Here is a 72,089-nt window from a genome sequence, read left to right as displayed (position 1 = left end):
GCCCACGAGCTGCCCGCCCCGGCGGGAGCGATCAGCAGTGGGACGCAGGGAAAGAGCCCATCTCCTGGACCCTGCGCTCTCTGCTGCACCCTGAGCTCCCGTGGGACTCTAGAGCCCCGGGTGCTGCCTGCCACTGCTCCTGTGGGCACGCTCCTCTTGCCCTCCTCGCTTCTCCCCCGCTCGCCCAACTAGCGCACCTCAAAGCAAACCTTCCGCGAGTCTCCGCTCAGTCCTGGGAGCCGCGCAGCGCAGCGGTTGCTGTACAGCCTGGGCTCCGCTGTGAGGGGGTTAGTGTTTCCACTCCGCTCCCTTCCTTCTTTTCCTGCTTGCCCAATTTGCGCACCTTCAAGTAATCCTTCCACAAGTCTCTTAGGAGTCTCTTAGCTGTTCTGCGTGATGAGCAAAGAGTTGTTTGATGGGTTATATGTCCCGTTTGTAATAAGATCCGGAGGAGAACTCAGAAAATGTGCCTCGCTGCCGCCATTCCTATGACGTCACTCTCCCATTATTCTTTTTTTTTTTTTTTTTTTTAATTAATTTTATTGGGGTGACAATTGTTAGTAAATTTACATAGATTTCAGGTGTACAATTCTGTATTACATCGTCTATAAATCCCATTGTGTGTTCACCACCCAGAGTCAGTTCTCCTTCCATCACCATATATTTGATCCCCTTTACCCTCATCACCCACCCCCCACCCCCTTACCCTCTGGTAACCACTAAATTATTGTCTGTGTCTATGAGTTTTTGTTTCTCATTTGTTTGTCTTGTTCTTTTTGGTTTATATACCACATATCAGTGAAATCATAGGGTTCTCTGCTTTTTCTGTCTGACTTGTTTCACTTAGCATTATTCTCTCGAGATCCATCCATGTTGTCACAAATGTTCCTATATCATCTTTCCTTAACGCCGAATAGTATTCCATTGTGTATATGTACCACAACTTCTTTATCCATTCATCTATCGAAGGACATTTTGGTTGTTTCCATGTCTTGGCCACCGTAAACAAAGCTGCAATGAACATTGGAGTACACGTGTCTCTATAGAGAGATGCTTTTATATTTTTGGGGTAGATACCCAGGAGAGCGATTGCTGGGTCATATGGTAATTCTATTCGTAATTTCTTGAGGAACCTCCACACTGCCTTCCACAGCGGCTGCACCAGTCTGCATTCCCACCAACAGTGTATGAGAGTTCCTTTTTCTCCACAGCCTCTCCAACACTTGTTACTATTTGTTTTGTTGATGAAAGCCATTCTGACTGGGGTGAGGTGATATCTCATTGTGGTTTTCATTTGCATTTCTCTGATGATTAGCGATGTTGAGCATTTTTTCATATGTCTATTTGCCATTTGTATATCCTCTTTGGAGAAATGTCTCTTCAGGTCCTCTGTCCATTTTTCAATTGGGTTGTTTGTTTTTTTGTTGTTGAGTTTCATGAGTTCCTTGTATATTTTGGATATTAGCCCCTTATCACAGGAACTGTTTGCGAAAATCTTCTCCCATTCAGTTGGTTGCCTCATTATTTTGTCAATAGTTTCTTTTGCTGTGCAGAAGCTTTTCAGTTTCATATAATCCCATTTGTTAAATTTAGTTTTTACTTCCATTGCCTTTGGAGTCAAATTCATAAAATGCTCTTTGAACCCAAGGTCCATAAGTTTAGTACCTATGTTTTCTTCAATGCAGTTTATTGTGTCAGGTCTTATGCTTAAGTCTTTGATCCATTTTGAATTAATTTTGGTACATGGTGACAGATAGCAGTCCAGTTTCATTCTTTTGCACGTAGCTATCCAATTCTGCCAGCACCATTTATTGAAGAGGCTGTCTTTCGTCCATTGTATGTTTTTAGCTAATTTGTCAAAAATCATCTGTCCATATTTATGTGGTTTTATTTCTGGGTTCTCAATTCTATTCCATTGGTCTATGTGTCTGTTTTTCCGCCAATACCAAGCTGTTTTGATTATTGTAGCCCTGTAGTACAAGGAAAAATCAGGGAGTGTGATACCTCCAGTATTGTTCTTTTTTTTTAATATTGCTTTGGCTATTCGGGGTCTTTTGTGGTTCCAAACAAATCTGATGATTTTTTGTTCTATTTCTTTAAAAAATGCCATTGGGATTTTAATGGGGATTGCATTAAATCTGTATATGGCTTTGGGTAATATGGCCATTTTAACTATGTTGATTCTTCCAATCCATGAGCACGGAATGTCTTTCCATTTCTTTGTGTCTTCTTCAATTTCTTTCAAAAATGTCTTATAGTTTTCAGCATATAAATCCTTCACATCCTTGGTTAAGTTTATTCCTAGGTATTTTATTCTTTTTGCTGCAATTGCAAAAGGAATTGTTTTTTCTATCTCTTTTTCTGAGATTTCATTTTTGGTATATAGGAAAGCAATGAACTTTTGTACGTTGATTTTGTAGCCAGCAACTTTACTATATTCATTGATTGTTTCTAGTAGCTTTTTGGTGGAGTCTTTAGGGTTTTCTATGTATAGCATCATGTCATCTGCAAAGAGTGACAATTTAACTTTTTCATTCCCAATTTGGATGCCTTTTATTTCTTTCTCTTGCCTGATAGCTCTGGTGAGGACTTCCAACACTATGTTGAAAAGCAGAGGTGATAGGGGACAACCTTGTCGTGTTCCTGAACGTAGAGCAAAGGGCTTCAGCTTTTCACCATTAATTATGAGGTTAGCTGAGGGCTTGTCGTATATGGCCTTTATTATGTTGAGGTATTTTCCTTCTATACCAATTTTAGTAAGTGTTTTAATCATAAATGGATGTTGTATCTTATCAAATGCTTTTTCTGCATCAATTGATAGAATCATATGATTTTTGTCCTTTATTTTGTTTATGTGATGTATCACATTGATGGATTTGCGAATGTTGAACCATCCTTGTGCCCCGGGGATGAACCCCACTTGGTCGTGATGAATAATCTTTTTAATGCATTGTTGTATTCGATTTGCTAGAATTTTGTTTAGGATTTTAGCATCTGTATTCATCAGAGATATAGGTCTGTAGTTTTCTTTTTTTGTGTTGTCCTTACCAGGTTTTGGGATCAGGGTAATGTTGGCCTCATAAAATGAGTTAGGGAGTACTGACTCTTCTTCAATTTTTTGGAAGAGTTTGAGCAGGATTGGTATTAGATCCTCTTTGAAGGTTTGGTAGAATTCACTGGTGAAGCCATCTGGTCCAGGACTTTTGATTTTGGGAAGGTTTTTGATGACTGATTCAATTTCCTTACTGGTGATCGGCCTGTTAAGATTTTCCAGTTCTTCATGATTCAGCCTTGGAAGGCTATATGTTTCTAAGAACTTGTCCATTTCTTCTAAGTTATTAAATTTGGTGGCATATAGTCCTTCATAGTATTCTTGGATAATCCTTTGTATTTCTGTGGTGTCCGTGATAACTTCCTCTTTTTCATTTCTGATTTTGTTAATTAGTGTCTTCTCTCTTTTTATCTTAGTGAGTCTAGCCAAGGGTTTGTCGATTTTGTTAATCTTTTCAAAGAACCAGCTTTTTGTCACATTAATTTTTTCTATTGTCTTTTTGTTCTCTATTTCATTTAGTTCTGCTCTGATTTTTGTTATTTCCTTTCTTCTGCTGACCTTGGGTTTCGCTTGTTCTTCTTTTTCTAGTTTTTTAAGGTGTAACATGAGGTTATTTATTTGGGATTTTTCTTGTTTCTTGAGATAGGCCTGTAATGATATAAATTTCCCTCTTAAAACTGCTTTCGCGGCATCCCAAAAATTTTGGTAGGATGTATTTTCATTGTCATTTGTTTCTATGTATCTTTTGAGCTCTCCTCTAATTTCTTCTTTGACCCAGTCGTTCTTTAAAAGTATGTTGTTTAATCTCCATGTATTTGTGTTTTTTCCTGCTTTCTTTTTGCAGTTGATATCCAATTTCAAAGCTTTGTGATCAGAGAATATGCTTGGTATGATTTCAATCTTCTTAAATTTGCTGAGGCTGATTTTGTGTCCCAATATATGGTCTATCCTTGAGAATGTTCCATGTACACTAGAAAAGAATGTATAGTCTGATGTTTTAGGATGAAGTGCTCTATATATGTCAATTATGTCCAATTCATCTAATGTGTCATTTAGGGCTGCGATTTCGTTATTTATCTTCTGTTTGGATGATCTATCCATAGCTGTCAATGATGTATTTAAGTCCCCTAGTATAATTGTGTTTTGGTCAATTTCTCTCTTTAGTTCTGTTAGTAGTTGCTTGGTATATTTCGGTGCTCCCTGATTGGGGGCATAAATATTGATGACTGTTATGTCTTCTTGTTGTATAGTCCCCTTTACCATTATGAAATGTCCATCTTTGTCTCTTGTTATCTTTTTCACCTGAAGTCTGTTTCATCGGAAATCATTATGGCTACACCTGATTTTTTCTGGGTACCATTTGCTTGAAGTGTCAATTTCCACCCTTTCACTTTGAGTCTATGCTTGTCCTTGTAGCTGAGATGTGTCTCTTGTAGGCAGCATATGGTTGGGTTTAGTTTTTTGATCCAATCTGCTACTCTGTGTCTCTTTATTGGTGAGTTCAGTCCATTTACATTCAGGGTGATTATTGATATGTGAGGATTTCCTGTCATTCTGTCTTTAGTTTTCTGGTAAGGCTGTGTCTCCATTGTTTCTTTGCCTTTTTGTTGTTGTCTGTTTTTTCTATGTGGTAGTATTCTATGATGCTTCCCTCTGTTTCTTCTTTTATTACAGTATATATTTCAGATTTGGATGTTTTTTGAGTGGTTACCCTTGAGTTTATGTAAAAGAAAGTTTGATATTTAGAGTATTCCAGTTTCTTCAGTACGCTTACTTTCTCTATTCCCATATTCCAGTTCAGGCCTTTACACTCCCCCTTTTTATGTTTCGGTTGCCACAAGTTGTCCCTGTTGATGGTGGTCTAATAGCCTCCTTTAGTATTTCTTGTAGTGCAGGTCGTGTATTAGAAAATTCCCTCAGCTTCTGGATGTCTGAAAAGGTCTTTATTCCTCCTTCATATCTAAAGGAGATCTTTGCTGGATATATTATTCTTGGCTCATGATTTCTCTCTTTCAAGAGTTTGAATATTTGGTTCCATTCCCTCCTAGCTTGTAGAGTTTCTGCTGAAAAATCTGATGATAATCTAATGGGCTTTCCTTTGTAAGTTACCGTCTTCTTTTCCCTGGCTGCCTTGAAGATTCTTTCTTTGTCATTGATTTTAGACAGCTTCAATACAATGTGCCTTGGTGAAGGCCTGTTGGGATTGAGGTAATTAGGTGTTCTATTTGCTTCTTGGATTCGAGGATCCAGTTCTGTCCTCAAGTTTGGAAAGTTCTCATCAACAATTTGTTTGAGTATATTCTCTGTTCCCTTCTCTCTTTCTTCTCCTTCTGGTATGCCCATTATTCTTATATTGCTCTTTCTGATAGAGTCAGATAGTTCTTGTAGAGTTCTTTCATTTCTTTTAAGTCTCAAGTCTCTTTCTTCTTCCATCCGTGTAATTTCCAGGTTTCTATCTTCAATGTCACTGATTCTTTTCTCCATCTGGTCAACTCCAGTACCTATGCTGGCTATTTCATTCTTAGTTTCTTCTATTGAGTTCTTAATCTCCAGAAATTCCATTTGGTTCTTTTTTAAAATTTTAATCTCTTTCGTAAAATGCTCATGTTGTTCTTTGATTGCATTTCTGAGTTCATTAAATTGCCTTTCTGTGTTTTCTTGCATCTTGTTGAATTTTTTTCAGAACTGCAATCTTGAATTCTCTATCATTTAAGTCACAGATTTCCATATCTTTAAGTTCCTTATCTGGAGACTTTTCACTTTCTTTCTGAGCTATCTTGTGCCTTAGTTATTCATGGCAATTACTGATTTATTATTTCTCTTCCTAGACATCTACAGCAGTGGCTTCTGCAACAGGTTGATAGGAAGAGGGCTTTTTCTTTGTTTTCCAGTTCTTGTTGGTAGAATCTTTTATTTTATCTCCAACTGCAGCCTCATTATTCCTCTCTCACACAGTAGTGCTATGTTTTCTCTGCACTATTCCAGCTTCTCACACAATGAGGTGATTCCCTGGGAGATGGGCTTCTCCTCTTTTAACAGTTCGTCTCGGTTACAGGGCGCCACGTCCCTGTGGGGATGCAGAGATCTTTTGAAGTTCCAAAGCTCTTTCTGCACCAGATTCAGAGCCCCTGCATTTCAACAGTTCTGTTTACTCCTGCAGGGATCCACCAAAATAGGTGTAGCCAGGGGCGGGGTGAGTTGTGATTGATGGCCCAGAGCAATGGTGGCGACCACCACCACAGCCGGTCCTGCTTCCACAGCTCCCTCCCCTTTGCCGGAACTAGTTGGGTTGCGAATCTGTGTCTGTGGTCCACAGTTCTCAGAACAGCAAATATTCTTTTCTTTTGATCTGACACTGCTACTGTTTTGCTTCTAGCATCGTGCAAGTGGGGATGGGGAAGCTCTGGGAGGGTAGGGAGGGGGCTGCTAGTCTCAGTGCCTAAGGCTTCCTTTCTCTGCTCAGCAGTGAGGGCTTAAACCACTGTTTTCAGCCTTCTTCCTTCAGTCTTTTCTCCGAGGACTCTGCCGTGAGCATTGGGTTCAGCCGTTTTATATGCTGCCCCCTCAGCCCTGTGGACTACAAGCAGAGCCCTAGCTGTCTGAGTACTTCCCTCTCCCACAGCTGTGGTAGTTCCGGGATGCAGCGAGCTCAGAGCACTGAGCTAGGTCTTCGTCCTGCGCCCGTGAGGCTCCGTCTCCGCACTTTTCCCTTCCTTCCTCACCCCTCTCCCCCTCCCCTCGCGCGATTCTCCCACCTTTAGGTGAATTCAGTAGTGGGCCTCTTCGTCTTGCCTGTCTGCTGTGCAGGGAGTCCTTTGTGGAGTTAGTGTTGTTTGATTAGTTGTAAATTCCAGGGGAGCTTTATAGAGGCTCACCTCACGCCGCCATATGGATCAACAATTACTTTCAATGTAAACGGATTAAGTGCTCCAATCAAAACACAGGGTGGTGAATGCTTAAGAAACAAGACCCTTATATATGGTGCCTATGAGAGACTCACTCTAGATTGAAAGTCACACAGACTGACAGTAAAGGGATGGAAAAAGATATTTTATGAAAATGGGAAAGAAAAAAAAAGAAGTGAGGTAATAATATTTATACCAGACAAAATAGACTTTAAAACAAAGGCTATAACAAGAGGCAAAGAGGGACCCATTAGAGTCACTTCTGGGTGTTTATATAAAAAGCCCCAAAACACTACTTTGAGGGGACATGTGCATCCATGTTTTCATTGCAACATTATTTACAATAAGCAAGATACGAATGCAACTTGGGTGTCCATCAGTGGATGACTGGATAAAGAAGATGTGGTACATATATACAATGGAATATTACTTATCCATAGAAAAGAATATAATCTTGCCATCTTCAGCAACATGAATAGAACTAGAGCTTATTGTGTTAGAGGTTATTTTGATGTTTGTCATATTGGTGGCAGGTTGGGGGACAGAGTGAAAAGGGGGAAGAGATTAAGAAGTTCAAATTGGTAGTTACAACATTGTCATAGGCATATAAAGTATAGCATAAGGAATATCACCAATAATGTTGTAATAATGATGTGTTGTGTTATATGAGTGCCAGACTTACTGGGGTGTTCATTTCATAAGTTATGTAAATGTCTAATTAGTTGGTTGACACCTGAAACTAATATAATAGTTTGTCAACCATAATTGAAAAATTAAAAATATTAAAAAAAGAAAGGAGATATGATTTAGACATATGGAAAAACAAACAATTTCCCAATTTCAAATGGCTCATGTATTATTATAGTTCAAAGAACACCAGAGTCAGAAGATAAGTTTTAGGTTTTAGTCCTATTTCTTTTTATACCTAGTAGAAATATTTTGGACTCTCTTTTTTTGCTTCATTTAATAAGATAATTACATTAGAACTGCAGACTTCTTTCATCTCAATCATTATACATTGATGATTCATGAGCTAGTAAAATATGGGCAGACTTGAGACATATTTAGATGTTAAATCTATAAATTTAGTGGATTGGATATGGTATATATAGTTATAACAGTTAACTTAAAGATGGACCTACATCTCAATTTGGCATAATTGGATTGATGTTGACTCCATTTAGTGTCATAGGAATCACAGTCTTCAGAGAAAGGGTTTAGATTTGAATCTGTATTTGATATTTATGTTCACCTGAAGATAATAGTTTGAAAGATAAATGCATAGATCTGACTATCAGGATAAGAATCTATATATAACTAACATAGTGATTAGAAAATGGGTTCAATTAGGGAGAGATTATATGTGCTAAGAGAAGAGGACACTGGAATGCGGTTCTATAGATTTAAAGGTTTGAGAGAGAAAATTGAGATTGTAAAAAAGACAGTATATCTAGCATTTTCTGAAATAATTTTACTATAAAGTTTCTTTGTACTAACACGGAAAGATGCTTGCAGTTAGAACAAGTTATATGGTGCAGGAAATCTAATGTACAGGTGAAGGGAGAAAGAATCTAACAAGTATTGTTTCTATTATTTTGGACAAGTCTCATGGTTTTTATTTCTTTTATAAAGTAGGAAATCCCAGAATAATACTAAAGAAAGAAAGGAATACTTTACACTAAGGAAATACGTGTTGTAACTTTTCTTGGATGATCCCTAGAAGTTCATCAATTCCTCAACTAATTGTCTATTGGGAACACAAGTTTTTCCCAGAAGACTTAGTACCATCAACAAAAAATAACATTTTCATAAGCTTGCCAAATTCACCATTTCTGGTACTCTTTCTCCTTAAGTTTTTATTACCACTGAAGTAGTTTTTTTCAGTATAGTCTCATGAGAAATATAACTGTTCTACAGACGGTTCCAAAGCCAGTTGTCTTGTGAGTCAGCAGCTTGTTGGATCTAGAATCACAAAGCTATAAAAACATTACATAACTTGCTTTCAGAAGATGTAAAAAATTCCCTTGATGATAATAATTCAGGCTAATTTTGTCTAAATTGAGTATACTTGATCTTGAAGGGGTTTATAAAAGTTAGTGAGAGAATGTAAATTATAATTATATATATATATATATATATATATATATATATATATATATATATATATATGCATATGGTCAACAGGATGTGGAGTAGAGCATAAGGAATAGAGTCAATGGAATTGTAACAGCTATATACAATGTCAGAGGGGTAGTAGATTGGGGAATGGGGGTTATCACTTTGTGAGGGGGGGAAATGTCTAACTATTGCATTGCTTTCTACACCTGAAACTAATAAAAAATAGTTAGTGAGCTAGCTATCTTTTAGTTCCTGTTACTTTTGTATTTGTTCTATCATTAAATGATGACGTTGGGCAAGACAGGGAAACAATCTAGACCTCAGCTTTTGCGTATCAAATATGGGAATGGGACAATTTTTTGTTATTCCTTGTAAGTACAAGGTAATGTTATGCTATTAATTACTATAACTGATTAACATTTTTGAGATAAATTTTATTTCTAGAACAACATAGTTGGTTGATCATACACAGATAGATGGAAATACATGTACTCAATTCTACATCTACACAGATCCTGAATTCCAGAGGAACACTCAAAGAAGGCTGTGTTAAGTAGTGTACCATTGCAAGCCTTTGAATTCTGGAGCTCTCTGACAGCTCAAACAAAGGAATAGTACACACACACAGTTTAACAAAAATGACTGATGGTTGAACCATTGGGCTAGACTTTATTGACAAGGAATGAAGTGTTTCCTAGATTACACTCTCTATTAAGTTGATTGACATTGTGGTCTCATTTTTGTGTGAACATTTTGAGATGTAATTGTTGTTTACTGAAATTTTAAGGTTAGCAAGAATTGGAAACTGCATAGGAAGGGACTCTTAAGGATCAGTCTAGGCACTTCATGGGTCAGGTGTGCAACCCCCAATCTGGATATAAATATCTGAAGGTAACTGGTTAATCTATAACGTTAGTCTAGTATTTTTACCAATAGATAGAGTAGTCACTGAGGAGCAAGACGTCTGGAAAATGGACTAGACCAGAAAAGCATCTCTCTTAAATTGGATTTATGCAAATTGAGATAGATTATGTTTTAGATTATGTTTTTTCTTTTTTTCAGCCTACCCCAAAGTTTTTTACAGGCAAGTGGTGGAATGAGCACAGCCTGGGTGGCACAAAAACAAAGGTAAGTTTGTTTTTTTCCCTAATATCTGTTGTCCAGGAAAAAAACAAAGAAATAAAATATGTGATCATGGGAAACAGGAGTCCTTAAATGCATTTGTTTCTTCAACAAACATTTATTGATCACCTATTATGCATCAGGCACCTTATAAATTGCATAAAATACCAGGAAAAATGACTCCTTAGTTTAGCAATTAGTCTATGGTTTAGCAGAGATATACAGATATAAAACATTAAGTCAGTAGTTTCTTATAGTTCCTAGATAGAAGTAGGTTTATGATATGAAATGAATACAAAATCAATCTTGCAAGTGTGGAAAGTGAGGGGTTAATAGTGGTTAATGTTCATCAGAGTGAAAGAGATGTTTGTACGGTAGAAACCAGAACTGAGAATAATACAGCACATCTTTAGCTCTTTATTAATAATATATATTTTTGAGTGTATTTTCCCTCATTTTCTTAAATATTAAGGACTTTAAGCCAGCTTGTCTAATACTGTAGTTTCATAATATATTTTAATGTCATTTTTGATAATTCAATTATTGAATCAACTTGTATAAGTTGAATTTATGTTATATATTTTGGTGCCTCAAACACGTTTTTTTTTTCATTTCTTTCTACTTATCACTAATGTTGCCCCTCATATCAAAAATTTCTTTCTATGACTGTCTATCTAAACCTATCCACTATTAAAGGTTTTAGTTAATTACATCCATCAACACTTTCCTATCATCCACAGTTGAGAACAATGCTTTTCATATTATTTTGCTAAATTTGTTTGAAAATTATTTACTTTTGTTCTGCCTCACAACATTTTTTAAAAATTAAGCTTTAGACTTCTGGCGGCAGAGTAGGTGAATGCTGTGCTAGCTTTCTCCCATGACCAAATCAAAATGACAACTAAATTATAGAACAACATCCCTTGAGAACCACCCGAAGACTAGCCAAACAGAACTCCTATAACTAAGGATATAAAGAAGAAGCTATGTGGAGACTGGTAGGAGTGGCAAAGACAGGGAGTCCTAGGAGTTCCTCTTAAATGACTCACATGTACACTTACATGTGAATGGATTTACTTGCTCTAAGTTCCAGCACTGGGCCAGTAGCTTGAAAAGCACCAGGGACACATGGACAGGAACCGAATTATATGGTTCAGGAGAAGGCTGGAGGGGCAACTCTAGCTGGACTGAAGTGCTGGTAGGTGCCATTGTTTCTTTGTTGAGCCCTCCCTCCACCTAGCCTGCAGGCATGGGGCGGGGGGAGCCAAATCTGAGTCTCCATAAAACTGGCTAACATCACTTGCCTCACCCTGGTGATTGACTGAGAATCTGCCCCTCCCAACTTGTGCATAGGCTGGGACCTCTTTCAGCATCTGTTTCTCACAGCAGCCAGTCTTGGCCAGTGCTGCAGACTTTCATAGAATTTGTCCACAACAAGGTCCACAAACCCCAAACCAGCCGTGGCTGGCCTCAGTGTGCCCTGTACCTCTAGCTAAGTGGCCTTCAGCACTAGTGGCAGCTGGCCTTGGTTCACAGCGTAGCTTCTCCCAGGTGCCTCTAAGCCCAGCACAAACAGCTACTAACACAGATCACTTTGTAGCTTCTCTCAGGTGGCCCCAGACAATGGATAGGCAGCAGCTGACCTGGTCCTTCACCAGAGCCCCTCCCAAGAGGCCCCAGAACCAACACACCCAGTGGCTAGCTTGAGACCACACCATAGCATCACCTAATTAGCTCCACAAATTAGCTCCCAAGTCAACTCAGCAGGCATCAGAGCTCCACTCCGGTGAATTCCATTCCATGGTGTCAGCCCTTACACAACATCTTGTCCAGTCATGACCAGTATTCAGAGCCAGTCAGCCTGATGTCAATCTCACCCACTGATATGTCAACAGCAATCAAGGCTCAACTGCAACAAAAGGACACATACAACCCATACTCGGGACACCCCCAGAACACCCAGCTCAGGTGATGAAAAATATGAAGTTATTGACAGTTAAGTCAAAGCTGGGCCTGCATCTCTACTTGGCCTTATTGGATTGATATTGTCTCCATTTACTTTCATGGGAATCAACTGTTGAAAACAAGGGTTTAGATTTAAACAATGACTCTTTCTGTTGGAGATGGTAGTTTGCAAGTTGGATATATAGATCTGGTCTTCAGCAGAGAAATCCATAGATAACTAATGTAGTGATTATCAGATGGGTTCAATTACTGAGAGAGTAAATGTGATAAGAGAACACAGGACCAGGATTTGATAAATACAACATTTAAAGATTGAGAGAAAAAGTTGAGATTGCAAAAAAGACAGTAAATCTAGACATTTCTTCAGAGGAGCTTTAAAGAGGATGACAGCGATGTTTCCATTTGCAACTGTGGTGAAGGAGAAAGGATCCAACACAACTAGGCTGTTTTTATTTATTTTTATGTTGGGAAAGTCTGATAGTTTCTATTTCCTTTATGAAGTACAAGCTCCCCAAAACAATATTCAAGGAAAAAAGGAATTCTTCACACAAAGGAAATATGTGTATACATTCTCCCTGGATGATCTCCAGAAGCTAGTCAGCCCCTCTGTTAATTGCCTCAAGGGACTTTTTCCCAGAAGACTTAGTAACCTTAAACAAACCATGGCCTTTTAATGACATTGTTGAAGTCTTCATTTCAGTATACCCTTCTGTTACAGTTCTCACTACTACTAAAATTGATTCCTCAGGATTGGCTCATGTGAGAAATGTGTATCTTTAACAGACATTGTTTAGAAGCCAGTCATCTTGTAGGTCAAGGAGTTGGTTAGACACAGGAACAGAAATCTGAGAAAGTGCCACATACTGTGCTTCATGAAGCTGTGAAAAGCTCCAACATGTTTAAATAGTTCTGAGAATAAGTAAGAAGTCAGTCTGTGCAGACTTAATTGAGTACACTTGAATTTTGGAGTGGCTTTTAACAATCAATGAGCTATCAACTGTATAATTTCTATCCCAGTTGGGTTTGTGCTATTATCAAAATAATGCGATGTTTGATGAGGCAGGTCAACTATCTGAACTTCAGGCTGTGCCTATGAAATAAAGGGATCCCTTTATTTCATAGGCAATTTATTGTTATTTTTTATAAGTGCAAATTAGTACCATGCAATTGTTTAGAATAACTAACATTTTTAATTAAATTTTGTTTTATAAGAATCCCATAGGTGATGATAGATAGATGGATATGCACTCTCAATTCCACATTAACACAATTTCACAACTCAAGTAAAGCACTTCAGTTCAAGGTGATTTTAAATTTCTGTAAAAATTACGAGAAATACTGCAAAGGAAACTTCATTAAGTAGTACACCATTGAAAACCTTTGAACTCTGGAGCTCTCTGCCATTTCAAACAGAAGAACAGTGTAAGTACAATTTAACCAAAATGACTGAAATTTTGAATTATTGGGTTGGATTTCATTAAGAAGCCACCAGGCCGGCCCAAGAATGAATAAAATGTTTTCCAGAGAACAATTCTTTTTTGACCCTATTGACATTATGGTCTCATTTTTAAAAATTTCCTTGTAGAATGTAATTGTACTTTACTGAAATTTGAGGGTCAGCAAGAATCAGAGTATGTATGGGTAGAGGACACCTGCTCACTGTCACATCAGTTATTTTACTACTCCATTGGGTAACTTCCAATCTGGTGTTCAAACAACTAAACAGACACTGGAGAATCTATAATCACTGTTCTTGTATTTTCACCAGTAGACAGAGTAGTCATGAGGACCAGAGCATATAGAATACGGAGAGGGTGGCAAAAATGTATACACATTCTAAGAAAGGAAAAAAACTGTATTGAAATTGTAATACTTGATATATACCAATAACAAAAGATGAACACAACTCATGTGCATATATGTTTTTGGCATCCCTGATATATTGGATCAGGAAAGCGTCTGTCCTACATTTAATTTCTCCAAATTGAGAGAGAATACAGTAATGATTTTTTTGCCTGTTTCAAAAGTTTCTACAGGCAGGTGATTGTGGAAGTAAACAAGGACTTGGTGGCACAAAAGCATAGGTTACTGGGGAGATGGCTCCTGGTTAAAAACCTACTCTTGTGTGTGTTTTTTCCAGGCCTGACTACAAGCAATTACACTAGCTTGACACAAGGCAGGCTTCAGGGTGGAAAGCTGCCATCATCACAAGAGAATTGCTGCATAGCCATATTCGCTTGAGTAGATTTTTTTTCTGTTTGTCTTGAATGGTAAGGACATTTAGCTAGTTTTTCTAAATAATTACATTTAAAAAACAATTTTAATTTTTTGGCAATGCAATCATTGAATGAACTTGTATGAGTTGAATTTGTAGTATATATTTTGGTGACTCAAAAGCACCTTTTTGTTTTCTCCTAGTTATTACTAATGTTTTCCCAAATACCAAAAATGCTCTTCTATCTACTCCCATTCCAAAATTACCCAACTTCAAAGGCTTTATTTTTATTAGTTTCATACATAAAGGCTTTTCTGGTCTTTGTTTTTCAAAACAGTATTTTTCTTACTTGTTATTTTGCAAAGCCTATTTGAAAATTATTTACTTTGTTCAGGATTAGAACATATTTTTAAAATTAAAGTTTGTGATTTATTTATTCACTTTTATTTTTTATTCAAGTATAGTTGACATACAATATTATATTAATTTCAGGTGTACAGCATCTGATTTGACATTTACTTGTCTTATGAAGTGATTACCAGACTAAGTCTAATAATTTGTCACTATGGAAACTTATCTATTATTGATTATATTCCCCTTCACTTTTTTCACCCATCCCTCAACCCATCTCTCTTCTGGAAATTATTAGTTTCTTCTTTGTTCCTATGAGCTGTTTTTGTTTAGTGTTGTTTGTTCATTTGTTTTGATTTTTTTAAAAACATTCCACATATAGTGAAACTGTGGAGTATTTGTTTTTCTCTGACTTATTTCATCTAGCATAGATAGGTCCATCCATGTTCTTGCAGTGGCAGGATTTCATTGTTTTATTGTTGAGTAATTTAAAAATTGAGATTATTCATTATCTAATGATTCAATTTTGTTTTATCTGTCCAGAGAGACTATTGCATCTAAGACTATCTTATCTTTCTCTTTTGAAGCAATGTATAGAGATGAGAGCTATGAATGTGTGAATGTAGGGGGAAAATGGGGAGAAAATTCCCATCCTCATTTGCTCCTATGTTAAGACCTGGATTTTGTATTTTATATGCAGATTTTTGTCCACAGTTAGAACTGTAAAGATGTTTGCTTTTTTGTTTTGAGAAACACTTACTTTTAGTCATAGGCAATTGCACATTTCTTGATATGTGTGGAAAGATCCACTTTGACTGGTTTTAATAATCAGTCCCCAGACAACCCCAAGTTGAAAGCATTCATGACTTAAAGTCATTGGACTGGAATGGTGGTGTTCAGAGTGAGTAACACATTAGGGGTGAAAACAAATAGGTTGAGCCAGTCGGCCTCCATGATCCTTTCAGCTTGTACATTGTGATTCTAGGACCAACTGTTCCAAATGTACCTGTTCTCATTCCTTTCTTAGCAGGCGCCATTCCCCTGAGTGATGGAAAGGGCCAATGAGAGTTCCCTGATGGGTTTTGTCCTTCTAGGCTTCTCAGACCACCCTCACCTGGAGGCTGTGCTCTTTGTGTTTGTCCTTTTCTTCTACCTCCTGACACTTGTGGGAAACTTTACCATCATCATTGTTTCACACCTGGATCCCTCCCTGCACACCCCTATGTACTTCTTCCTCACCAATCTCTCCCTACTGGACCTCTGCTTCACTACTAGCCTTGCTCCTCAGACCCTGGTTAACCTGCATGGTCCAGAGAAGACCATCACTTATGGGGGTTGTGCAGCACAACTTTACATTTCTCTAGCGCTGGGCTCCACTGAATGCATTCTCCTGGCTGTGATGGCGTTGGATCGCTATGTTGCTGTCTGTAAACCCCTCCACTACATGGTCATCATGAACCCACGGCTATGCCAGCAGCTGGCATCTATCTCCTGGCTCAGTGGTTTGGCCAATTCCTTGATCCATGCTACCTTTACCTTGCAACTGTCTCTCTGTGGCAACCACAAGCTGGATCATTTTATTTGTGAAGTACCAGCTCTTCTCAAGTTGGCTTGTGTAGACACTACTGTCAATGAGTTGGTGCTTTTTGTTGTGAGTGTTCTGTTCCTGCTACTCCCCCCAGCATTCATCCTCATCTCCTATGGTTTCATAACTCAAGCTGTGCTGAGGATCAAGTCAGAGGAAGCGAGGCACAAAGCCTGCAGCACCTGCTCCTCGCACCTCACGGTGGTGGTCATCTTCTATGGCACCATAATCTACATGTACCTGCAGCCAAGTAACAGTTATACCCAGGACCAAGGCAAGTTCATCTCCCTCTTCTACACCATGGTGACCCCCACCTTAAATCCTATCATCTACACTTTAAGGAACAAAGATGTGAAAGAGGCCTTGAAGAAACTTCTCTCAGGAAAACTGTGCTCCCTACAAATGTGATGTACAAGGAAGTGATTGCAAGTCATGTAGCTACTCAGCTTCTATTTATCCAAAGCCACACTTCTCAATTTCATTAGTTAAATTACCAGTTAAATTACTGTGCACGTATTTTATCTCCATAAGACAGTTTCCCCCTCTCTTTTATGTAACTGAGCAAAAACATATATGTGTTTACTTAGGTTGAGAGCTTGAGCCATGGGGAAGAGAGTTGTGCATTAGTACAAAATGTAATTCTCACTGCAAAGTCCATATTTTATTTATAACACTTATTACCAGGACTTCAAAAGAAATGAAGTCATTCAATTATCACCAACTATCTAGGTTGTGGGGCCTTTTTTTATTTTTCAATTTTAGTGAATTCTTCAGTTTTATCCCAAATGCCTTAAATTTACTTTATAATGCCCGCTTTAAAGCTTTATGATAGAAAATTATATATATATATATATATACATATACAAGGTAGAAAAATACCTTCCTATACTTCTGACTTATTGACCAGTAGGATATGATATTAAATGTTTTTTTTTCTTCTTTTAATTAAAGTTTATTGGAGTGACAATTGTTACTAAAGTTATATAGGTTTCAAGTGTACAATTCTGTAATATGTCATCTATATATGATGTTGCGTGTTCACCATTCAGAGTCAGGTCACTTTCCATCACCATATATTTGATCCCTTCTACTCTCAATTACCACCACCCTCCCCCCTTAACCTCTGGTAACCACTAAACTATTGTCTGTGTCTATGAGTTTTTGTTTCTTCATTTGTTTGTCTTGTTTCTTTGTTGTTTTTAGTTTTCTATACCACATATCAGTGAAGTCACATGGTTCTCAACTTTTTCTGTCTGACTCATTTGGCTGAGCACATGTGGGGACAAAGTCCCAGAGAGCAGTTTCCAGGCTCTCAGCCTCACATGGAAAGGTGCTGATTTGGGTAGTAGATGGCCATCAGCTGTGACTGGTTGACCATCAGCTGTAACCAGTTAGCCAATTAGCCACTGATATAACTGCCATGACTTTGTTGGTTGGTTGGTTGGTTGGCAGGCAGAAAAGTGGACGGTGGATTGCAGATCGTGTGGATCCTACTTTCTGTGTGTGTCTCACCGGGCCACGATCAAGACTGGGGTGCAGGAAGACCCCTTGTTGGGGTACTGGTGGATGTTTGCTCTCTGTGTCTCCAATCCAGCTGTTAGCGAGAATATAGTGGCATGACTCCCCTATGTATGGCTCTGTTGGTGTTCCTTTTTGGCCTTACCGTATCTTGCGTTCCTATGTGGGGAGTGGGACCAAAGACCCCTCATGACACCCTGCATGATAGCATAATAATCTCAAGATCCATCCATATTGTCACAAATGGTACTATTTCATCTTTTCTTATGGCAGAGTAGTATTCCATTGTGCATGCATACCACATCTTTATACATTCATCTATCAAAGGACACTTTGGTCATTTCCATGTCTTGGCCACTGTAAATAAAGCTTCAATGAACATCGTAGCACATATATCTTTAGGGATAAATGTTTTCAGATTTTTTTGGGTAAATACCCAGGAGAGGAGTTGCTGGGTCATATGATAATTCTATTCTTAATTTTAAGAAAAACAACATTTTTTTATTGGGGAACAGTGTGTTTTTCCAGGGCTCATCAGCTCCAAGTCGTTGTCCTTCAATCCAGTTGTGGTGGGCGCAGCTCAGCTCCAAGTCCAGTTGCCATTTTCAATCTTAGTTGCAGGGAGTGCAGGCAACCATCCCATGTGGGAATTGAACCAGCAACCTCGTTGTTAAGAGCTAGCGCTCTAACCAACTGAGCCATCTCCGGCCTCCTTATTCTTAATTTTTTGAGGAACCTCCACATTGCTTTCCATAGCTGCTGCACCAATCTGCATTCTCACCAACAGTGTATTAGGATTCCTTTTTCTCCACAGCCTCTCCAAATCTGGTTATTGTGAAATAATTCCATAATATCCTCTAGGTCCATTCATATTCTTGCAGGTGGCAGGATTTCATTATTTAATTGTTGAGTAATTTAAAAATTGAGATTATTCATTATCTAAAGAATATATATATATATATACATATATATATATATATATATATATATATATATATATATATGTAAATTTAATTGTTAGTACATAGGAATTCAATGGATTTTTGTATATTGACTTTGGAGCCAGCAACTTTACTGTGTTTGTTTATTGTTTCTAATCGTTTTTGTGGAGTCTTTAGGGTTTTCTGTATCAAGAATTATGTCACCTGCAAAGAGTGACAATTTAACTTCCTCATTCCCATTTTGGATGCCTTTTATATCTTTCTCTGGCCTGACGGCTCTGGCGAGGACTTCCCACACTGTGCCGAATAACAGTGGTGATGGGGCAGCCCTGTCGTGTTCCTGATCATAGAGGGAAAGCTTTCAGTTTTCTACCATTGAGTATGATATTAGCTGAGGGTTTCTCATATATGGCCTTTATTGTGTTGAAGTACTTTCCTTCTATACCCATTTTATTAAGTGTTTTAATCATAAATGGATGTCAAATGCTTTTACTGCATCTATTGATATAGTCATATGATTTTTTTTTAATTAATTTTATTGGGGTGACAATTGTTAGTAAATTTACATAGATTTCAGGTGTACAATTCTGTATTACATCGTCTATAAATCCCATTGTGTGTTCACCACCCAGAGTCAGTTCTCCTTCCATCACCATATATTTGATCCCCTTTACCCTCATCACCCACCCCCTTACCCTCTGGTAACCACTAAATTATTGTCTGTGTCTATGAGTTTTTGTTTCTCATTTGTTTGTCTTGTTTTTTTTTCGTTTATATACCACATATCAGTGAAATCATAGGGTTCTCTGCTTTTTCTGTCTGACTTGTTTCACTTAGCATTATTCTCTCGAGATCCATCCATGTTGTCACAAATGTTCCTATATCATCTTTTCTTAACGCCGAATAGTATTCCATTGTGTATATGTACCACAACTTCTTTATCCATTCATCTATCGAAGGACATTTTGGTTGTTTCCATGTCTTAGCCACCGTAAACAAAGCTGCAATGAACATTGGCGTACACGTGTCTCTATAGAGAAATGCTTTTATATTTTTGGGGTAGATACCCAGGAGAGCGATTGCTGGGTCATATGGTAATTCTATTCGTAATTTCTTGAGGAACCTCCACACTGCCTTATGATTTTTATCCTTGATTTTGTTTATGTGATGTATCACATTAATCTATTTGCATATGTTGAAATATCCTTGTGGCCTTGGAATGAACCTCACTTGATTACAGTTGTATTCTAATTTCTAGTGTTTTGTTTAGGATGTTTGCATCATTTTCATCAGAGATATTGGTTTGTAGTTTTTTCTTTCTGTTATTCTTTTTTTTTTTTTTTTGGAATAAATTGTCGTTTATTCATACAATAGGATACTAGAAAGCAATGAGAATGAATGGACAAAACTACATGCATGAAGCAACATGGATATATTTCACAAACAATATTGGTCTAAGAAGAGAGACACAAGAGAGAATATATGGGTTAATTTAATTTAGAAAAAATTTAAAATTGGTAAAATTACTCAGTGGTATTAGAGGTCAGGCTATTGGTTCCCTTTGGGATAGGTAGTGACTGGCTGGTAGGGGGACAATGGAGCCTTCTTGGGTGCTGGTAACATTCTACTTGTTGATCTGGGTGGTGTTTAAACAGGTGTATTCACTCTGAAAATTCTTTTTATGATTTGTGTACTTTTCTGTACATGTCCTATTTCAATAAGTAAGTTTATTAAAGAAATTAAAGCTTTGAGTTGTTTGCACCCATTTGTATGTTGATTGGGAAGGACCAGTAGAAGGGAGGGAGAGGAGGAATTTGATGGGATATTGCCCTGAGGAGGTGAGTGGGATCCCACTCTTTCTGTTATTCTTGTTAGCTTTTGGTATCAAGGTAATGTTGACCTTATAAAACGAGTCAGGAAGTACTGCTTCTTCTTCAATTTTTTGGAAGAGTTTGAGGATGACAGGCATTAAATCATGTTTGAGTGTTTGGTAGAATTCACTCATAAAGTCATGTGGTCCTGGACTTTAGCTTTTGGGGATTTTTTGGATGATTATTCCAATTTTCTTACTGTCCCTCAGTTTATTTAGATTTTACAGTTCATCGTAATTCAGTCTAGGAAGGTACGTATTTCTAAACCTGGCATTTCTTTTAGGTTACTGAATTTGGTGGCCTTTAGTCCTCCATAGTATTCTTATATGATCCTTTGTGTTTCTGTGGTATCTGTCATAACTTTTCCTGTTTGATTTCTGATTTTGTTTATTTCTATCTTTTCTCTTTTTTTCCTTAGTGAGTCTAGCCAGGCATTTGTCAATTTTATTAATCTTTTCAAAAACCAGCTCTTTGTTGCATCAACTTTTTCTATTGTCTCCTTGTTCTCTATTTCATTTAATTCTGCTCTAATTTTTATTATTTGTTTCCTTTTGCTCAGTGTGCATTTCATTGTTCTTCTTTTTCTAGTTCTTTAAGTTGTAATGTTAGGTTGTTTATTTGGAATTTTTCTTCTTTTTTAAGATAGACCTGTAATTATATAAATTTCCCTCTTAATACTGCTTTTGCAGTGTCCCAATAATTTTGATATGATATACCTTCCTTCTCATTTGTTTCTATGTACCTCTTGATCTCTCCTTTTCTTCTTTGACCCAGTCGTTCTTTAGTAGCATGTTGTTTAATTTCCATGTATTTGTGGGTTTTCCCACTATGTGTTCGCAGTTATCTGCAATTTCTAAGCATTGTGGTCAGAGAATATGCTTGGTGTGATTTCAATCTTCTTAAATTTGCTGAGGCTAGTTTTGTGTCCCAACATATGGTCTATCCTTGAGAATGTTCCATGTGCACTAGAAAGGAATGTATAATCTGGTGTTCTAGGGTGAAAAGCTTTGTAAATGTCAATTTATGTCCATTTGGTCTGATGTGTCAGTTAAGGCTGATATTTTCTTACTGATTTTCTGTTTGGATGATCTATCATGGCTGTCTATGATGTTTCGGTCCCCTACTATAACTGTGTTTTGGTCAGTTTCTCCCTGTAGTTCTGTTAATCGTTGCTTTTATCTTTTGGTACTTCCTGATTGGGAGCATACATATTAATAAGGGTTATGTCTTCTTGTCTTCTTGTTGTTTATAATGATAAAATGTCCATCTTTGTGTCTTGTTATCCTTTTTATCCTGAAGTCTGTTTCATGAGGTATATAAGGTGTGATCAAAAGATACAGTGAATGATTAAATAAAAAAAATTACAGTAAAACATACATTGTCATTAATCCCCCTCAAAATACTCCCCCTCTCTTCCAACACACTTATCCCATTATTCTTATCACTTTCTGAAGCAGTTCTGGAAGTCCTCTTTTATGATGTCTTTAGTTGTGCTGTCGTGTCTGCCTTGAAGTCCTGAATTGATTTAAAACTTTTACATTTCATGGTCTCTTTGAGTTTGGGGAAGAGCCAGAAGTTGCATGGTGCCAGATCCAGTGAATAAGGTGGATGAGGACACAGCATAATGTTTTTATTTGACAGAAACTGCCATATGCCAGAAGCAATGTATGACACAGAGTGTTGTCATGATGGAGGATGAAAACGTTTGCCTGTTTCTCAATCCGTTTTCTACCCACATCATTTCTTAAATACTCTAATAAGTCCTTATAATATTCAGAGTTCACCGTAATGTTCCTGGGTACAAACTCAGCTTGCACAATTTTATTAAAGTAAAAAAAACACAATTAATATCACCTTGATGTTACGAGCAGCAGCATTCACCATAGTTTTTTTTTTATCATACCTCGTCAATATAACTACACGCACTTTTCTCTAAATGCCATTTGTTTGGAGTATTGTTTTCCACCCTTTTCCTTTGATTCTATATTTGTCCTTGTAGATGAGATGTGTCTCTTGAAGGCAGCATTGATGGTTTTGTTTTGTTTTTTGATCCAATCTGCTACTCTGTGCCTTTTTATTGGTGAGTTCATTCCATCTACATTTAGGGTGATTATTTATATATGAGGATTTTATATTAACGTTTTATCTTTTGTTTTCTGGTAGCTCAGTGTCTCCATTGTTTCTTTGCTATTGTGTTTTTGTCTGTTATTTTAGTTTGGTGGTATTCTATCATTTTCTCCCTCTTTTTTGTCATGTGTCTTAGTTCTGTTTTTTCTTTTCTTTCTTCTTCTTTCTTTTTTTTTTAACAGTTACCATTAAGTTTATGTAAAAGAAAGTTTTATATGTACAGTAATTCTTTTTCCTAAGCATGCATCGTATTTCTATTTCCTTTTGCAAATTTACCCCCTCCTCTTTTTTTTTTATCACGTTATCCTTATTTATGCTGTAAGTTCATTTCTGACTTGCAGTAGCAAATTGTCTTCTCTTTTCCTTTTTTTAATGTTTTTATCTCTTTTTCCCTTTATGTTATGTTTAAGTGTATAGTGCCCTATTGTAGAAGTGGTCATTTCCTGCTTCTATCTGTTAGTAATCTTACGCAGTTTTGTATCATTTTTGTCTTTTTGTTTCAGTTCAAATAGCCTCCTTTACTATTTCCTGTAATGCAGGCCTTATCGTGGAAAATTTCCTCAGCTTCTGTATATCTGGAAAGGTTTATTCCTCCTTCATATCTAAAGAATAACTGGGGAGTGACGTCATAGGAATGGCGGCAGCGGGGCACATTTTCTGAGTTCTCCTCCGGATTTTATTACAAACGGGACATATAACCCATCAAACAACTCTTCGCTCATCACGCAGAACAGCTAAGAGATTCCTAAGAGACTCGTGTAAGGATTACTTGAAGCTGCGCAAATTGGGCGAGCAGGGGAAGAAAGAAGGGAGCGGAGAGGAAACGCGCGGTCGCGCGGTGGAATCAAGCCGGCGGCGGCGGCTGGCGGTAAACTGCAGCTCTAAAGACACAGGGAGATATAGAACACGCAGAACAGCAGGGAGACTCGTGGAGGAATTTGCCTGAAGGTGTGCGCGGATTACAATCAGGGGAGGAGGCGGGACAGCGAAGTGGAAGCGCGCCCCCCCACCCCCACCCACGCGGAGCCGAGGCCGGCGGCGCCGGGACTACGGAACGCAGACTCCTGGAAGCGGAGCACAGGCCGTGCAGCGTTGCTGCGCGGCTCCCAGGTCGGACGGAGGCTCGTGGAAGGTTTGCTTTGAGGTGCACTAGGTGGGCGAGCGGGGGGGAGGAGCGTGCTCACAGAAAAAGTGGAGGGCAGCACCCGGGGCTCTAGAGTCCCACGGGAGCCCAGGGTGTGGCGGCGAGCGTAGGGTCCAGGAGGTGAGCTCTTTCCCTGCGTCCCACAGTTGATCGCTCCCGCCGGGGCGGGCAGCTCGTGGGCCTTAGGGCAGACAAAGAACTGAGACGCCACACCTGGGCCCCTCACCGCACTTTTCGAATCCTCCCCCCGCCCTTCCAGAGACTCAAACTACCCCTAACTGAGAAACAGTGTCAGATTACAGAGGGGCGTCTGCGCTCAGGCGCTGGGAAGATTGGCAGCCGGCTCTGACCATCGGAAGAGGCTGGGAGGAGGGGATTTTCGCTGGACGAGGAGAGAGGAGACTCCCACACCCCCAGCCACCACCTTTTCAGGCCTGCGGGAGGAGTGTGAGTGGCTGGCCTGGGAGGGAGGAGACCCCTCCATCCCCAGGCCCCACCCTTTCTGGCTGGCCTGCGGCGGGGCAAGGGCAACCGCGGAAGCAATCCCTGAGTTCAGCAGTAAGCGGCAGTCGCAGCTCCCGGCTTTCAGCAGCTTAGAGATCTCCCGCCCGCCCCCTCCCACTCATCCTTGGAAGGAGGGCCCTAAGACTCAGGAGTACTGGGCACAGGGCTGTTGGAGCTACTCTCAGCGTGCATTTGTGCAGGAAAGGACAGAAACTGCAGGGTCTCTCTGAAAACTGTCATCCAGACCCCTCAGCCCCTCGCATTTAAATCTACACTCCCAAATTCACTCTGGGCACCAGGTGACTAGCGATGCCTGCGCACTAGGCAGGGAACTCTTTGGCACAGCGGAGGACAACCTGGAGATCACCTGGTGGGCTTAAGCCAAGACTGGTGCTGCTTTCTGTTTTGCTTTGCTTGGTGGTCTTTATTTTTATTTATTTTTTTATTTTTATTTTTTATTTTTTATTTTTTATTTTTTTTTTATTTTATTATTTTTTTTCTTTCTTTCTCTTCTTTTTCTTTTTTCTTTTTTCTGCTTGTTGTGATTTGCTTTGTTCTGTCTTTATTTCTTTGATATCTTTGCCTATGTAGAGTGGGGATTGTCGGTTGTATTTTATTTGTGAATGTACTTGATTTGTTTTCTTTGTTGTTGTTGTTGTTGTTGTACTTGCTAACTTTATTTGTGCTGAAACTGCCCTACCAGGGCCCAGCTTAAGAGGCACAAGATTCAACATATCCAGAAGCCAACTCTGGACCAAACCAGAGTACTACCGGGTTTGACCTACAAGTCACCCACGGAAGGAGGGCCCTAAGACTCAGGAGTACTGGGCACAGGGCTGGTGGAGCTACTCTCAGTGTGCATTTGTGCAGGAAAGAACAGAAACTGCATGGTCTCTCTGAAAACTGTCATCCAGATCCCTCAGCCCCTCGCATTTAAATCTACACTCCCAAATTCACTCTGGGCACCAGGTGACTAGCGCTGCCTGTGCACTAGGCAGGGAACTCTTTGGCACAGCGGAGGACAACCCGGAGATTACCTGGTGGGCTTAAGCCAAGACTGGTGCTGCTTTCTGTTTTGCTTTGCTTGGTGATTTTTTTTTTTGTTGTTGTTTGTTTGTTTGTTTGTTTTGTTTTGCTTTTTTGTTTTTTTGCTTTTGTTTTTGTTTTGTTTTGTGTTGTTTTGCTTTGTTCTTCTCTTTTTTCCTTTCTTTTCTTTTTCTTTTTTTTCTTTCTTTCTCTTCTTTTTTTTTCTTTTCCTTGCTTGTTGTGATTTGCTTTGTTCTGTCTTTATTTCTTTGATATCTTTGCCTATGTTGAGTGGGGATTGTCGGTTGTATTTTACATGCGAATGTACTTGATTTGTTTTCCTTGTTGTTGTTGTTGTTGTTGTTGTACTTGGTAACTTTATTTGTGCTGAAACTGCCCTACCAGGGCCCAGATTAAGAGGCACAAGATTCAACATATCCAGAAGCCAACTCTGGACCAAACCAGAGTACTACCGGGTTTGACCTACAAGTCACCCATGGAAGGAGGGCCCTAAGACTCAGGAATACTGACCACAGGGCTGGTGGAGCTACTCTCAGCGTGCATTTGTGCAGGAAAGGACAGAAACTGCATGGTCTCTCTGAAAACTGTCATCCAGACCCCTCAGCCCCTCGCATTTAAATCTACACTCCCAAATTCACTCTGGGCACCAGGTGACCAGCGCTGCCTGCGCAATAGGCAGGGAACTCTTTGGCACAGCAGAGGACAACCTGGAGATTACCTGGTGGGCTTAAGCCAAGACTGGTTCTGCTTTCTGTTTTGCTTTGCTTGGTACTTCCTTTTTTTTTTTTTTTTTCTGCTTGTTGTGATTTGCTTTGTTCTGTCATTATTGCTTTGATATCTTTGCCTATGTTGAGGGGGGATTGTCGGTTGTATTTTATTTGTGAATGTACTTGATTTGTTTTCTTTGTTGTTGTTGTTGTTGTACTTGGTAACTTGATTTGTGCTGAAACTGCCCTACCAGGGCCCAGCTTAAGAGGCACAAGATTCAACATTTTCCAGAAGCCAACTCTGGACCATACCAGAGTACTACCGAGTTTGACCTACAAGTCACACACCCAGAGGGAATTCTCTGAAGGCACAAGAGCCCATAGAGGCCAAACCTCATTTAAGTGGCCAACCCTCACCCAGCAGAACACCCTGTGGTGAGCAGAGCCAAGTTTCACAACTAGACGGCCTAGGAGTTAAGCCCACCTACTCACAAGCAAAAAGCAATCAAAGTTCTTCTTGAACAGGACGATATACTAAACACACGAGCCTCCTGTGGAGCACATGCAGAGAAGAACGAAGTAGTCCAAGTCAAATATAAAAGACACATACTACATAAGATAACCCAGCAAGAACTAAGAGCTCTAGGGGATCTTCCTAATACATCAAAGCAAACACAGAGAGTCAGTCAGAATGGGGAGACAAAGAAACATGTCCCAAATAAAAGAACAGAAGAAACCTCCACAACTGGAACCAAATGAAGCAGAGGTAACCAACATGTCAGAGACAGAGTTCAGAACACTGGTGATAAGAATGTTTAAGGAGCTTAGAGAAGACATAAAGAAGGATATAGAAATCATAAAGAACAACCAGTTAGAGCTAAAAAAGGATGTAGAAATCTTAACGAACAACCAGCTAGAACTAAAAAACACAATTACCGAAATTAAGAACTCACTTGAAGGAATGACCAGCAGGTTAGATGAAGCAGAGGATCGAATCAGCGACTTAGAAGACAAGTTAGCAGAGATCACTCAAACTGAACAACAGAAAGAAAAAAGAATAAAAAACAATGAAGATGGGTTAAGAGACCTCTGGGATAACATCAAGCGCAACAACATGCGCATCATAGGAATACCAGAAGGCGAAGAGAAGAAGCAAGGGATTGAGAACATATTTGAGGTAATAATGTCAGAAAACTTCCCTAACCTGATGAAGGAAACCAACATACAAGCCCAGGAAGTGCAGAGAGTTCCAACCAGGATAAACCCAAACAGGCCCACACCAAGACACATTATAGTTAAAATGGCAAAGCTTAAAGACAAAGAGAGAATCTTGAAAGCAGCAAGAGAAAGGCAGAAGGTTACATACAAGGGAACTCCCATAAGACTATCAAATGACTTTTCTACAGAAACATTGAAGGCAAGGAGGGAGTGGCAGGAGATACTCAAAGTGATGGAACACAAAGGCCTACAACCTAGATTGCTTTATCCAGCAAGGCTATCATTTAAAGTTGATGGAGAGATAAAGAGCTTCCCAGAAAAGAACAAACTGAAAGAATTTATGACAACCAAGCCAGCATTGCAAGAAATACTAAAAGGACTTCTGTAAATAGAAGAAAGATGAAAACAATTTACTACAAATCTAAAAATGGCAATAACTATGTACCTATCAATAATCACTTTAAATGTAAATGGATTAAATGCTCCAATCAAGAGACATAGGGTGGCTGAGTGGATAAGGAAACAAGACCCTTGTATATGCTGTATACAAGAGACTCATTTCAGATCAAAAGACACACACAGGCTGAAAGTGAAGGGTTGGAGTAACATATTTCATGCAAATGGAAGCAAAAAAAAAAGCTGGAGTTGCAATACTTATATCTGACAAAATAGACTTTAAAATGAAAAAAATATTAAAAGACAAAGATGGGCACTATATAATAATAAAGGGATCAATCCGACAAGAGGACATAACCCTAGTAAACATCTATGCACCTAACATAGGAGCACCTAAATATATAAAACAGGTACTGATGGACATAAAGACAGAGATCAACAGCAACACTATCATAGTAGGGGACTTCAACACACCTCTGACAACAAGGGACAGGTCCTCCAGACAGAAAATCAATATGGAAACAACAGCCTTAAATGATACTTTGGAGCAGTTGGACCTAATTGATATTTTCAGAGCATTTCACCCCAATGCTGCAGAATACACGTTCTTCTCAAGTGCTCATGGAACATTTTCTAAAATAGATCATATGTTAGGACACAAGACAAGACTCGATAAATTTAAGAAAATTGAAATCATACCAATTGTCTTCTCTGACCACAGTGCTATGAAATTAGAAATGAACTACAGGGGAAAAAAACCAGGAAGATACACCAATTCATGGAGGCTGAATAACATGTTGCTAAATAATGAATGGGTCAAGCAGCAGATCAAAGAAGAAATCAAAAGATATCTTGAGACAAATGAGAATGAGAACACGACGACCCAAAATCTATGGGATGCTGCGAAAGCAGTCCTAAGAGGGAAGTTCATAGCACTGCAGGCCTACCTAAAGAAACAAGAAACATCACTAATTGACAGTTTATCTTCACACTTAAGGGATCTGGAAAAAGAACAGCAAAATAAACCCAAAGGGAGCACAAGGAAGGAGATAATAAGGATCAGAGCAGAAATAAATGAAATAGAAACCAGAAAAACAATACAAAAGATCAATGAATCCAAGAGTTGGTTCTTAGAGAAGATAAACAAAATTGACAAACCTTTAGCCAGACTCATTAAAAAAAGGAGAGAGAGGACCCAAATTAATAAAATCAGAAATGAAAGAGGAGAAGTGACAACAGACACCACAGAAATACAAAAAATTGTAAGAAATTACTATGAGCAACTATATGCCAACAAATTTGACAACCTTGAAGAAATGGACAATTTTCTAGAGGCGCACAACCTTCCAAAGCTAACTCAAGAAGAAACAGAAAGCCTGAACAGTCTGATTACCACCAGGGAAATTGAATCAGTAATCAATAATCTCCCAACAAACAAAAGCCCTGGACCAGATGGCTTTACAGGTGAATTTTTCAAAACGTTCAAAAAAGAATTATCACCTATTCTCCTCAAGCTCTTCCAAAAAATCCAGAAGGAAGGAAGACTCCCAAACACTTTTTACGAAGCCACTATCACCCTGATCCCAAAAGCAGACAAAGACACCACAAAGAAAGAAAACTACAGGCCGATATCTCTAATGAACATAGATGCAAAAATTCTCAACAAATTATTAGCAAACAGAATTCAGCAATACATTAAAAAGATCATACACCATGATCAAGTGGGATTCATCCCTGGTATGCAGGGGTGGTTCAACATCCGCAAATCAATTAATGTGATACACCACATTAACAAAATGAAAAATAAAAATCACATGATCATATCAATAGATGCAGAAAAAGCATTTGATAAAATACAGCAACCTTTTATGATAAAAACCCTTAAGAAAGTGGGAATAGAGGGATCATATCTTAACATAATAAAGGCCATATATGACAAACCCACAGCTAACATCATACTCAATGGGGAAAAGCTAAAACCATTCCCCCTAAGATCAGGAACAAGACAAGGTTGCCCACTTTCTCCACTTCTATTCAACATAGTGCTGGAAGTTCTAGCCACAGCAATCAGACAAGAGAAAGAAATAAAAGGCATCCAAATTGGTAAGAAGGAAGTAAAATTATCATTATATGCAGATGATATGATACTATATATAGAGAACCCTAAAGACTCCACCAAGAAACTATTAGAACTGATAGATGAATTTAGTAAAGTAGCAGGATATAAAATTAATATTCGGAAATCAGTTGCATTTGTATATACCAATGATAAAATAGCAGAAGGAGAAATTAAAAAAACAATTCCATTTACAATTGCTCCAAAGACTATAAAATATCTGGGAATAAATCTAACCAAAGATGTAAAGGATCTGTACTCAGAAAATTATACAACACTGAAGAAAGAAATGAAAGAAGACATAAATAGATGGAAACACATTCCATGTTCATGGATAGGAAGAATTAATATAATTAAAATGTCCATACCGCCTAAGGCAATATACATATTCAACGCAATTCCTATCAAACTACCAACGACGTTTTTCACAGAAATAGAACATATAATCCTAAAATTTATATGGGACCATAAAAGACCCCGGATAGCCTCAGCAATCTTGAGAAATAAGAACAAAGTGGGAGGTATAACGATACCTGATTTCAAACTATACTACAAGGCTACAGTAATCAAAACAACATGGTACTGGCATAAAAATAGATACATAGATCAATGGAACAGAATAGAGAGTCCAGACATAAATCCATGCCTATATGCCCATCTAATCTACGACAATGGAAGCAAGAATGTACGATGGGGTAAAGATAGTCTGTTCAATAAGTGGTGTTGGGAAACCTGGACGGACACATGCAAGAAAATGAAGCTGGACCACCTCCTTACACCATATACAAAAACAAATTCAAAATGGCTTAAAGACTTAAATGTAAGATCTGAAACCATAAAATATCTAGAAGAAAATATAGGAAGAAACTTCATGGACATTACCCGGAGTAAGATTTTCACTGATATATCCCCTCGCGCGAGCGAAATAAGAGAAAAAATAAACATGTGGGATTACATCAAACTAAAAAGTTTTTTCACAGCAAAGGAAACCATCAATAAAACAAAAAGGGATCCTACTGTATGGGAAAAGATATTTGCCAATGATATATCTGATAAGGGATTAATATCACAAATCTATAAAAAACTTACTCAACTCAACTCCAAAAAAACAAACAACCCAATTAAAAAATGGGCAGAGGACTTGGGGAGACATTTCTCTAAGAAGGACATACAGAAGGCAAGAAGACATATGAAGAAATGCTCAACCTCACTAACCATCAGAGAAATGCAAATAAAAACCACAATGAGATACCACCTCACTCCAGTCAAAATGGCTATTATCAATAAATCAACAAACAACAAATGCTGGCAGGGATGTGGAGAAAAGGGAACGCTAGTGCACTGTTGGTGGGACTGCAGATTAGTGCAGCCACTATGGAAAACAGTATGGAGGTATCTCAGGAATCTGAAAATGGAACTACCCTATGATCCAGTAATTCCACTCCTAGGCATCTACCCGGAGAAATCCAAAACTCCAATTCAAAAATCTGTATGCACTCCTATGTTTATTGCAGCACTTTACACAATAGCCAAGATATGGAAACAACCAAAATGCCCATCGGTAGATGACTGGATTAAGAAGCTGTGGTACATTTATACAATGGAGTATTACGCAGCCATAAAGAAGAAAGAAATCTTATCATTTGCAGCAACATGGATGGATCTAGAGAACATTATGTTAAGTGAAATAAGTCAGAAAGAGAAAGACAAGTACCATATGATCTCACTTATATATGGAATCTAAAGAAAAGACTATGTGAATGAACTAATCAGAGACAGTTTTGGGGACGCAGAGAAAAAACCGAGAGTGGTTAGATGGGTGTGTGGGAGGGGGTTGGGGATAAGGGGAAAGGTGAAGGGATTTGGAAGCAGCTGGTAACCACAAGATGGCCTCAGGGTTTTTTTGAAAATTAATTTGGGGAAGGTATTCTATAATGTTGTAAAGATTTTGTTGGGTATCCGATGGACATGCGTCCTATTTGGGAGACCACCTCAGGGATACTGTGGATACCTGATTATGGCATTGTACACCAGAAGCTAAACATTAATGAATGCCAACTATAATTTTATATATATAATGTGATGGTTCAGTGTGAGGTCGGAGGAATAGTGGATGGGGGGAGGGGGGTTCACAGTATGAGGGATATAAATGATGAACGTCTAAGTATTACCTTGTTTTGTACACCTGAAACTAATAAATAAATAAATTAATTAAAAAAATAAATTAAAAAAAATAAAGATATACTTGCATCTTAGCAAAGGATTAGCTGCAATAAGATTAAAATATTCACAGTATGGAAATAAATATAAAATAATTTAGCACATGTTAAATATGACACATTTATATATGTAGTTATTATATTATATCATAGATGTACACTTATGTTTAAGTATAGATACAATGTACTGTGAGGTCAAAACATTGTTTTCAAGAATTATATTCATTTACTCCTATACACATAGACCGTATCCTGATAGGATGTATGAGTATATCAGGTAACTGTGAAAATATATGGTCAATGAAATAATGGGTATTTCTCTTTACTTTACTATTTCAATTTTAGAATACTTCCACAATGTACATAGGTTTTAAATTGAAAAAATATAGTTAACTATAAATTATGTATCCAGGATGTTAAAAAATTTAAAATCACTCATGTGGCTGCCTCCACATCTTGATCATTATAAACAATGCTGCAAATCCATATGTTCATCCTTAGTTGCTTTTAAAGCGTCCTGAACCTAGGTTGGACTCTGTAGTCTGTTCTAGTATAATGTAAGTTTCTAAAAAAACCCTCAGATGTACATATGTGTTAGGTAAATATTGATATGATGTAAGTGTAACATGAAAGTCACACTGCTTTATACATTGTTAATATTTGCACCACTAGGTAATGGCAGTACACACAAATTACATTGATGCAAGTCAGTGCTATGAAGGATTTCAGTATGGTATATAAAAGACATGCACTGTATGGTCTCCCTCCAGTCTCAGTTTAGTTACATGCTGTATTAGAAGAGTTTACTAAATGGTTATTTTCAATTTTTGCCCTTGTATCTATCTCAACATATGGAAGCATTCTCTATATTCCCTTTTATCAAACTTTCTTCATATTAAAAAAATACTTCTAAAAAAAAAAAAAAAAAACAAAATTGCATTTTCACCTAATTAGGATGTCCCTCTTTAATACTTCTTAAGAAATAGATGGCATCTATACTTTTTTATTGCTTTTTTCATCTATTCAAGTATTAACACCCCTTGAATTCTATACATTCTGTGGACCCAGGGTTAGAAAATTCTGACATGATATCTCTGAAGACATGACATACAACACATACCAGAGAATCTGAGAGAAACAGCCTCTATTCCAAAGAATCCAAGGGGCAAGGGGCTACACAGAGGTGCACAGTCTGGTGTTAAATCGAGCTGCCAAGGGAGTGGTGAGGGAAAACAGGGAAGAGGTTAATTGTTATTTATGGAATAACTTGAGGCCATCAACAGTGGGATAATTAATAAATGTAATTATACTCACACAATAGAATTCTATACAGCAATGAGGATGAATGATCTTCAACTACACAAAACATATTGTTTTCTTTTTATTATCTGTATTGATATGTTTAAAGATGAATCTCTTGTTTAAAGATGAAACAAGAATGTGACGTGAAAGAAGTTTGATACAAAGGATTTCATGACATAAAAATGTTTATTGTATCACTATCAATAATAATTAAAAGATTATCATTAACTGAAAAAAAAATATGTAAAGGCAAAAAGATAATGGTGGCTATAAAAAGAGAGTAGAAACTTAGAAACGCCTAAGTTAGGCTTCCAATATCCGCAAGGGACATTTTGTGTTGTGTACCTACAAAGTTGTGTACCTAACTCCTCATGAGTGCTGGTTGACCAACTGTTAAACCCCAGTGCATTCATGATGTGACTAGCAATGAGTTACTTAAGCATTTCAGTCTGTCTAGTAAACTATCTTTGGTTGTTTTGATGTAATGGGTAGCAGGAGGATGTGATAAAGGACTGGAGTATGAGAAGTTTATAAAATCAAAATTGGTTTTGTAGAGCTGGTTTGTTTCATAAATGTTAGTACATTTTCTCCTGAGGCTTGACAGTGGAGGATGCAGTAATACACCGTATTTTGCCCTGTGTAATGTGCTCCAGTATATAATGCATACCCATGTTTTTGGCCGAAACTTTCAGGGAGAAAAATCTTTCATTTTGATTTTTTAATTCAAATTTTCATTTGTTTACATTTAGGTACTTGTTTTTTTGCATTATAAAGGAATTTCAACATTTATTTTTTAACATATTATGGTACGAGAAATTTTATGTAACAAATAAGTACAAAACACAAGAACAGACACAAGGTACAAGAAATTTTATGTACTGGTAATAAATTTACAATATTTACACATTATAGAAGGCCAAGAATTCTTCATTGTTGCAAGTTTGTTGTAAATTCAACAAAACCGATTATCATATTCCAGGGTATTATTTTCCTTATGGATATTGTTATTGATTTTTAGAGCTACATTTTAACTCATAAGCATAAATAAGAGAATTGAAAACGTATACATAGATACAGAATTAGTACTACCCATGTATAATATGTATCCTTATTTTTCCCTCACAAATTTGGGAAAAAAGTGTGCATTATACATGGCAAAATACAGTACTCTGCTTTCCAAAGGTGAGTTAGGTGGTGTATGAAAAAAATAATGATAAAAACAAAGAACTTTCGTTTGAGAACAAAGAAAAAAACCTCAGAATTACCCAATAATTTGAATTCAAAGCGTGATTGCTTTGTTTGATGAACACGTTGCACAGAGTTCCCTTGGTATGACTTGGTTTTCCTAACTTGATAATCACTTGACCTCCCAGTGCGATTATTTATTTAAAAAGGGCAGGTTGAAAGCATGGGGAATGAGCAAAAATTAAAGTGTCTTTCAGACCATGAAAAAAAAAATGCTTGAAAGCAGCTTTATTTTCTGTTACTCGGCAACTTCTTGGAGCTGGGAGAGCCCTGCCAGCTAAATCCCTGCTCTGAAACTATCAAGGGACCTGTTAGAAAGCTACAATATAACAATTAAAAACTTATAATTAATAAGAGGAAATTACAAGTCCTTGCACCTGTAGTTTGGATTTTAGGAAAATAAGAGCTTGTTAAAATGTCCCTTGGGTTTCTAACTCAGCTCTCTGGCATTGCAGACAGTGATGAAGCCCCAGGATCTCTTAAGGGAACAGTGATATCAAAGAGAAACTTTGAGAAAAAGCGTTCAGTTTCTCTTGGGATCGGATGCAATTCTCATAAGCAACGCATAGAGCATTTACTCATCATTAAAGACTCCATGTCTGTGTTTACGAGTGGGAGTGGGAGGACAACAGTGTACTTATTATTTTGAAATAGTAGAATATCAGAATGAGCTCTTCTTGATGGCTGGGGCTCATTTAGCTCGGTGGTCATGCTTTACGAGGCTCTTTCTATGGTGACTGACCATAGAAATAAGCTGATCATTCCAAGGACAGAGTTGTTTCCTTATTCCAGCATCTTGAAAGCAGAACTCCAGATCCATAACTTAGCTTTATTTTAATGTTTTGACTATATCACATTTATGTTAAAATGGTCAGTGAACTAAATATACAATTGGGTATTTTATTGAGTATAGAAACACATGCTATTCAACTCTCTTACAAGAAACTGATTGTTTAAAAGTTTACACATAAATTTAAACATTAAGCCCAAGAACTGGGGCTGGAATATTAAAAAACAGAAACCAATAAATGGTATCCATTGCATAAAACATTTAGTCACCTCGGTGAAAAGTACCAACAATCATAGACTAGACTGAATTGCCTTTGAATTTTAGTCAGAGTACTTCAAGTTCAGCCCTCTTGTGAAAAAGAGTGTTGATGCTCCTGGAGCATGTTCAGGCTAAGGAGCTCTCTTAGCTTTCTCTTCTTCTTGCTACTTTGATGGCTATGCTCCCGTGTCAAATTGTTTAATCAATTTCTACTCAGTGTTCCACCTTCCCAACTGCTTAAACATATCTTTTGGATTGAAGCATGTAACAGGCTTCCCATAACTGCTGCATCCCTGCTTTACCCCTGTGCTGATTTTAAGATAGTGTTTCAGTGACATAAATGTTTAAATTAATGACATAATTATCATTATTTATCATTATATAACAAATGTTAATGATACTTTATATTTAATTAATTATAATTTGGAAAATCATAAAATTTTATAACATACTGTGTGGTGGTTAGACTTTCTGTATCTTAGGAAAGACTGCAAAATCCAGATAGATACCCAGAAGTGGAATTGCTGGGTCCTTCTTTATCTCTTGTTACAACCTTTGTTTTAAAGTCTATTTTGTGTGGTATAAGTATTGCTACCCAGCTGTTTTTTCCATTTCCAATTTCATGAAATATCTTTTTCTATCCCTTTACTTTTTTTATGGTTATATAATGACTTAAAAAAAATGTTTAAGTGTGTTTTTCCAGGACCCATCAGCTCCAAGTCAAGTAGCCACCTCAATCTAGTTGTGGAGGGCGCAGCCCACAGCAGCCCAGCCCACATGGGGATCAAACCAGCAACCTTTCTGTCAAGAGCACTGTGCTCCAACCAACTGAGCTAACTGGCCGCCCCCCATAATGACTGTAAATAATGTCAAACGTAAGAGTGTTTTTCTTAAGACAATGCTGATGAATAGCTCCCCCTCTTGAAATGGAATAAAAAAGTGAGAAAATTGTCAATTGAAGCAGGAAAAAAAATTCTCTACTATCAGAGCTTAACCACTGAAAAGAGATATTTTAGAATACCCATCTCAAGAGATTTTTAAAGGTAAGAATAGAGAAATGAGCTGTCCTGGACAGAGTGGTTACAAGAGTGTAAGAGGGGGCGGGTGGTAGAAGAGGGTAAAATGGGGTCAAATATATGGTGATGGAAGAACTGACTCTGGGTGGTGAACACACAGTGCAGTATATAGATGATGTATTATAGAATTGTACACTTGAAACCTATATAATTTTACTAACCAATGTCACCCCAATAAATTTAATAAAAATTTAAAAGATAATTTCAAGATCTTGGGGAAAAAAAGAATGATGAACAACAGCTCTCTAAGGGAGCTTCTTTTTTTAAAAACTTTATTGGGGTGATATTTGTTAGTGAAATTACATAATTTCAGGTGTACAATTCTGTATTACATCATCTATATGTTGCATTGTGTGTCCACCACCCAGAGTCAGTTCTTCTTCCATCACCATATATTTGATCCCCCTTACCCTCATCTCCCTCCCCCCACCCTCCTTACCCTCTGGTAACCACTAAACTATGGTCTGTGTCTATGAGTTTTTGTTTCTCATTTGTTTGTCTTAGAGCAACACTTAAGCCCTATGGACACCAAACCATCCCTTTACTTTTTTTTTTTTTATTAGTTTCAGGTGTACAAGACAAGGTAATACTTAGACGTTCATCATTTATATCCCTCACACAGTGAACCCCCTCCCCCCATCCACTATCCCTCCGACCTCACACTGAGCCATCACATTATATATATAAAATTATAGTTGGCATTCATTAATGTTTAGCTTCTGGTGTACAATGTCATGATCAGGTATCCACAGTATCCCTGAGGTGGTCTCCCAAATAGGACGCATGTCCATCGGATACCCAACAAAATCTTTACAACATTGTAGAATACCTTCCCCAAATTAATTTTCAAAAAAACCCTGAGGCCATCTTGTGGTTACCAGCTGCTTCCAAATCCCTTCACCTTTCCCCTTATCCCCACCCCCCCCCACACCCATCTAACAACTCTCGATTTTTTTCTTTGTGTCCCCAAAACTGTTTCTGATTAGTTCATTCACATAGTCTTTTCTTTAGATTCCATATATAAGTGAGATCATATGGTACTTGTCTTTCTCTTTCTGACTTATTTCACTTAACATAATGTTCTCTAGATCCATCCATGTTGCTGCAAATGATAAGATTTCTTTCTTCTTTATGGCTGCGTAATACTCCATTGTATAAATGTACCACAGCTTCTTAATCCAGTCATCTACCGATGGGCATTTCGGTTGTTTCCATATCTTGGCTATTGTGTAAAGTGCTGCAATAAACATAGGAGTGCATACAGATTTACTTTTGAGTCTCTGTCTTTTGATCTGAAGCGAGTCTCTGGTAGGCTGCATATGTAAGGGGTTTGTTTTCTTTTCCATTCATCCCTCCTATGTCTTTTGATTGGAGCATTTAATCCATTTACATAGAAAGTAATTGTTGATAGATATGTGGCTATTGTTATGTTATTATCCATGTTTTGAATCTTTTTTTTCTCTTCTTAAACCAATACCTTTGAGATTTCTTGTAATACTGGTTTGATGGTGATGAACTCCTGTAGCTTTTCTTATATATGGAATATAAAAAACAAAATAAACAAATAAACAAAACAGAAACAAACTCATAGAAATAGAGAACATTTTGACAGTTGACAGATGGGACAAGTGTTGGGGGTTAGGTGGAAAAGGTCAAGGAATTAAGAAGTACAAATTGGTAGTTACAAAACAGTCATGGGGATATAATGTGTGTCATAAGGAATATAGTCAATAATATTGTAATGACTATGTATTATGTCAGATGGGAACTAAATTTATCAGGGTGTTCACTTTGTAAATTAAATAAATAACTATTACTATGTTGTACACCTGAAACTAGTATAATATTGTATGTCAACTGTAATTGAATAAAATATTAAAAAGATTCAGTTTCCCCCCCACCCAAACTAATCAATAAACACCATCACTTAATGTTAAAAGAAGATTGCAAAGTCCAAGCTGTTTTCATCACCCATCACCCACATACTGTCTTCGTTCTCTCCATATTATAGCAGGTTTTCATATTTCTGATCTTACTTTCTTTGTTACATACTGGGCCAATGCCTCATTATTGTCTTCTAATAAACTAAATTGTTCTTTGACTATGTAGAATGCATTTTCTTTATTTTATTATTTAGTTCACTGAATATATTTTATGTTTCCAAGAGTTCTGGTTTTGTTTATTTTATATCCACTTTACTCCTTTCACCGTTCATGTTTTGTTTCATAATTTTTGTTTTTTTAGAATAAAAGTTATTCTTTTATTCTATTAAATTTAAAGTGCACGTGTGTGGGTGGGGGGTGGGGAAGGGGTGACAGAGGGAGGGATGTAAGTCTCTTCTCATCCACAACATAAATTCTGTCTGTGACAATAATTCCTATTATTATGGTAGTTTATGGCTATTTTTCTTACCATTAGACCTCTCTCTCTGTCTCTCTCTTTCAATCTCTCTCTGTCTCTGTCTCTGTCTCTGTCTCTGTCTCTCTCTCTCTCTCTCTCTCTCTCTCTCTCTCTCTCTCTCTCTCTCTCTTTTTCTCTCTCTCTCTCTTTCTCTTGCTGTATTCTGGCTTCCCCTTCTGTGCTTACCTTTTTGTAACTTCCTCCCAGCAGCCAACTGGGATTCCAATTGAAAATTGGTTCCTGTGATTCATTACTTGAAATTTTGATATTGTGGATATAGCAGATCCAGAGCTAAAACAAAGTTGGTCTTAGTCCCTTAACAGTGATACTGAACCTTTCTTTTCTAATTCTGACCTCAAACCTTCCCCTTAAAAGCTTAACCACAAGCAGTGGCTTGACTAATGTGTATTAGCCCTTTAAATAGGCCTGAAACCTACTGTGTCCTCTGGCTTCACATCAAGGATCTTGCTCCAGTCCCCCATCCCTCGCGTGACCTCATTGCTTAGTGTCCCTGGGAAGCTGCTACTTCTTCCCCCAGTGACGAAACCTGTAATTCAGAACCACCCACTCTGCAACATTTCACCTGTTTCAGATCTGCAGATGTATTCACCTGGAGTTTCCTGTCAGAGAAAACTTTTGTTTTAATATGCAAATACACGTATATTTGATATACACATTATTTATCTCTATGGGTCTGGAGCAGAATTGTTTAAGATTCCTGTCCAAGTTGATCCCAATTTATTCCCTTTTTTTCCTGTCACATCTATAGTAACATGTCCTCTGGTTTTTGTTGTTGGTTTTGGTTCTTTAGCTTCTTTAGGATCCCTCAAGCATAGCATTAAATTTATCATTATTCTTGTAGGAATAAAGCAATATTTCATTGCTGCTTAAATTGTTGTCTATGGGTTAGTTACAGAAGTGATCATCTCATATACTTGTTAGCCATCAGACTACCATGGCTGTGAATGTTCTAATTAACTGCTGACTTTTCTGATCAAGTGTAATATAAGCGCTATTGAGTGTCTGCCATATTAGGTAACTCCTGAACACCCTGCACGGACCATTTGCTTATTAGAAGCATGTCTGTGTTTGTAACTGTATTAGGAGTAGGGCAACAATAATGTGCTTGTTAACAGGTTGCAGTAGAACAACAGAATGTGGTATCCTTGGTGGCTTTATGCTGATTTTTTTACACTTTTAAAATTAAAATTATTTTAATTTATATTATGAAATATATTTTAAACACAATAGAATATATATCCTATTACTATTTACACTTTTGAAATAAATTATATAAATGTCTAATCTACGCTCTACACCTGAGACTATAAAATATAAATATAAAATAATATTGAATGTCAACTGTAATATAAAAACTTCATCAAGGGATATAACGTACAGCATAGGGAATACAGTCAATAATATTATAAGAACTACGTGCAGTGTCAGATGAGTAACAGACTTATTGAAGTTATCACTTTGTGAGGTATATAAATGTTTAATCATTATGCTATTTTGTATACCTGAAATGAATAAAAAAAATAAAATTCAGAGAGAAGAAAACAGTAGACTAAACTGCGATCACCGCAAAAACAGGAAATGTACATCAACAATGCAGTTAGACCCCAGGTTGTCTCTTTCTGCCTTCCCCAGAGAGCTAAAACATCCTTAACTTTGTTTTAGTCAATTCCTTGTTTTTCTGTATAATTTTATCATAAACGTTTGTATCTTCAAATATGTGGATGGGTCATTTTGGAGCTTTATATTCAAAGAATCATACGGAAAGTGTTCTTTTGACTTTTTTTTTCACTCTAGTTTTTGCCTAGAAGAGTCATTCGTGCCAGTACTGATGGTTGTAAATCACTTTAAAAATAACTGTTATGTAGTGTTGCATTGTTTACACATAACCTATTCCGTTTTTTTCCACTCTGCTTTTCTGCTATTACAAATACGAATTCAATGAGTGTATCTGCACAAGTCTCCTTGAGGAACTGGAAATCATTTTAGAGTGCACACCTGGCACAGAAATAAATGAGTCATGAAATATTTACCCAGTAATTCCTGATTACTTTTCAAAGTGATTGCACAACTGTTCATTCCTACCTCTAATGCATTAGAGTTCCTTTTGCTTCATATTAACATCCAAACCTGGTATGTTTGCTCATTTAAATAGTTGCCACTGATCCTCAGGGAAATGCAAATCAAAGCCACAATAAGATACCATATCACACCTGTCAGAATGATTATTATAAATAAATCAACAGATAACAAGTGTTGGTGAGGATGTGAAGAAAAGAGAACTCTTCTGTTGGTGGAACTGCAAATTGGTGCAACCACAATGGAAAACAGTATGGGGGTTCCTCAAAAAATTAAAAATAGAACCACCTGATGATCCAGAAGTTCCACTTCTGGGTATTTATTCAAAGAAAGCCAAAACACTAATTTGGAAAGATCTATGCACCTCTATGTTTACTGCAGTGTTATTTATAATAGCCAAGATGTGGAAGAAACCAAGGTGTCCATTGATAGGTAAGTAGATAAAGAAGATGTGATATATACAGTGGAGTATTACTCAGCAATAAAGAAGAATGAAATCTTACCATTTGCAACAACATGGATGAATTATGTTAAGTGAAATAAGTCAGACAGAGAAAGACAAATACAGTATGATCTCACTTATATGTGGGATCTAAAGAACAACAAAAAACTCTGAACAAACAAAACAGAAACAGACTCATAGATAGAGAGAACAAACTGATGGTTGCCAGTTGGGAGTGGAGTTGGGGAGATGGGTGAGAAAGGTGAAGGGATTAAGAAGTAAAACTTGATAGTTACAAAATAGTCATGAGGATGTAAAGTACAGCTTAAGAAATGTAGTCAAAAATATTGAATTAACTACTCATGGTGTCAGCTGGGTAATGGACTTATCGAGGGTGTCACTTCATAAATTATGTAAATACCTAACCACTATGCCATACACCTGAAACTAATATAAAATAACATTAAATGTCAACTGTAATTGAAAAATATATTTTCAATTATTCCTTTCTTTCGGTTACAGTTGACATTCGATATTATTTTATGTTAGTTTCAGGTGTACAGCATAGTGGATAGACATTTATATAGTTCACGAAGTGACCTCCTCTATAAGTCCATTACCCAGCTGACACCATATGTAGTTATTACAACATTATTGACTATGTTTCCTGTGCTGTACTTGACATCCCTGTGACTATTTTGTAACTATCAAGTTGTACTTCTTAATCCCTTCACCTTTTGTAATAATTCCAACATAAATCATTTGACCTTAATGAAAATTCCAAAGTATAAAAAATTTATTAGGAACATTTGCATGATACCTAGCTCAACGTTAAATTTCCAAAAAGCTAAAACATTCTATCCTTTTAATAATATAGAGGTTGCATTTTAAAAACAAGTGCGGAAATTAACTTGTTTTAGGAAGAAACTATTGATATAAAAGAAAAAAGAGACCAGATTTTTTTTTTTGATATTACATTTTTATTGAAAAAACTCCTACTCTTTAAATCAATATCTATGCAAAAAGTACAAAATAGTTCAGATCTTTGGACCACCCAAAAATAACTCAACTATGTCTTCTTTAAAATTAAAAAGATGTCCATTTAACTCCAAAAAATTATCAATGTGATAACATATATTTGAATTATTTTGCCTTAGAATCCATTTGTTTCTTTATAAAGAAAAAAAAATGAGACCAGATGTTTGAAAACATGTCTACCATCATGTGATTTTACTGGAAAAAATGATGTAAGCAAATGATCTCTAAAACCTCATGTGTGCCTACTGAACACAATTCTCTAACCTCATTTTAAATTACCAAGAGACCAAAATATGTTTATTACTTATTTTAAATAAAACATTTGTGTAATAGCTTCAATTTATTTGTAAGATCAAGGGTCAACAGCATTTTGGTATAATTGTGGAAATATATTGAAAAATATCTGGTTTATTAGTAAGCATCTGATAATAGTAAGCACAAAAGTAATGCATTTGGTCCATTTAATATGTGTCATTTTTAGCTCTGGGAGTCACTGAATCTAAATATTACAGAATAATATACCTACAGCATTGTCATCAATTCATTAATCACAAAGTATTAAATAAAATTTCAAAAACATTGAGGTATATTTACTCACATTGCCCTGACCAAAACTATTGTCATTAATATAAAATAATTGTCTGGTGTGGTCAAAATTTATTTATTAAGTTAAAATTAATTTATTATTAAAGTATTAAATATTATTCACTGTGTCTTTAATTCATAATTTTATATTATACAATATAAACATAAAATAGTTATTAATGATAGCCAAAATTTTTAGGGTTATAATTGTTAAGGCAAATATAACTACCACTTGTGGAATTGAAACTTGTGTCATGGTGGTCTCAGTTTTGGTCCTGTCCCTTTCTCAATCCAATTTTATTCCACCATTAAGTTTTTCATCCCAAATCTGTATCTATGATATATTTGTTGAAAGGTATTACTGGTAACTGGCATAATGTGAACAGTCTCTTCCTTCCTCATATGTATGAACTCCAAATTTGTTCACGGATGCCAAGTGCCCACATTCTCTCTTCTAAACAGAGTTCACAGCTTGAGACGATGCAGTGATGTAGTTGTGACCAATATGACACACACACATGCTCTTGAGTAGGTGATTCTTCATAAAAAATAGTTAAGATGTACACTTTAAATATCTCGCAATTTTATTTGTCTGTTATACCTCAATGAAGCTGAAAAAAGTTAAAAATAATCTGTGAAGATCCATTTGCTTTTTGACATTTCCATCTTTGGGATTTATTGTGCCTGGGTCATTGGAGAGATGCCTCGTAATACAGAAGCCATTTCTGACTCGAGGGCAAACTAAGTTGGATGGTGAGCAAAAAGATGGAAGGAACTTAGCTCATTGCAGGTATCACTGAGCAGCTATATGTACTATTGACTAATGCCAGACTTCTGTTGCATAAGGCATAAGCCTCCTCACTGGTTTAAAAGGACTGAAATAGTGTTCTCTATTATTTGTAGCTGAACCTATTAGAGACTTAATACAGAATTTCCCTACAATTGCATTCAATAGAACAAAATTTTTCTCCAGTGAAATCTAAAGTAGCCTACATGAGGTCCAAACCGAGATTATCACCATGTTCTAAGTGAACTAGCCTAGATCATTGTGGAATATTCATTATACACTATTTCAATTACTAGGTACAATGAAGGGCAAATCCATTATATAACCAACCTTATTCTCCCCTCCCCACATTCACATATTAACAAATTAATGTCATGAAATACTTAAACCATTCTTGTTCTCTGACTCTTAAAATGATCAATAGATTCATAATTTAAGGTGGATATTTGCACTGCTAAGTGGTTTAACATAATATGCAAGAAATATGGATGCAATTTCAACTTCACACAGTTTATAGTCTCTTGTAGATAACACATAAATATTCTAGACAAGTAGCTATTCACAGAGTTAATTCTCTTCTGTGTCGCATGTGGTGTATATGTCAGTATAATGGATTAGGTAAAGAATCAAGCAAGATAGCCCAAATTATCTGATGTGATATTCCTTTACATACATATTACAAAATGCAATGCACATGCAATATGAACAAGAATAATTTGGAAACCACAGTGAAACATTCTGAGAGGAAGGGATTTAGAATTAGTTTCTCGTTAAAATTTTCTGATTAAAAAATCTAAATGCCAATAAATTTGAATACTTCAAATGATAGTCTCACTATTTTAAACCATGCTTATCACTATTTAATTTCAGAAAAGAAATACATTCAAGCAAATATTTTGAATTTATCCTTTGTAAAGGCATTAACCTATATTGTGATTTGACTTTCATGTGTCTTTTTTTTTTAGACAAAGAGGGCATATGGAAAATGTCATCTAGGAGCTTAATTTTAAAGAAGTGAGAAAGCAGGGCAGCCGGATGTCTCAGTTGGTTAGAGCTAGCTCTAAACAGCAGGGTTGCGGGTTTAATTCCCACATGGGATGGTGGCCTGTGCCCCCCTGCAACTAAAGGTTGCAAATGGAGACTAGACTTGGAGCTGAGCTGCGCCCTCCACAACTAGATTGAAGGACAATGACTTGGAGTTGATGGGCCCTGGAGAAACACACTGTTTCCCAATATTCCCCAATAAAATTTAAAAAGAAAAAAAAGAAGTAAGAAAGGAAAAAGCAACCTCTGACAGTTGTCTACCCAGCTTGTGTGGCTAAACAGCTAGCTAGGTGATGTTCTCTTTTTGATTGTCAAAAGTCACAGAATAGCATTGAAAAAGGTCACTATGATAGAGCAAGATAGAAACAAGTCCACTCTACTGACATGACTGAGCACAGATGAAAATAGGAATGCACTCCAAACCTCAGAAACACCCAATATCCTCTCCTCCCTGTTAATATGATCAGCTACTACTTCACCAATTACAGCTTAGCAATGTTTACTCCTTCTGTCTTCTATATAAAATTACTTCTATTTGCTGACATCACCCAATCTAGGGAAAGACCATCTTCCTTCATCAAATACCCAACACAATCCCAAATAAGTACCTTCCAGCACCCTTTTACTGACCTATGACGAGATGTCTCTTTCATGCAATAAACCCAACTTGTTCACTGTAACACTTGTTCCTGGTGGTCTTCAGCTGGAGGGCATCGAGAGCAGTCTTCTGGTTGCTGTCTGTTGGGGGTTAATTTACTTAGAATTTGGCATTAAATGTTGTATAAAGGACGATCAATAATAATATATGGTTCTGTATCCATGGAGTAAATAATCTATAACAGGAGACAATGACATGAACTAGGTTGTTTCAAGAAGAATAGTATGAGAGAATACCTCTGTTAATTGAAAAAAATATATATTGTATTGCATTGGAACCCTGATTATAACTTTGATTTCAAGGCAAAACTGTATAGCTTGTGTCACAAATACATGTCATGGTGATAAAATATATTTTTTGTTATGTAAGAGGGAAACATGATTTGACTTATAGAACAGTTAATTCTGTAATATTAGAAGTAATATTTCTTTGTGATATATATGATATTTACTCAAATATTTACATAACACTGTATGTATATATTCTACAGGTATTATTAAAATGAAAATAATGGACTTATGGAGACAATGAGAATGTTAGGAATAGGATAAGAATAAAGGAAACACTTTATATATACTATGGTTAGTTTTGAAGTTTTCATAAAGGAAAATATTTTAGGAATGATGCGCCTAAGTCAGTAGTAAAATGGTAACAGAATCAGTGCATTTTATAAATGAGGAGCTAAGGAAGTAATTTACCCAGAATTGATTTTTTTTTTTCTTAAAAGGGAATAGGAAAATTGGTGACGGAGAAAACTATCAAAGATCAGTAAAATCTGAGATGTTCTTGGAGTTGATTCTAGAGCAGGGAGGTGATGTTTCCCCTTGAAACCACTAATATTTCAGGAATGCAAAGACTTTTCTAATCCCTGTCTACATCTCCTTGTTTTGGAAACTATACACAATTGGGTTTAATGTGGGCGTCACAAGAGTGTAGAGTGCAGCAACCATCTTGTTCCTTTCTAGAGTGTCGCTGGAGACAGGGCGGATATAGGTGTACATTACAGGAAAGTAGTACAGGGACACCACCATGAGGTGGGATGAGCACGTGGAGAAAGCTTTCCTCTTGCCCTTTGCTGCGTGGATGCAGAGAATTGCAGCAATGATGAAACCGTAAAAGATGCAGGCGAGCGTGAAGTCACCTACTGCCAAGGTGATATCAGCAGCATACATCATCACCTCATTGAATCTTATGGGGCTGTAGGACAAAGCCAGCAGTGGGGGTATCTCCCAGGAAAAGTGGTCAATAGTGTTTGGACCACAGAAGGTCATCCTCAAGATGAGACCTGTGTGTACCCAGGAATTGGTCACTGCAATAGCCATGACGATGCTGAACAAGGCCACACATGTACGGTGGTTCATAATAGCACTGTAGCGAAGAGAGAAACAGATGGCCACATAGCTGTCATAGGCCATGGTGGTGAAGACAACCATCTCTGCCCCCAGGGACCACGTGAAGAAGAAGAGTTGGGACATGCAGCCTCCATATGAAATGGTCTTTCCTGATGTTAGCATGGCCCCCAGCATCTGTGGGATTATGCTTGTTGTGCAAATGATGTCCACGACAGCTAGGGCCAGAAGAAGGACATGCATGGGGGTATGAAAGGTGGTGTTATAGGTTATGGCAATGACAATGAGCATGTTGCCAAGAAAAGCCACGAGGTAGATGAAGAGAAAGATGATGAAGAGAACTCCCTGGAGTTCAGGGTATGGGGTGAGGCCCAGAATCATAAACTCAGTTACTATGTTGTTATTTGTCTTGTTTTGAAAATTAAATGGCAGATATTACAGAGTGAACAACTGGGAATTAAAGCAACCTGAATACTTTTATTAGGAGACTGGTGTGTGTGCTTGTGTGTGTGTTTGTGTGTTTGTGTGTGAATTTAGTGATTGAGAGTATTTATTTATTTATTTACTTATTGGGGTGACAATTGTTAATGAAATTACATAATTTCAGGTGTACAACTCTGTATTACATCATCTATAAATCCCACTGTGTGTTCACCACCCAGAGTCAGTTCTCCTTCCATCACCATATATTTGATCCCTCTTACCCTCATCTCCCACCCCCACTCCCCTTACCCTCTGGTAACCACTAAACTATTGTCTGAGTCTATGAGATTTTGTTTCTCATTTGTTTGTCTTGTTCTTTTGTTGTTTTTAGTTTATATACCACATATCAGGGAATCATAGGGTTCTCTGTTTTTTCTGTCTGACTTATTTCGCTTAGCATTATACACTCAAGATCCATCCATGTTGTCAGAACTGTTCCTATATCATCTTTTCTTACTGCCGAATAGTATTCCATTGTGTATATATACCACAACTTCTTTATCCATTCGTCTATCAAAGGACATTTTGGTTGTTTCCATGTCTTGGCCACCGTAAACAAAGCTGCAATGAACATTGGAGCACGCGTGTCTTTACGGATAAATGTTTTCAGATTTTTTGGGCAGATACCCAGGAGAGGGATTGCTGGGCCATATGGTAATTCTATTCGTAAATTTTTGAGGAACCTCCACACTGCCTTCCATAGCGGCTGCACCAGTCTGCATTCCCACCAACAGTGTATGAGGGTTCCTTTTTCTCCACAGCCTCTCCAACACTTGTTACTATTTGTCTTGTTGATGAAAGCCATTCTGACTGGGGTGAGGTGATATCTCATTGTGGTTTTTATTTGCATTTCTCTGATGATTAGTGATGTTGAGCATTTTTTCATATGTCTATTTGCCATTTGTAAGTCCTCTTTGGAGAAATGTCTCTTCAGGTCCTCTGCCCATTTTTCTTTTTCTTTTTTTTTTTTTTTTTTATTTAATTTTATTGGGGTGACAATTGTTAGTAAATTTACATAGATTTCAGGTGTACAATTCTGTATTACATCGTCTATAAATCCCATTGTGTGTTCACCACCCAGAGTCAGTTCTCCTTCCATCACCATATATTTGATCCCCTTTACCCTCATCACCCACCCCCCACCCCCTTACCCTCTGGTAACCACTAAATTATTGTCTGTGTCTATGAGTTTTTCTTTCTCATTTGTTTGTCTTGTTCTTTTTGGTTTATATACCACATATCAGTGAAATCATAGGGTTCTCTGCTTTTTCTGTCTGACTTGTTTCACTTAGCATTATTCTCTCGAGATCCATCCATGTTGTCACAAATGTTCCTATATCATCTTTCCTTAACGCCGAATAGTATTCCATTGTGTATATGTACCACAACTTCTTTATCCATTCATCTATCGAAGGACATTTTGGTTGTTTCCATGTCTTGGCCACCGTAAACAAAGCTGCAATGAACATTGGCGTACACGTGTCTCTTTAGAGAAATGCTTTTATATTTTTGGGGTAGATACCCAGGAGAGCGATTGCTGGGTCATATGGTAATTCTATTCGTAATTTCTTGAGGAACCTCCACACTGCCTTCCATAGCGGCTGCACCAGTCTGTATTCCCACCAACAGTGTATGAGAGTTCCTTTTTCTCCACAGCCTCTCCAACACTTGTTACTATTTGTTTTGTTGATGAAAGCCATTCTGACTGGGGTGAGGTGATATCTCATTGTGGTTTTCATTTGCATTTCTCTGATGATTAGTGATGTTGAGCATTTTTTCATATGTCTATTTGCCATTTGTATATCCTCTTTGGAGAAATGTCTCTTCAGGTCCTCTGTCCATTTTTCAATTGGGTTGTTTGTTTTTTGTTGTTGAGTTGCATTAGTTCCTTGTATATTTTGGATATTAGGCCCTTATCGGAGGCATTGTTTGCAAAAATCTTCTCCCATTCAGTTGGTTGCCTCTTTATTTTGTCGATGTTTTTTTTTTTGCCGTGCCGAAACTTTTAAGTTTCTTATAGTCCCATTTGTTTATTTTAGCTTTTACTTCCATTGCCTTTGGAGTCAAATTCATAAAATGCTCTTTGAACCCAAAGGTCCATAAGTTTAGTACCTATGTTTTCTTCTATGCAGTTTATTGTGTCAGGTCTTATGCTTAAGTCTTTGATCCATTTTGAATTAATTTTGGTACATGGTGACAGATAGCATTCCAGTTTCATTCTTTTGCACGTGGCTATCCAATTCTCCCAGCACCAATATTGATTTTATTAATGAAAAATAAGTCCAAATTGTAAGAGGGAAACTGCCCTGGTCAAACCACATGTATATGTTTTAATTTGCAGTTCTTGGAATTACAGATTAATAAAAGATCAACAAAATGGAACTGAAAGCTAAGAGAGTGTTACATTGAAGGGTACAGAAACCACACGAAGAATCTCCTCCTCCTGGCCTAATTTTCCAGGAGGAGAGGAACATCAACATAAGGGCGAGGGACTTTCAAATCTGGCTCACATCCACAGGACACTGAATAATTTCAGCTCTTGTTCAGTTGTACAAATGCTGTGTGGGCCCTTGGGACTCTCAGAGGATTGAGGCATTGAAATTAAACTGAAGGAGAGACTACTTCCCACAGGTAGAACGGTCTAAGAAGGATAATGATTATGAATCCTCCCTCCATTCAGCTTCTAAGAGAAACTGGTGTGGCAGCACGGCACATAAACAGGACTGCTGGTGAGACACATAACAGGATGGCAGAGGTGGGCTCAGGCCAGGACACCCAGAAGTCTGACCAGGATGGGAAAAGCTAAGCAGAAAGATTCCAGTGGGGGATTCCTCTCAGCAGTTAGTGCCAGATCCAGCCTTGTGAATTGAGGTTAAGAAAGATTATTTTTTCTTAAATTAGAATGTTTACTGAAAAAGCTACAAATATTCAGGAAGAAAAGAGGCTGCATGGAAAGTAAAGAAATTGCCATTAAGTGATGCTAAAGTAAAATTGCAGAGGCTCTAAAGACCTGGATGATCTGAGGGAGAAAAATGCGACCACAGGTTTCCCCCTAGGCTGGGGTGTGTGAGCAATGCTGGAAGATAAGCCCTTCTTCAAGACAGGAGGGTACAGCGTCTCTCATTAGATGTAGTCCACGTAGCTAATGTTTGTTTGTTCTTCGTATTAATTAACTTTTTCTTAGTGTTACATGCCAATTGTCCAGCTTATAATCTTAAATTCTGCTCTTTTCATAAAAAATGTCACCAAACGTTTGTAAACTAATTAATTAACATCGTTAGAGTAGTTTTCTATTCTTGTATGCTGTACTAAATATCTGCATTAATGAAACAACAATACTCTAATGATATTTTCAACAAAGAATTTATTTTTCTGTGGATAGATGGGGCATGACCTCTAATGTCCTTCAATAGGAAGTGGATGAAAAATTAGAGCATCATTTCATAATGATTATTTAAACAGATTGCAATATGCAGCAAGCAAAAAATTGATCCGTAATATCTAATCCACACCAAAATTTACAATTAGGTTAAAATTTATGCACAAAACTGTGCACTCTGTTACAATTATAGTTACATAGTCAATCCTGCAATTTCCATTGGAAATAAACTTATTCAAAGATCACTTAAAGTAATTAGGGACATAAGTGGAGTTCTTCTTTTACAATAGATTTAACTTGTTATATTGAACTGTTATATCCACAGTTGTTTTTATATTTGAGTCAACTATAATATCTTGATATTTTTAAACTTTCTATCTAAAGTATACATGTTTCAAAAATACAGAAGTAAATGGTAAGTTAATATAACTATTTTTCTTTACTCAATATGTGGTTTACAATTTTAAAACATCATGAATCAAACACTGATGATGGAATTCTTGCTTGTGAGATTTACTGACAATCAGAGGCTATTGAGACTTCATGCTGTGCTCTTCTCACTGATCTACCTAGTGGCCATGTTGGAGAATTTCATCATCATTTTCCTCACAATTCTTGACCAACACCTCCACACCCCAATGTATTTTTTCCTTAGACATTTGTCCTTCTTAGATCTGTGTCTCATTTCTGCTACAGTACCCAAGTCTATTCTCAACTCCATCACTTTCACTGACTCCATCTCTTTCCTGGGGTGTGTGTTACAGCTCTTCCTGGTGGTGCCAAAGGCTGGGTCAGAGATTGGCATCCTCACAGCGATGTCCTATGACCACTGTGTTGCCATCTGCCACCCTCTGCATTACGAAGCTGTCATGAGTAAAGGGGCCTGTGTCCAGTTCATGGCTTTGTCCTGTCTCAATGGAGGGGCCTTGGGAATCTTGTACTCAGCTGGGACATTCTCTCTGAATTTTTGTGGATTCAATAAAATACATCAATTCTTCTGTGATGTTCCTGCCCTACTAAAGCTCACTTGTTCTGAAAAATATGCAATTATTGATTGCAGTGTGGCCATTGGGGTCTGTTATGCATTTTCATGTTTAGCTTGCATTGTGATCTCCTATGGGTATATTTTCTCCACTGTGTTAAAGATTCCAAGCAGAGAGAACCAGTCCAAAGTTTTTTCCACCTGCCTGCCCCACCTCAATGTTGTGAGTGCATTCCTTCTAACAGGCTCTGTTGCTTATTTAAAACCAGGTTCTGATGAGCATTCTCTTCTAGACTTGCTGATGTCTGTATTCTATTCCATGGTACCCCCAACCTTGAACCCTGTTATCTACTGTCTGAGGAACAAGGACATTAAATCAGTTCTAGGAAAACTCCTATGGAATGTTAAAAGCAGTCTAGTAATAGAAAGATGAGTAAAACTGAAGCCACCCAGTAGGATTTTCTTTTTTGTTCCACCATTAAATAACTTTTTGACATTATTTGTATTAGAGATAAATATAAATTGTAAATACATTATGCTGTCTTATTGGTGATAACCTCAATTTGTCAGTTTGAATAGGAATTCAGTCTTCCCTTATACTCCTTCACTTTATCTCTTAATTGTATAGAAATTATGAAGATTTTCTTACAACTTTGATGATTTTGACTCTTGTATAAGCTCCATATATATGAGATTTGTATGAGGTTCTGATTCCTCCAAAACTACCATCTTCCTGAGCATTTTATATTTATTTAGCAAGTGTCTTAATATCCTAAATTTTTCATATATATTTTATTTATTTAACTTATAGCCTTTGCTTTTCACTATTTGATGAAAGTTATGAATTTAAATTAAAAAATGACTTTAACTTTGAAGTTTAAAAAAATATATACTAGTACTCAGTTTTGTCACGTTTGATTTATTTGACCAATATATATTTGATGATGAATTTTTATGATTATTCACATATTTAAGAAAATGTTTCTCTCATATCTTTGTTTCTTTTGATGTAAATCATATTATTTGGGACTCATATTTTACCCTTTCTTAAATTTTCTTTCATCTAATGTGTTGATTTGGACATTGGGATAATTGTTTTTACAGTTTATTTGATTTAATGAAAGTAGCATCTGATACTGCTTTCCACATTGTGATAAATCCCACATCCTACCGTCTTCAGACTTCTGTATCATATAACATTTCTGGAATTTTTTAAAGAAATAGAACAAAATACCACCAGATTTGTATGGAACCAAAAAAGACCCTAAATAGCCAAAGCAATCCTAAGAAAAAAGAATAATGCTGGAGTTATCGCACTCCCTGACTTCAGCTTGTACCACAGAACAAAAATAATCAAAACAGCATAATATTGGCAGAAAAACAGACACACAGACCAGTGGAATAGAATTAAAAACCCAGAAATAAACCCCCATGAATATGGACAGATAATTTTCAACAAAGGAGCCAAAAACATACAATGGAGAAAAGACAACCTCTTCAATAAATGGTGCTGGGAGAATTGGAAAGCCACATGCAAAAGAATGAAACTAGATTACTAACTGTCACCATGTACCACAATTAACTCAAAATTGGTCAGAAACCTAAATATAAGACCCGAAACAATAAACTGCATAGAAGAAAACATAGGTACCAAACTTATGGATCTTGGGTTCAAAGAGGATTTTATAAATTTGATCTCAAAGGCAAGGGAAGTAAAAGCAAAAAAAAACCCCAAATGGGTCTATATCAAAAGCTTTTCCACCGACAAAATAAAGAGGCAACCAACTGAATGGGAGAAGATTTTTGGAAACAATGTTCTGATAAGGGGCTAATATCCAAAATATATAAGGAACTCATACAACTCAACAACAAAAAAACATACAATCTAATTTAAAAAGTGGGCAGAGGACCCGAATAGACTTTTCTTCAAAGAGGATGTACAGATGTCCAATAGACATATGAGAAGATGATTAACATCACTAATCATCAGAGAAGTGCAAATAAAAACCACAATGAGATATCACCTCACCCCAGTCAGAATGGCTATCATCAACAAGACAAATAGTAACAAGTGTTGGAGAGGCTGTGGAGAAAAAGGAACCCTCATACACTGTTGGTGGGAATGGAGACTGGTGCAGCCGCTATGGAAGGCAGTGTGGAGGTTCCTCAAAAAATTACGAATAGAATTACCATATGACCCAGCAATCCCTCTCCTGGGTATCTACCTAAAAAGTCTGAAAACATTTATCTGTAAAGATGTATGTGCTCTGATGTTCATTGCAGCTTTATTTACAGTGGCCAAGACATGGAAACAACCAAATTGTCTTTGGACAGATGATTGGATAAAGAAGATGTGGTATATATACATACACAATGAAATAGTACCATTTGTGACAACATGGATGAATCTTGATGTTATTATACTCAGTGAAATAAGTCAGACAGAAAAAGTGGAGAACCATATGATTTCACTGATATGTGGGACATAAAACTGAAAACAACAAAGAAAAAGACAGACAAATAAAGAAACAAAAACTCATAGACACAGACAATAGTTTAGCAGTCACCAGACGGTAGGGGTGAGAGGGGTGGTAGATGAGAGTAAACAGGGTCAAATATATGGTGATGGAAGGAGAACTGACTCTGGGTGGTGAACACACAATGTGAAATATAGATGATGTATTACAGAATTCTACATTTGAAACCTATATAATTTTACTAGTCATTGTCACCCCAATAAATTTAGTTTAAAAAATGTGTGTGTTGGGGCATTTGTGGAAGTACCACTGGAAGTGACTAAATGGCAATGGGGCATCTGTCTTGGTTCTGGAGGAATAAAATTCCTTCGGTGGAACTTCCTAATGAACAGTGAGATAATGTGAACTAAAAGGTTAATCTAAATGAGAATTTTAGCGGAAAATATATTGAACAAAAAAATTAATGTCTAGAACTTTCTTAAAGCAGTTGCAAGTACAAACACACTTCCCCTCACACTTTCTGGCCCTTTGCTTTTGGTGCAGGAATGGGGGGAAGGAAGACTGGCTCTCTCTTCCATGAAGGGTGCACTAAGGATTTGAGAACCCAGAGATCTTTCCCAATGTACTGGTAAGGTGTGGATATGCTTTACACTTAGTTATTGACAAACTTCTTAAAGATATCTGTCACCTGACAGATATCAGTGTTTGGCCCACTTTACTCGTTTCTCTAGCCATTCAGTATGCGTGCCATAGGTGAACCTCACAGTGAGTTGTGAAAATTCTGTATTAACCAAGGCAGTCCACAGTCTTCCCTTACCCATAAATGTGCTCTGAGAACAAAGCGTTTTCATGGTGCTGTTCCTGTGGGTGTCTCACAAGCTGCCTGACTTTTTCTCATTGCAGTAACAACTAATGGAAAACCAAGCTCCCAGGGTGAGCTTAATGCAAAATGATCGTTCTATTCCATGGAGAAGCCCAGTGTTCCTAACAGACATTCTCTTTCTAGATCCAAGATGAGCCTCTATGATAGTGTGGCAATTTAATATACACCTTAGACAAGAATTCCAAAGCTTTCTAAACTATGTTGACTTGTAGTCATTGCTAATATTACTAATATTTCACAGAAGGAAATTGGTAACCTACAGCAGTAGTTGTTAATCAGATCCTACACACTAACTCCCAATTTGTAAGTTGCTTTCCTAAGAATTTGCAAAATCTGTTGTATCAAAGGGTGTTTCAAAGTGTTTTGGCCACTTAATACCAGAATGGGGAAAAGGTGGGAGATGGGGAGCCTACTTTTAATATTCAAATATTTATTTGTTTGATTATTTGTTTTTAATAATTGTACATGTCTTACTACTTTAGGACTATGGAGGTGAGTAGAAAGTGACCTACATTTTTAAAGGACAAATTAAAAAATAACAATAGTATTTTTGTTATTCTTACTTGTGTATATTGATAACTCACTACTTCATTACTGTGCTGGGATCATATCAAGACAACATGGTAGTTCTATATGATACATCTGAGAGACTAAACTGTTTTTCTACAACAGCTAAGAGGGACTATAACATTTGTCAGATGGTTAAACTAAGATGTCTTAATGGCCAAGGGACACAAATAATAAGGAAAGGGAAGGAGGTCAGGCACATCCTGTGTTAGAATGATCTACATTAAAAGTTGACTTTTCTTCAAAAAATAAGATTGAAGGGCTTTGTTGCTTTTATAATTTTTGTGTTATATTATCTGAGAAACATGTTTCCTTTAAAAACTTTTCCTATGTTTTTGGTAAAACATTCATTACTGACATAATCTGGAAGAAAACTTGAGTGATGGTAACTTTTAAATGGCAATGTTGAATGTTAAACTGAATTTAGTTACAGGTTTGTCCCACACAAATGTGCTATCCTGGGAATTTTATGAAGTCTTAAAAGGCAAAAAGAATATGATCGATTCCTTGACACATTGAAGAGTGCTGAACTATGATTGTGTTTTTCTTTATTCTGTAAAATGTGAGTTTTTAAAAGATTTAAAATATATATATATGGCTAACTTACAATATTACATTAGTTTTGGATGTAGACCATAGTTATTCAACATGTATAATATATACCTGACGAAGTGATCACCAAGTCCAGCAACCATCTGACACCATACCACACTATCACAATATTATTGACTATATTCCCTATGCTGCTCATTACATCCCCAGTGCTGGGGAAAACTGCCCCACACTGTTTTACATCTGGAAATTTGTACCTCTTATTCCCCTTCAACTATTTTTCCCAACCTTTTAAAAAATTTTAAATTACAGTTGACATTCAATATTATTTTATATTAATTTCAGGTGTACAGCATAGTGGTTAGACATTTATATAATTTAAGAAGTGATCCCTCTGCCTAGTCTAGTACCCATCTGTTCTGTTCTTTTATTTGGGTCATGTGTCTTTGTCTTCCCACTTTGGCAATGTCCCTGTGTTTGTTTCTATGTATTAGGTAGGGCTGCTACCATGTTTCCCTGAAAATAAGACCTAGCTGGACCATCAGCTGTAATTTGTCTTTTGGCGCAAAAATTAATGTAACACCTGGTCATATTTTAATATAATATAAGACTGGGTATAATGTAATGTAATATAAAACTGGGTCTTATACTCAGTCTTAGTAGAGTAGCCTTATGTAGTAGGTATCCGGGGACCTAGTGGTTCAGTCTTCCTTGTCACCTGAGCCAGGTGCTCCAGGTGTGTCCCTTGTGTGGGTTGTGTGTGCCCTCTTGTTGCAGTTGGTTGCTTTTGTCGTCAGTGGGAGGGATTGACCCTCAGGCTGATTGGTTGTGAGAACTGGCATGACTACAGTGGAGGTACTGTTGTGCAGGGGCTGATGCTATGAAATAGGATTTGCTTTAACAGAGTTCTAGTGTTTGCCCAGTCTGCCCACTGGATGTTTCCTTCTTAGAGGTGGCTGTGTGATGCTTTAGCTGGCTCTGAAGCTGGCCACCAAGTGTGCCAGCCCCAGGCCTCTGGGAGGTGCCCTGCTGTGTGCCAGGTCCAGCTATAGCCTGTGCTCTTCCCAGGGCAATCTGGCATGAGCCAGAAAACAATCTGCAGATATCTGTCATCTATGCTGGTGTGGGATGTGCCTCAAGAGACCAAACCATGACCGAGGTTGGCTGTAGCTAGTGCGTGGCTTAGGGACGCTCAGCAAGAGGTATAGGACACACCTAAATTAGATGCTGCTTATTTGGGTATTGTGAACATTTGAGAGATTTTAGGAAAGTCTGCAGCATGAGCCAAAACAGGTCATTTATACAGATATGCCACTGGAAGTGTCTTGAATGTGACCAAAATTTGGGTGGGGTGGAGTCCTAAGGAATCATCAGGGCAGGGTGGACAAGTGGTGTTATCCAGGTTTTTGGAGACTCAGGTATGGAAGACACCTGGGTCTGCATGTTTGATGGGGTGATGTCTCAGAAAGAAAAAATGGCTTCCTCCAGCTCTTTAGTCTGGGAGAAAGCTGCCCCTCCAATCCTTGCCCTGAAGCCAGACAACTCATTTCCTCCCCTTATGTTCCTGGCACCTTTCAAGCTGCTGCCCCAATACTGGAACTCAAAGAGAGTGAGTCCATCAGTGAGTAAGTCCATGCGTAGGCACTTAAAGATGAGTGCCTGGAAATGCAGTCACCCTCCGGCTCACTCAACCACATTCTCCACTGGATTTCACAACCAGAAATGATAGGGACTTCTCTCCCTAGCACTGGAACCCTGATCTGGGAAGCCTGGTGTGGGGCTGGGACCACTTGCTCCTCTACAGGGGACCTCCTCAGCTGAGATAGCCCTCCTGATATTTAATGGTCATACCGCAGTGAGGGACCAGCTCATTCCATGCCTGTGCTCCTCCTACCAGTCTCAAGGTGGCTGTCCTTAGTTACAGAAGTTTGATTCATCTAGACTTCAGGCGATTCTCCATGATAGTTGTTCTATAGTTTACTTGTAATTTTGATGTGGTTGTGAGAGAAGATAAACACAGCATTTATATACCCAACCACATTGACCAGAAATCCTCCTAAAATGTGATTTTTTTAAATGTCTGTGGTAGACTGAGCAGAACATCATATTTGCCAAGAATACACCATAGCTTTCAAACTTCCTTTTTATTAAAAAATTCTTAATAAAAAGCTCCAATGTTCCATAAAGACTATAAGGTTTTTACAGTGCCTCCTCAGGGGTTAAGTTAATATAAATGAAAGAGGAAATATATAGTTAAGGAAGAACTAGAGCATGGTATTGGAAAAGAAAAGAAGAATGTTTTAATACACTTTTCTTTCCACTAGAGTCTATTATCATTTTCTTCTGTTTGAAAATACACATGGCAGGCTTGTCTTGTTTCTGATGCACTCTAGGTAGTAAATAGGGTAATTATTTTACAGACGTGAGCAAAAATTATTTTCTCAGTTTTACTGACTGGATACATAAGGAAAGTACAGCTAAGCTTGTAGTTACTGCCTTATTTTGACTGCATTACTCTTAAATGGGTCATTTAAAATAGTTCTTAGGTAATGTTTACCTGTTTTTCCATTCCTGAATACTTACACTAATTTGTACAAATAGAGATTAAGAAATACATAATGTTAGAGAAGCTCCTTATGTTTAGATATAGTATGTATGGGATAAGACGATATTAATTTTTTTTGTTTAAAACATGTTTCTAAATTGCCTTTTATTAGTGAAAGTGATAGAAATACCCCTATAGCATTTGGTGGAGACATTATTCACTTCATCATAAATCTCTCTTTGCTATGTCCTAGTTCTGCTGCCTACAGGATAAAAACAAAATATATTGCTCTAGGATATGTCACTTTGTTCTCCTCCCTAAAGAATTCAGTTTGTTAGTTTCCACATTTTTAAACTGTTGAAACTGGCCGAAGTATGTAACAAACATTGTAGTGTCTCAGACCCGAGGAAATATTTTCTAAATCAGTTTTCTTTAAATTACTTTCTACTTCCATTACTGGATCTGGTGTGTCTTAAAATGTAAGAAACCAGTTAGTATTAATGGTAAACCAACTGCTCATTATAAATGTGAGGTTTAACAAATAAGTTATACATGCTATATTTATTCCAGTGTCTTTTGCTTAATTGTTAATTGTGAGCAGATTGTTGAATGCTATTCTATATTCTGCAGTTTATTATATAATAACTCTTTGAGCAGGTTGAAGTTTAACTGTGCAACAAATTTATATTAGAATGCAATTTAAAGTGTTTTTCTCTATAGGCTTTTTTTTTTTTTTTTTGACTGGGGAAACAGGTAGTGTTGACTAGTATATTTTATCCTTGTTCTATCCGTGTTTCTATAATATATGGTACCCTGCCTACCCCAGAGAGATAGAAAACTTTGTCCTTTACTCCTTTTTGTGGGTTCTGTTTTTGTGGGTTTTTCTGAGAATATGCATACAATAAAATGTTCCTTCTTGTTACAAAATGTCATTATGTGATTTCCAATGACCTCTGCTATCAATACACTGTGCTCATACATTCTTTTAAAGACTGTTATGATTATAGTGTTTGCAAGGACAATATTGAGGGATTAATCATTGAATTAGTTAAGATGAACTCATAAATATATACTTGCCAATACAAATGATAGAGAAAAAAATAATATGTTTAGATTCACTCATTTTTATTAACCATTGCAAGAATAAAATGGAAAAAAAATGACCTGGAATTATAATAAAGTAAGCAAAATTTGAAACTTTACAAAATCTTCCCAAGTAAAAAGTGCTGGTGAAAAAGTATGTGAAATGAAAAACAATATTACTCTATGCCAGGGCCCAACTGATGTGAACATAAAGATTAGAATATTTCTACTGAGCTGGAAATTGCCAAGATACTCCATTGACATTCAGACCCACATAACCAGATAAGTTCACCATGCAGTGTATGAGCACCAATGGTGTAATAGGGTTCTAATAACTTGAAAACAATTTATTAAACCAAACAATTGTGTTCAGAAGAGTAATTGATGTTTTAGATATTCATATCTTTGGTATCATTTTTTCACCAAAAAATTTGCCAATGGCCATCTTCATGTCCCTGTTTCTGAGGCTGTAAATGACAGGATTCAGGCTGGGAGGTAACAGAGAATATAACACAGTCATAAAGAGGTTTAGTGATGATAGACATTTGGAAGCTGAACCTAAATATGCAATAAATCCAGAAGAGAGGTACAAGGTCACCACAGTGAGATGGGGCATACAGGTATAAAAGGTTTTCAATCTTCCTTCTGCAGAAGGAATTTTTAGGACAGTGGAGAAAATATAAACATAGGAAACAACCATTAAAATGAAACATACAAAAGCAAAACAACAACTAGCAATAATAAACACATATTCTAAAACTTGCTCCCCAGAACAAGCAAGTGTCAGCAAAGATGGAATATCACAGAAGAATTGATGCACTATGTTTGGCCCACAGAAATGGACAGAGAACATACCTGCAACATGAAGAGATCCATAGAGACATCCACTGAGCCATGAGGCAGTCACCATCTGCACACAGGTGCCTCTATTCATGATGGCCTCGTAGTGCAGAGGGTGGCAGATGGCACCATAGCGGTCATAGGACATCACTAGAAGGAGGGCGAACTCTGTGCCAGCGAAAAAAATAACAAGGAATACCTGTGAGGCACATCCCATGAAGGAGATGGAATGGCTGTTGTTCAAAGAGTTCATGATGGATTTGGGGACTGTGACAGAGATGTAACAGATATCGATCAAGGACAAATTCTTCAGAAAGAAATACATGGGGGATTGGAGATGCTGGTCAATGGTGGCGAGGGTGATAATGAGGAGGTTTCCCGTCAAGGCTGCCATGTAAATCAGGAAGAAGAGAGCTGTCCAGAGTCTCTGTAGCACCTGGTCATCAGGGAATCCCATGAGCAAAAAGTCTACGAGTATTAGGGTTACATTGGTTAATTTCTCAGGCATGATGATTCTCGTCTGTGGAAACATAAGAACAATTTACTTGTATCTTCAAAATCCTTCTCTTTTGGTGTGTTTTATTCATAAATTATGGGGTTATTCCCTGGATAAATTATATCTTGCAAACTATAGTTTCATCAATGCATGTAGAGTAAATTACATTAAGATAATCATTAAAGGAGGTTAGAATAATTTTTCATATGATAGCCTGAAATTTATTCATAAATATGTAAATATTCCCTCAATAAATGGGAGATTTTCTGACTTTGATGGAATAAGTTAAAAGTAGCAAAATTTTGAATAATTGTTCATTGTTTTTACCTATACTTGGAAATTTGCTTTGGTTCAATGTAAACTGTTTGATTGATATATTTGAAAAATTAGTATGAATAATTGACAGATCACTTCTTTTTCTACTTTTCTCTACCATTTTATAGCATAAGTAAGTGGAGGGGGGGAGAGATGGGTCAAACTATAAATTCTTTTTGAAGTTTTTTTTTTTTTAAATTAAAACTTATTGGGGTGGCAATGGTTAGTAAAATTACATAGATTTCAAGTGTATAATTCTGTATTACATCATCTATATCTCACATTGTGTGTTCACCACCCAGAGTCTGTTCTCCTTTTATCACCATATATTTGATCCCTCTTATCCTCATCTCCCTCCCCCCACACCCCCTTACCCTCTGGTAACCACCAAACTATTGTCTGTGTCTATTTTTTGTTTCTTATTTGTTTGTCTTGTTCCTTTGTTGCTTTCAGTTTTATATCCCACATATCAATGAAGTTTTTGTGTGTGTGTGTGTGACATGATAGAACTATGACAATAATATATTAAAATCACTAACATTTATACATAGGTTGGAAGTATAGCAGATAATATATTAGCTGTACTCGAAAGGACTGTGGAATCTTAGAGGCATCCACATGTTCTGTGCAACCCATATCAATTGTCCAGAAACAAATTGATTTGATAATATTTTCCTTCAATAAGGATATATGGCTGCCACACATCTAATAAACAAAATTAAAATACAATGCTGTATTATTTTCCTGAAATAGTGGAATATAAGCAAGTGAAATAAATTTGCCTTCTTTGACATATCAGGAGAGCTAGAGTGGCATTGACAAGCTTCCAGTAGATGCATGTAGCACTTACCTAATTAGAGATCCAGTTTCCCGAATTTCAGGGGTCTGTTATTTAAAACACTGTGGAACTGAAAGCTTAGGATGAGGCTGATAAAGGACACATTCTCACACAGGAAAAAAGAAACCCAGATGATCTGGAGCTTTTGTCCAACATTCCTGTTTAAATAATGCTGTTATTCTTGTTGTCAGTGTGTTTACTGGTTTGTAGTCTCCACTGGCTAGGTTCAAAGGATACTTATATGGGCTTGCATTTTTGTGGGCAATTACAATTGACCAATTAGAATAAAAGCTAATTAACTGTATTAGCCATGAGTTCTGGTGTTGTCATGGCAGTCACTGAGGGCCAAAAGCACAAAGAATTAGGTGCACATTTGAATAATTTTTCTACCCGGTAGGGTTACAGGCCATGATACATATATAATTAATGATAGGAAAAACGTTAACAGACTGTCATGAAACTTTACATTGTCAAGTAATGGAAAGATTTGAATTTATAAACTCATATCTGAACAAAATGATTGTCTGTGTCATTTTACTTTGCTATTTATTTTGATGTTCTTTAATAGTTCTCATAAGCAGAATGTAATTCTATCTACCATACAATATATCCAAGATACAAGAAAATAGACACAATTTTTTTTTCAAAAATTATGCTAATATTTTATATGGGTAATAATTTCCATTGTAAGAGCTTTAAACTGCTTTGATGCACATTTATTCATTTTTTTTAATAAATTTTATTGGGGTGACAATTGTTAGTAAATTTACATAGATTTCAGGTGTACAATTCTGTATTACATCGTCCATAAATCCCATTGTGTGTTCGCCAATGTTCATTGCAGCTTTGTTTACGGTGGCCAAGACATGGAAACAACCAAAATGTCCTTCGATAGATGAATGGACAAAGAAGTTGTGGTACATATACACAATGGAATACTATTCGGCGTTAAGGAAAGATGATATAGGAGCATTTGTGACAACATGGATGGATCTCGAGAGAATAATGCTAAGTGAAATAAGTCAGACAGAAAAAGCAGAGAACCCCATGATTTCACTGATATGTGGTATATAAACCAAAAACCAAAAAGAACTAGACACAATTTTTTACTCTCTGTTCTTATTTTCTTTCCTTGAGAGAAGCTATTATTTTTTCTTGTATTTATGTTTTTCATTTTCTTGTGTATTTGCAATATACAAATGCATATAAGCATGTATATCAACGTAAGTGAGATCTTACTGCATGTGTTATACCTGCTTACTTTTTACTTAACCTATTTTCCAGAAACATATACTATACTGTTACAAATGTTTAATCCTTGTTTTTTAATGTTTGCATATATTTCAGAATACGGATGACAAAAATATTTAAAACTCTTCTGTTTTTTATAAGAAAATTATTACACATACTTTGTAGGTATGTGAAAATATTTTGTATAAAACAAAATTTTGAGGGTAATTGATTGTATTGCTTTAAACTTTTGTACACACCATCAAAAAGCCACCCAAAAATATATGGCAAATTTAAACTTTTATAGACAGCACTATACTTATGCACATACCTGCCTGTAGGAAAGGTTTACATTTATTAAATTTCATTTTTTTGAAAAATTATCTCTTTCTTTATACAATTTGCAGCTACACTGTTTAAAATGAGGTAGTGTTGGGCTAACAATATATAATAATGCAATATATTTGACAATAGCAGGACAAAATTAAAGGTGAGGATACAGTTGTGTTATAGTAAGAAATTGACACCAGACAACAACACAAATCTACAAATGACAAATATAAAAGTTAATATAACATTATGTTAAGTGAAATAAGTCAGAAAGAGAAAGACAAATACCATATGATCTCACTTATACGCGGAATTTAAAGAAAAGAATAAGTGAATGAACTAATCAGAAACAGTTTTGGGGACAAAGAGGAAAAACTGAGGGTTGTTAGGTGTGTGGGGGGGTGGAGATAAGGGGGGAGGTGAGGGGATTAGAAAACAGTCGGTAACCACAAGATGGCCTCAGGGTTTTTGAAAATTAACTTGGGGAACTTAATCAATAATGTAAAGATTTTGTTGGGTATCCGATGGACATGTGTCCCGTTTGGGAGACCACCTCAGGGATACTGTGGATGCCTGGTCATGGCATTGTACACCAGAAGCTGAACAATAATTAATGCCAACTATAATTTTATATATATATATTGTGATGGCTCTGTGTGATGTCGGAGGGATAGTGGATGAGGTGAGTGTGAGGGATATAAATGATGAACGTCTAAGTATTACCTTGTCTTGTGCACCTGAAACTAATAAAAAATAAAATAAAATAAAATAAAAAAGAATTTCTATAGACATGTAATTGCTTTCCTTTCTCCTACAACTTCTAAAATGATACAATTTTAATGCCAGGTGGCTCTGGGGAGGGCACAGACTGTTGCTGAACTTGGTGTGCAATGGCTTCCCCCCAGGAGGCCCCAGGGCTGGCAGGCCCAGTGGTCAGCTTCAGACTGGGCTGGAGCATCACCTGGCCAATTCTAAGGATGACACACCCAAAGGGAAGACTGGGTAGGCACCAAAGTCCCACTACAGTGAATCCTGCTCTGTAGGATCAGCCCCTGCACAACAGTTCCTCCACTGTAGGCTACATAAGGCCACTCTAGAAAAACCAGGAGACATAGCAGCCCTACATAGAAACAAACACAAGGAGGCAACCAAAATGGGGAGACAAAGAAACATGTCCTAAATAAAAGAACAGAACAAAGCTCCAGAAAAAGAGCAAAACAAAATGGAGACAGCAATTTACCAGGCGCAGAGTTTCAAGCACTAGTTATAAGGATGCTCAGTGACCTCAAGGAGAACTTCAACAAAGAGATAGTCATGGGGATGTACAGTAAAGCATAGGAAATATAGTCGATAAAATGGTAATAACTATGTATAATGCCAGGTGAGTGCTAGACTAGTCAGGGTGATCACTTCCTAAATTATATAAATGCCTAACTACTATGCTGTACACCTGAAATTAATATAAAATAATATTGAATATCAACTGTAATTGAAAAATTAAAAAAAGAGGGGGAAAAGTGAAGGGGAATAAGAGGTTTATTTTTCCAGGTATAAAACCAATAAGTCATGGGAATATAATGTACAGAGAGAGGAATATAGTCAATGCTATTGTGATTGCATGGTACGGTGTCAGGTGGTTGCTAGAATTATGGTGATGGCTTCTTTAGGTACACATATGTTGACTAACTATGGTATACACCTGAAAGTAATAATATTGTATGTTAGTTATATTTTAATAAAAATCTTTAAAAATATAAAATAACATTATACAATTTTACAGAAAGTAATATATATGTGTATATGTATTTATACATATACATTTAATGTTTATAACAATAACTCAAAGAGGGGAAGTGAGTGGACCTATATAGGAATTACATTTCTGTATTTCACTGCAGCTAAGTTAGTATAAATTTAAGTGCATTTTGATAAGTAAAAATGTTTATTTTCACCAATTTATCATTAAAAAGAACTCTAAGAAAACTCAAAATAAGGGGGCTCTTCCTTAAGCACATAATCTATAAAAATATCTGTAGCTTACACAGTACTTATTGTGAGAAAAATATTATTTCCCCCAAGATCAGAAACAAGGCAAGGAGGCCCCTCTCACAACATATATTTTACATTGTACTGGAAATACTAGCTGTTATAATATGACAGGAAGCAGACATAAGAGATACAGATTTGGAAGGAAAAATAAAGCTGTCTTTCTTCCAGATGGCATGATTGTCTAAACAGAAAATCCAAAGAATTGAAAAAAACCTGCTGGTATTAATAAATGATTTTTACAATTTTTTCAGGATGCATATTTAATATACAAATGTTAATTGTTTTTCTGTATACCAGCAATAAATAACTAAAACACATCTACATAAAATACTTAGGTATAAATGGAAAACATTGTATGTAGGATCTATATAAAGAAAACTACACAATTATGAAGAAAAAATAAAAGATGATCTAAATAACTGGAGAGATATGGCATGTTTATAGATAAAATGACTCAATATTATTAACATGCCAATTCTTTCCAACATGATATATAAATTCAATGTAATTCCAGTGCATATTCCAGTAAGCGATTTTGCCAAATTTCAATACCTTTTTATGATAAAAAATACTTAAACTAAGACGAAAACGTCTTCAATCTGAAAATGACCATGTGTGGATAACAGACAACTAATACCATATTTAATGGTGAAAGACTGGATAATTTTATCCTAAGGTCAAGAACAACACAAATTCATTTCCTACCAATTTTATTCAATTTCATTCTAATAGTTCTACACAGTGCAATCCAAAAGAATTTTTTTTAAAAAGAAAAAGACAAATTTTTCTTTTTCATATTGTACAAATTTGTAGATAGAAAACTCTAAGAATCCACACAGAAGGATGAAACTTGATAAGTAAATTGAGCAAAGTTTTGGGATTTGATTTGAGTACGCAAAAATCAGTTGTAGATTTCTGGTCAAGATGGTGGAGTAGATAAATGTTTGCCTCCTCCCATTACTGCATCAAAATTACAACTAAACTACAGAACAACCATCACTAAGAATTACCTGAAGTCTAGTTGAACAGAAGTCCTACAATTAAGGACATACGGAAGAAGCCACCTCAAGACTAGTAAGAGGGACAGAGACATGGAACGGGCTGGTACAACACCTGCGTGGTTAAAAATCAAGAGGGATATTGTGGCAAAACTGCAGGTGACCCTTGATGTGGCAGGTAAACCTGTTAATTTCCTGATTGACATGGGAGCTTGTGGGGACAGAGTCCCAGAGAGCAGTTTCCAGGCTCTCAGCCTCACATGGGGAGGTGCCGGCTCAGGTAGTAAATGACCATCAACTGTGACTAGATGGCCGTCGGCTGTAACCGGTAGGCCATATGGCCACTGATATAACTACCGGGAATGTGTTGGTTGGTTGGTTGGCAGGCAGAAAAGTGGACTGCTGATTGGGGATCGTGTGGATCCTACCTCGTGTGTCTCGCCTGGCTGCCAGTGAGAATATAGTGGTATTACTCCCCTGTCTATGGCTCCGTGGGTGTTCCTTTTTTGGCCTCACCATATCCTGCATTCTTATGTGAGGAGTGGGAGCTGAGACCCCGCCTGACACCATGCATGACACATGGCACAGCAAGCAGGGTTTGGTGTTGGCTGAAACTTTCTGTGAGGTAATAGAGCAGTTCATATGTATGAAAACTCAGCTTCAGAAGGCCCATGAGGAGCTGTAGTGGGAAAGGGAGGCGCGATTTGCCTGGGAGACTCGAGCCTCCAGATGGCACACCACCCTCTTGGCCATAGCAGGCGTCGCCTTCCTTTTGATGATCTGCTGCTGCTGTAGGCCCTGAGGGTTGCAGACATCTTGCACTGAGGCCTCCACCCAATTGGATGCCTGGCAAAGCAAGCAGGATTCCAGCCAGGTAGAAATGGCATCTGACTCTGGGCAGGAGGACGTGTGGCCCCCACATAGTGTGTGGTGTCCGGTAGCCACTATTCTCAGAAGTTGGACCCCTGAGGAGGGGTGGGAGGACATGGATGACTCTCGGACCAGCGTAGAGAGGGCCCTGCATGTTCTGGCTGAGCAGTTGCTGGAGGAGGCGAAGGCTACAACTTGCCGTGTGGGCTGGATGTTCCTCACTGCATTGTGCCATAACATGGAGGACGCGCTTAATAAAATAGGTCAGGTGCAGGACCAGCAGTCCTTGGGGGAGGCACTGGAAGCTCGGGACAGTCGGTTGGAGGAAATTCTCACCACGGTGCATCATAACTCGGAGGAAGCGCTTGCTGGAATAGCCCAGGTGTGATACCAGGTGTCCCGGTGGGAGGCATTGGAAACTCAGGTCCACCTGTTAGAGGAGAAGCCCCACAGTGGAGACTCTGAGGCAGAGGCGGACGACGTGAGTGGAGACAATGTAGCTCCCAAATCCTAGGCGTGGCCCATCTTGAAGCAAAAGGTAAAGCATGAGCAACTTTTGGGCCCCGGGGGCATTGTTTCTGGTAACCCAGCTGCGACTGAGTTCACAAACTACACCCCTTACACTCCCACTGAGTTGCAGGAGCTGGGGAGGTGGTGCCAACAGTGCCCTGGAGAGCCAATCTCGGTTTGGCTACTGTGTTTATGGAATGAGGAAGCAGACATTCTCTGCTCCCCAAGCGAGATGAAAAAGCTAGCCTTTGTGACAGTGCATCCATCCCAGCGACAAAGGTTACAGAACTTCTGTAGGTTGGCCCACGACCAGGGCAACCATTCTCTAATGGAGTGGCTCACTGCTGCAGTACGCACAGTATGGGGACAGGCTGGCGAGCTGCCAGACACTGTGAGTCAATGGCAGTCATATACGAAACTTACTCAAATCATCCATGAAATGGGTATGAGACATGCTATGTTCAACCCTAATATGCGGGGGCCGGATGACGAGCTCTTCACAGCCACCATGAGAGATCTGGTTTTGGATACTGCACCTGCAAGTGCTTTTGGATCCTTGGTTGCCATTCTTATGCCCTATGTGGGGCAGATCCATGAAGTTACAATTGCCATGGCAACCCTAGGGGATGTTGAAAGCCAGAGGCAAAGGAAGTTAAGACAGGAAGTCCGAACAGTTGACACCTGGAAGCGCAAATCAAAAGTAAGGGGGCGAAGTTGTGGGCCTCAGAGAGTAACACGCACGCAGATGTGGCGTGATCTCGAGGCAGCAGAGGTTGATCGGGGGAAAATATAGACTGACAACCCAATGCACTCTTTTTTTTTTTTTTAACTTAAGTATCCAAGTTTTCTTTTTTTTCTCTCTTATATCCTGGCTAGTTATTTTTCTTTTCTGGTTTTTTTTTTTTTTTAATTTATTGGAGTGACATTTGTTAGTAAAATTACATAGATTTCAGGTGTACAATTCAGTATTACATCATCTATAAATCCCATTGTGTGTTCACCACCCAGAATCAGTTCTCCAATGCACTCTTGTTGGAACTTTGGAAACAGTTGCATCTGGAACAGCAATTCTGGAGAAGCCTAAAGGAGAAGTCTGGGAAAGCGCGACCCGTGTCCCTCTAGGACTTCATGCAGCCGCTTGAAGCCAACTCCTTTCAGCTTGATTAGGGGTGGGGCCAAGGTATCCAGTCAGAGGGGACAAGCGGGGACCAGAGGCCCCACGTGGAACTGTCCATACATTGGTCCCCTTCTAATGTGCAGAGCGTTTTGGTTTTAGTTAACACTGGCGCAGACAGAAGTCTTGTTTATGAGAAACCCTGGCTGTACCGAGAAAGTCTGGCTGTGCCCAGAAGGACTAGCAGTGCCCTGGAAGCTCTGGCTATGCACAGAAAGTAGGTGGACATTGAGGGACACCCCCTGGAACATTACTTGAACTGGACTGGGACCTTCTTTTTTTATGAGCTGGGTTCCTGACACAGGGCCCCTTGTGGAAGACGCTTGTGTAGATTGTGAGGTAAAACCCTGGAAGGGTGGACTGTGGAGACAGAGTCCCAGAGAGCAGTTTCCAGGCTCTCCACCTCACATGGGTGGGTGGTGGCTCGGGTGCTGGTTGGCCGTTAGCTGTAGCTGGTTGGCCAATTGGATGCTGTTGTAACTGCCATGACTGCATTGGTTTGTTGGTTGGTTGACAGGCGGAAAAGTGGACGGCAGATTGCGTATCGTGTGGATCCTACTTTGTGTGTCTCTCCCGGCTGCCAGTGAGAATATAGTGGTATAACTCCCCTATCTATGGCTCTGTTGGTGTTCCTTTTTGGCCTCACCATGTCCTGCATTCTTATGTGTGGAACAGGAGCTGAGATCCCGCATGACACCCTGCATGACAGAGCCATTTATTCTGTCTTGACTGCAAGCTCTGGCCCTGTTTCCTTTGAAACCTACTCAGTTGTAGAGATAAATAAAGGCCCTAAATTTGGGCTCCTTACCATTTGCCTATACCTTAGAGAAAATGTAAAGTGAGCAAATTAAAAAGGACTCTGGAAAAGTTTTGTCAGGAGACCTCTAACCCTGACTCTAATTGCTGCCCATTGCTTTGGATTCTGACCTCTGTTCTATTATATCCTATGTTGTTAATTTGGGAGAGGTTCAGCAGGCAATTAGGAAATATGGGGGACTGGCACCTTCTCCAAGCTGACCCCTCTACACATTGTAGCCCTGGAAAGTCAGGGGACCAAGTACTTTAGAAGCCTAGACGGGGTGGGGTCCCAGATTGACCACTTAGCTCCTAAACAGAAGGGACGCTTTGCAGTTTTTCCGAACACCCCAATGTTTCTGCTTCGGGCTTCAGAGAGTCAGTGGCTGGGTCCACCTTCCTCGAATCAAATCTGCTTCATTAAGTCTCCACAGGACTGCCCCAGAAGGAAGACTGTTGCTTCTGTTTCTGTAAGCCAACTGAAGACCTTAAGCCCCTCTTGAAATAGACAAGCAAGCCAATCTACCAAGACTGATAAGTACTGATAACTGCTGGAGCTACTCATTATTGCCTTTCCCTTGGGACTTATTTGGATCTAGTTTTCCTCTTTACTTGTGCCCCACCTGGGATCTAATATAAAAACTAGGGGCAATGGCCTATCTAACTGCTGGACATGCCATAAACAGCCCTGTCCCCACTCTGATAGATTAGCAAGAAACTCTAGTGCCCATAGGCAGGGGCAACACTCACTCTCAGCAGGAAGAAGCGAAGAACGTTCATCATCCCTTTTCCCTGCAACTAATTTTGTAGAAATAAAATGGGTAAAAGACAGGTGGTAATTGACGCAGGGCCCGGTTGGAACCCCTGTAGTACAGGCCTCACTGCATCTCCAGTCTCACCTTTCCTTGATTTATACTTTAGTAATAGATTGTCCCCCTGCAACTTGAGCTCAGAATGTTCTCTGTACCAGTTCCCTACTTTAGAAAATCACCCTGAGGGGTCGGCCTGGTGGCTCAGGCGGTTAGAGCTCCATGCTCCTAACTCCGAAATCTGCCGGTTCGATTCCCACATGGGCCAGTGGGCTCTCAACCACAAGCTTGCCAGTTCAATTCCTCGAGTCCCGCAAGGGATGGTGGGCAGCGCCTCTGCAATTAAAATTGAACACTGCACCTTGAGCTGAGCTGACACTGGGCTCCCAGATGGCTCAGTTGGTTGGAGCGCCTCCTCTCAACCACAAGGTTGCCAGTTCGACTCCCGCAAGGGATGGTGGGCTGTGCCCCCTGCAACTACCAAAGGCAACTGGACCTAGAGCTGAGCTGCACCCTCCACAACTAAGACTGAAAGGACAACATCTTGAAGCTGAATGGCATCCTACACAACTAAGATTGAAAGGACAACTACTTGACTTGGAAAAAAAAAACATCCTGGAAGTACACACTGTTCCCCAATAAAGTCCTGTTCCCCATCCCCAATAAAATCTTTTAAAAAGAAAAAGAAAAAA

The 72,089-nt window shown here is 37.7% G+C and overlaps 4 protein-coding genes across 4 annotated transcripts; 2 read left to right on the top strand and 2 right to left on the bottom strand.

Moving 5' to 3' along the window:
- Window positions 1-15,776: 15,776 nt before the first annotated feature.
- OR2G3 (olfactory receptor family 2 subfamily G member 3) lies at window positions 15,777-16,721 on the top strand (the record flags this gene model as incomplete). Its single annotated transcript, XM_081035848.1, has 1 exon — window positions 15,777-16,721. One exon carries the CDS (start codon window positions 15,777-15,779, stop codon window positions 16,719-16,721), a length of 945 nt encoding a protein of 314 aa, XP_080891974.1.
- Window positions 16,722-46,715: 29,994 nt separating this feature from the next.
- Window positions 46,716-47,573, bottom strand: OR13G1 (olfactory receptor family 13 subfamily G member 1; the record flags this gene model as incomplete). Its single annotated transcript, XM_081035850.1, has 1 exon — window positions 46,716-47,573. The coding sequence occupies one exon, from the start codon at window positions 47,571-47,573 to the stop codon at window positions 46,716-46,718; it is 858 nt and encodes a 285-aa protein (XP_080891976.1).
- Window positions 47,574-51,527: 3,954 nt separating this feature from the next.
- LOC308491804 (olfactory receptor 14K1-like) lies at window positions 51,528-52,469 on the top strand (the record flags this gene model as incomplete). Its single annotated transcript, XM_081035849.1, has 1 exon — window positions 51,528-52,469. One exon carries the CDS (start codon window positions 51,528-51,530, stop codon window positions 52,467-52,469), a length of 942 nt encoding a protein of 313 aa, XP_080891975.1.
- Window positions 52,470-60,540: 8,071 nt separating this feature from the next.
- LOC308491951 (olfactory receptor 14A16-like) lies at window positions 60,541-61,491 on the bottom strand (the record flags this gene model as incomplete). Its single annotated transcript, XM_081036185.1, has 1 exon — window positions 60,541-61,491. One exon carries the CDS (start codon window positions 61,489-61,491, stop codon window positions 60,541-60,543), a length of 951 nt encoding a protein of 316 aa, XP_080892311.1.
- Between the last annotated feature and the right edge of the window lie 10,598 nt (window positions 61,492-72,089).

Source organism: Rhinolophus hipposideros, assembly GCF_964194185.1.
Source record: "Rhinolophus hipposideros genome assembly, chromosome: 23".
In the NCBI taxonomy this organism is placed as follows: Eukaryota; Metazoa; Chordata; class Mammalia; order Chiroptera; family Rhinolophidae; genus Rhinolophus; species Rhinolophus hipposideros.
Note: the sequence above shows the minus strand (reverse complement) of the source record. Positions and strands in the feature narration are given on the sequence as shown.